Raw genomic sequence first — 72,089 nt, 5'->3', positions numbered from 1 at the left:
GTTACGACCTTTACCCTTGAGTTACTCTTTACAAGTTTTTATTTAAATTAAGGGTTGAAGTGCTAATAAAATACGGTCCGTGTTTGATAGTGTCGAAGTTTGGCAATTTTTTATCGAATGCCTTATAAAATGAAGAGCAAGAATTTGTTTTTATGTTTTTGGACATAATTATTCGAAAAAGTGTATACACGCCAGACCGATAAGACTCAATCTCTTATAAACCTCACTATCGGGCAACATGTCTGTTCGTTCGACTCCTATCGCTTAAAAAAAAACACGCAACTTCGTGAAATTGCCTCGAATAATTTATTTTCATTAAAATTGAGGCATGAAAAGATAATGTATAAAAAAAAGAAAATTGTTTTGTAATATTTGCAGAAATATATTACTGTATCTTATGTTCTTATACATTATTTACATAGATATTCCTTTCTTAATATAAAATGTTTATTATTTATTTATTGTGTCCCAATGCTGAGCCTCCTCCTTCGATTTCCACTCGTCCCGGTTATGAGCGATCTCCGGCCAGTCGCTGAGATAGGTACACGCCCAGGGTGCGTAGCCGAATGGCACAAACGCTCACGAAACAAAACGCTCGTAGATATCTATCTCTATCGCTCTTGCGTATTGGCGCGACAGAGCCAGACTGACTTTCGCGGCGTTTCGTCGCAGAAATGCCATTCGGCTACGGCACCAGGTAGTCTCGCCACCTCCTCCTGGGGGCCGATTTTTGAATCTCACGGCGTTCGAATTCAGAAAATTGTCACCGAAATTGCCTACTATTTTCAGTGACAATTTTCTGAATTCGAACGCCGTGAGATTCAAAAATCGGCCCCCTGGGCCTGCCAGATCCTCGCCCGTCTCGCGGCACCCATTCAGTGGTTATTTAGCCCACCTCTGTGGGTACATACATACATACAAAATGTTTAACAAGGGAAAAATCTTCTGAATTACGTTGATCGTATTTTTCTAAGCACAGAACCGTAGGTATCGGCTACTCAATTTGCAAACATCGATAACGCCATATTTTATAAGAGATTGTGTCAATCTACTGTATCACTTGACGCTCAATTGAGCTTATTTGCGATAAAAGTGGACTGGTGATTTATTCACTGTATTTGATACTTGTTATCTTTTGCCTGATAGATCTACGTTTTTAAGACGACAAGGTTCCGTACCTTAAGGAAAAAACAATCCTTATAGGATCATTTTGGTCGTTCGTCAGTAAAATAAATTGGATCCAATTCAGGCCACAAAAAATGATGAACACTTGAACATTCGCTTATGGGTCTGTTGGACCCAGGATCCTTCATAATCGACGTTAACTTGTACATGGAGTGGAATTCCTTGCCGGCGGCTATATTTCCGAGCTCATATAACCCGGCAACCTTCAAATCAAGAGTGAACAGGCATCTCCTGGGCGAGCTCACTCCATCGTAGGCCACGTCTTTGCCTTTGGCTAGTCTGTGGCCAAGAGTAAGCCCATTTATAATAATAATAAAAAAAAAAACATCAGGCCCCGTAGCCGAATGGCATTTCTAAATACAACCTATCTCTATCGCTCTTGCGTATTGGCGCGACAGAGCCAGCCTGCATTTCTGCGATGCATTTTTCCGATGGCATGCCGTTGGCGAATGGCATTTCTGCGACTGTTCTAGACTCTATCGAGAATCTTAAAGGACAATAAATCAAAGGAAACTTAATAGAACTAGAACTTTCATAGTACTGTCATATATTGCAAACGATATCGGCACTTCGCATTTTTTAAATAATGATCCGACTCGCACTTGGCCGTTTCTTTTTAAATCATCGAATACTTCCACGTGTCAGCACGAGTAGGTACAGTCAAAGCATTATTCATAATCGAATTAGGTAACAATGAGAATTTTTATATTAAGATTTTTAATATTATGATTTTTTTCCCTCCTTTGTCAAGTCGACATTTGTGAGTGTGTTTAGTAAAACGTCCCACTTTATCGATTGCTTTGTCAGTTTATCCATACTAATATTATAAATGGGAAAGTGTGTGTGTCTGTTTGTTTGTCCGTCTTTCACGGCAAAACGGAGCAACGAATTGACGTGATTTTTTAAGTGGAGATAGTTGAAAAGATGGAGAGTGACATAGGCTACTTTTTGTCTCTTTCTAACGCGGGCGAAGCCGCGGGCAAAAGCTAGTTTATAATATATATATATATTTTTTATACTACGTCGGTGGCAAACAAGTATACGGCCCGCCTGATGTAAAGCGGTCACCGTAACCTATGGACGCCTGCAACTCAAACAGTGTCACATGCGCGTTGCCACCCCATTAGAAACTTGTACATTCCCTTTTGCTGTGTTAAGTACACAGCAAAAAGGAGTGTACAAGTTCTAAGGAGGGTTCGGGTTGCCGACGACTCAAAGGACAATAAACGGAACAAGTTAGTTCCGTAAGTCCTCCCGTCATCAGCACACCGCACCCCCGTTGAGCTCTGGCAGCCTTACTCACCGACAGGAACACAACACTATGAGTAGGGTCTAGTGCTATTTGGCTGTGGTCTTCTGTAAGGCGGAGGTACTACCCCAGTTGGGCTCTGCTCTAGATTCGAGCGAGACGATATCCGCTGTGCTGTGCCCTACCACACAAAGCGGAATATCATCAACATATAACGAAAAAAATCTCGTCTATATGGTAAGGGACGTTGTATTAAACACATAATTTATTTAGGGTCACTACCGAAAATGGAGAGTTAACCCGAGGTTAATCCACCATTTTGTATGGAATTTGATAGTTAACAGCCCACTAACCTTGAGTTAAGCGGATGGTGCAAGTGGCCCTTACTAATCAATGTACTTTCTATATTACGTAATTTCATGCATTTCAGTTTTTTGTAAATAAGTAAGTAATATTTACTATACAGATATTGGTTGTGACGAGACGAATTGGCCGAGACGTGGGCACTCACGGCTGGATTGGTCCACTAATTTAAAGTCGCTCAACGAACTATGGAGAGGGCTACGCTCGGGGTATCTCTGATCATTTCTGATGTGATCCATCACAGAACCAAAGTTACCGACATAGCTCACCGGATTAGCAAATTGAAGTGGCAGTGGGCTGGTCACGTTAGTCGCAGGACAGACGGTTCCGAAAGGTTCTTGAGTGGAGACCGCGACTCGGCAAACGTGGTGCAGGACGCCCTGTGACAAGATGGAGCGACGACATCCGCAAGTTGGCTGGTGCGGGCTGGATGAGATTAGCTGAAGATCGGGAGCAGTGGCGTGCATAAGGAGAGGCCTATGTCCAGCAGTGGACGAGGATAGGCTGATAATGATGATGATGATAATATTGGTTGTATGCGATTAAATTTAGTAGGTACTTTTTACTTCCAAATTATTAGTATAATGTATTCATAATTCTAATAAATTTCGATCGAATTAACATTTCATCATTTTAACACAAAAGTAAGTGGTTAGACTCCTTGGACAGGCCTCAGGCCTTTATGTCAGCTGTTTCAGTTTCCCACAACCAAGACTCAACCTTAATACACTTCACTGTAAGGTCCAAAGTCTAATGAAGTAATTGCACTTCAAGCGGCTAAGTTCATTGCGGTTGAATGCTTCGTGGAAGTCGGGTCGTGGTGAATAATTAATAATTATGAATAATAATGAATTTAATCGGTACTCGATTAGAGGGACTTGGGGTCAACAAATACAGCGATTTTTAAGAGGATACTGTAGCGAAAATGCTAAAATGGAAAGGAGCCCTCCTTTCAACTTGGGAATTTTAGTTAAATATACAAGTGTTATTAACTAGATTTATCGAAAAAAAATTGTCCATTAAGAACAACTCAGTCAAAAGATATTTCAAAAAAATCTTTAAAGACGGAGATTGAAACGCAGTCTGACTCTGTCGCGCCAATACGGAAAAGCGATAGAGATGGGCCTTTAGACAAAAAGTGCAATCGTTGCACCGTATCGTATCGTAGTTATCCCTCTCTCTCTCTCTCTTCTGTAGTGGTGCGACAGAGTCAGACAGTGTAGTCTTTTGTAAGCTTTATGTTCTTCTTAAGCTACATAGACTTTAATCTGACTTTTATTCTGTGTGCCATTTCGTCGTTCTCAACCAGTGTCAAAAAAATGTTAAACGTTTAAAAACATTCTGACTTAGTACACTGGCGTACTTAACTCTTAAAAATTTACATCATACATACATACATACATACATACAATCACGCCTGTTTCCCAGAGGGGTAGGCAGAGATCACGGATTTCCATTTACTACGATCCTGACAAACCACTTTCGCTTCACACACTTTCATAACATTTCTCATACACGCTCGTCGGTTTCGAGTACTTCTGACCTGGCCTCTTTGCAATATTTCCCCGATTTGATCAAGAAAAGTTCGCCTAGGTCTTAAATTTACATCAACCTGTCGAAAAATACTTAGGTACTTATGACAAAAAAAAAATCTTTAGGGGAATTTTGGGAGAAATCAAAGACGGAAATTTAATATGAAAACTGTGAAAACATAAAATAAAAACTTTCTGAGAGAAGCCTTATATTCCCTTTGTTGTTTTTATAAGAAGCCAAAAAGTACACAATTTAAGTTTAGATTTTACGAGAAACGCGCCCAAGGCGAGGAAATGGTAGAAGTAATTTGATAAGTCCCGGCCGGGACGGAAAAAAGTAATTACTCCCGCCTTTTTCTGTCGCGCTCGAAATTACGGACATTATCTGAGATTAGTTCGCGACGGAGTACAGTCACTTGTAGTATTACTGAATCGGTGAGCTCCATCTTAGACTCTGTCTTCACTTCCCATCAGGTGTGACTAGGGTCAATCGCCGATCAGTCCATAATAAAAAAAAAAAAAGTAATAAGGGCTGTTTACTTAGCTACTTAAGTACAAAAATTTGGGGTTTATAAGTCATACTCATACATCATCTTTCTTGCGTTATCCCGGAATATTTTTTTTTTTATTATAAATAAATAAATAAATATTGGGGGACACCTTACACAGATCAACATAGCCCTAAGCGACGATATACATACTTAAATAGATAAATACATACTTACTCAGGCCTCAGGACTCAGGAACAAATATCTGTGCTCATTACACAAATAAATGCCCTTACCGGGATTCGAACCTGGGACCGCGGCTCAGCAGGCAGGGTCACTACCGAGTGAGCCAGACCGGTCGTCTTTGACAACTAATACCAAGATTTGGCGTAGTAGGCACTAGTTTTATGAAAGCGACTGCCATCTGACCTTTCAACCCGAAGGGTACTAGGCCTTATTGGAATTAAGTAGTCCGGTTTCCTCACGATGTTTTCCTTCACCGAAAAGCGACTGGCAAATATCAAATGATGTTTTGCACATAAGTTCCGAAAACTCATTGGTACGAGCCGGGGTTCGAACCCGCGACCTCCGGATCGAAAGTCGGACGCTCTTACCGCTATTTTTAACCCCCGACCCGACGCAAAAACGACGGGGTGTTATAAGTTTGACGTGTCTGTCTGTCCGTCCGTCTGCTGTCCGTCTGTCCGTCTGTCCGTCTGTCCGTCTGTCCGTCTGTCCGTCTGTCCGTCTGTCCGTCTGTCCGTCTGTCGGTCTGTCCGTCTGTCCGTCCGTCCGTCCGTCCGTCTGTCTGCCTGTCTGCCTGTCTGTCTGTCTGTCTGTCTGTCTGTCTTTCTGTCTATTTGTCTGTCTGTCTGTCTGTCTGTCTGACTGTCTGTCAGTCTGTCTGTCTGTCTGTCTGTCTGTCTGTCTGTGTGTGTGTCTATCTGTGGCATCGTAGCTCCCGAACGGCTGAACTGATTTAGATTCAGTTTGTTTTTGTCTGATAACTGAGTTAGTCGAGAGTATTCTTAGCCATGTTTCATGACAATCGGTCTACTATGTCGCAGTCAGGGGTTTTTTCAAAATTTTAATTTTGTGGTTGGGTTATAACTAAAAAACTTGTTGAACGAACATGAAAACTGGTTGTTTTTTTCTCTCAGTGTAAGGTACCCGAAAAAAATTGCTGTCCGATAGATATATCTTGACAGGGTTCGACAGGCAAAATGTATAAAACGGCCAATTTTTTAATGATCTTTATTAGGTACCTTGGTCCCATTTTAAAAGTTGCTATGACGATATTTTCACACCGTACATATAGTTGCAGGAGACTTAATAAACAAACACCCTTAATAAATATTTTCATGAATTTTGCGAAATAAAAAGAAAACTCGTAAAATCCTCTTGACGTTAGAGTATCGAACGTCTGTTCTTATCTTGCGAGTCGCGCCAGCTCTTTGTCTACTTGATAAGACACGACCCCTAGATGTATAATTGTATATACTCGTAAACCGTTGTACACAATAAAGTGATACTTAAAAAAAAAAACAACAATCGTTTATGAAAATAACCTACTTACAAAATAAAACTTAAAGAAATAAACTAAAACTACCTAAAAATAAAACTTAAATTAATAAACTAAAACTACCTAAAAATAAAACCTAAAATAATAAACCTTGCCCACGTGGCAAGGTACCCATCACGCAGGCAGCATTCCCGCGCTGTATTGCGATTGCAATCTTTTGCGCGAGAAAACTGCCCGCGCGAGGGTCCCCCGTTAAAGTGATTACTACTACTATTACTACTACTTCTACTGCTTGATTTAATGTTGTATCTGTTTTTTAACCTCCGACGCAAAAACGTCGGGGTTGTAAGCGACAGGCTCAGCGTCGGCCTCCTTGGTCTGCCAAGCACCAGGGAGGTTCGTCGGCAGCGCGCGCACTGGCCGTGTGCGCGGCGGCCGATTATAGTTTTTCTTTTGTTTTTTAGTTGTCAAAATTTTCTTCTCTAGCAATATACTGCTACGCAGCACTTTATGTTGATTTTTGTTTAGTTTTCGTCTTGCAAAAAGTTATTCCATATTGTAAATCTGTGTAAATATATATTGTGAATTGTGCCTAACCTGTGACTTGTAAATAAACTGTATATAGAACCTTGCGTGTATATAATTTTCATCACCCGCGGCCCGCACTGTCTACAAAGTGGTCAACTTCGAACCGGAACCTAATGATTAGAACGCCACCAGCCGCAGTGATGAAAACGCGTTCTGTTGCGCGTAAGGAGCTCGAACAACAAGTCCAGGTACCGATATTACACAGTACATTTAATATGGAAACCGAAACTAAACAACCATCGTCGCGTAGCATAAGGAAGTCTGTTTCTGTATCGTCCTCCATTGAGAGCAGGCGCAAGCGGCTCGAGCTCGAGGCAGCGAAACAAAGGGCCGCTATTCAGTTGCAGCTCATCGATAAACAGTTACAGGCAGACTTAGCAGAGTTAGATGAAGAAAACTGTAGTAGACGATCACAAGCGGCCTCTATTAGCGACGTCAACGAATGGCTCGACAAACACGAACAACCGCAGCAGGAACTGTATGAGGAGCAGCAAGACCACGCTCATGGGAATAACTCGGTCGAGCTGCGCCGCCCGGCGTGTGTCGCCGTTACTCCTGCCGGTAATAAGTCGTCTGCGAGCACAAATGACAACGTAGCCGCCGCCTCTGTAAGTAACATACAGCAACCTAATGACCGCCAGTCGGCGGTGGTCACTACTGACAGTGTCGCGATACTAGCGAGCGCTATCAAAGACTTAGCCGTCGCCTCTGCTAATAATAAACCGAATGCCAGCCTACTAAGCAGAATCAGCACTTCGCGAGACCTGCCCGTGTTCTCCGGAGACCCGATGGAGTGGCTGCAGTTTAAACAAGCATATATTGAGTCCACAGAGGTGTGCGGTTTCAGTCCGGCTGAGAACATGTGGAGGCTGAGGAAGTGTCTACGCGGTGCCGCAAAAGATGCTGTGTCAGCTCTTTTAATCAGTGCTTCCTCGCCCGACAAGCTCATCGCGACATTGGAACTACAATTCGGTAATGCTGATACTATTTTATATAAATTGATGCACGACATAAAGAAACTTCGCCCAGTATCGCCCGAGTATCACAATGACATAGTTTCCTTTTCTGTGAAGATACAAAACTTTACTGAAGCGATACGCGCAGTCGGCCGCGAAGTTTACATGCATGATGTGACTGTCTCATCAATCGTACTGTCTAAACTACCGCCAGTGCTGATTTCAAAGTGGTCCGATTACAGTTTTATACCGATAAAGGCTGGCATAAAACCGCGATTGGAGATATTGTCTGAGTTTCTTAGCCTAGAAGCGGAAAAAATATCGGCCACGGCGAACGCAAGTTTAATGTGCACTATGAATACACAACACAATAGTACTAAACATGTCCATCGGCCGCAAGCTGTACTAGTGCAATCGGACAGCCAGGTGGCTAGCGTAAACTGTCACTATTGTCACAAAATGGCACATGATCTGACCGAGTGTAACAAATTCAAAAAGGCGCTTCGCAAGGATCGCTGGCGATGTGTGAAACGTAACAATGTTTGCTTCAAATGTTTGATAGCTTGTCACGGGGCCGAATCCTGCTCCGCTCCTGTATGTGACGTAGACAACTGTGGCGGCGAACATCATCGGTTGCTGCATTTTATTGGGCGCAACAGTGATACTCCGCCAAGCACGGAGTCGACCGCAACTTCAACGACGGCGTCGGCGTCGACTGCTACACCTACCGAAGAGACCGTGAACCATGTGAAGACGGCCGACACCACTGTGTTTTTAAAGGTAGTTCCGATACAGTTTCACGGCCCTAAAGGCGTTTTCAATGTGAATGCCTTCATTGATGATGGATCTTCGGTGACGATGGTCAGTCGCGAGCTCGCCGACCGCGCCGGGCTGCGCGGGCGTCATGAGTCAATGCTCGTACGCGGTGCGTGGAAAGGTGACAGCTCAGTGCATGACGCTACAGTGTTCGATATTAATATATCAAGTCAAAATGGTAAAGTGCATAGCATTAAGGCCCGTGGTGTATTAGATTTAGACTTGCCACAACAAAGTGTATCCCATATAGACTTAGATAAGTACTCACATCTAAGATCACTTAAAAATAAGTTGTCACAAAATGTTGATTTGAAGCCCGAAGTGTTAATAGGGCAAGATAACTGTCACTTGTTTATTCCTCTAGAGGTATGTGTAGGAAAACGTAATGAGCCGTTAGCTACCCGAACACCCCTAGGCTGGGCTGTCCATGGTCCAGTGCGGGTCCCACGTGTAAAAAGCTCAACATCGCATGTACACACGACGCTGCTCTTGACCAGTGCACCTGTGGCTGAATCGAAACTCGGCCTCTACGAGTTGCACGAGATGGTGAGGCGCTCTTTTAGTATAGAGGCCATGGGTGTAGCAGGTAAGCTAGGGCAGAACAGCGACGACGTGGCCGCCCAGGCAAAGCTTGAGCAAACTGCGACGCTCATCAACGGTAAGTGGCAAGTAGGATTACCTTGTAAGAACGACAGTTGTAACTTACCCGAGAGCTTTGAACGGATAATGGTTCTTCAACGGATGGCAGCTCGAAGAGGTTGGCCGCGATGTTTATACTCTGATCCTAATGTGCGGGGCGCTAATTCGAAGTTGAAGATAGCCAAACAAGAATTAGATAACGATGTCTTGAAGAGAGAAGCTGCGAAGAATGGAATCCGGTGCATATTTATTCCATCCGCTAGTCCCCATTGGGGTGGGACACGGGAAAGATTGGCGCGCAGTGGAAATACTTCACTAAAGGTTATTTTAAGGGAAAGAGCGCCTAAAGATGAAACTTTGAGCACTCTTATAGCCGAGGCAGAGAATATTGTGAACTGTAGGCCCTTGACTCACGTCCCTGTTGAACCTGGAAGTGATGAGGCTTTGACGCCAAATCATTTTCTCCTCGGCACGTCGTCCAGCTCACCTGTATTAAGTGGTAAGTCAAGTGTTCCCGGGAGCAGACGGTCGTGTGCGCATGGTTGAGCTAGACGAAATCGGGTTTGTTGCGGCGTTCCGCAACACGTGTTGCACGAATCCCAGTAGGTAATGAGTGCTGAGCCAGCACTGGGGTGGGATGTGTAAGCGACAGGCTCAGCGTCGGCCTCCTTGGTCTGCCAAGCACCAGGGAGGTTCGTCGGCAGCGCGCGCACTGGCCGTGTGCGCGGCGGCCGATTATAGTTTTTCTTTTGTTTTTTAGTTGTCAAAATTTTCTTCTCTAGCAATATACTGCTACGCAGCACTTTATGTTGATTTTTGTTTAGTTTTCGTCTTGCAAAAAGTTATTCCATATTGTAAATCTGTGTAAATATATATTGTGAATTGTGCCTAACCTGTGACTTGTAAATAAACTGTATATAGAACCTTGCGTGTATATAATTTTCATCACCCGCGGCCCGCACTGTCTACACTGAAAGCCGAGATAGTCGGGAGTATTCTTGGCCATGTTTCATGAAAATCGTTCTACTATGTCGCGGTCGGGGGTTTTTTCAAAATTTTAATTTTGTGATTAGGTTATTCTATAACGCTTGCTTATTCAACGTTCCACGAGATATAACAGAGTAGTGTGTGCTCACCTTTATTCTTTAAGTTTCTATAATCGAGAAATGCTTGTCCAATATTCAATATAGGAAAATTATTTGGCAATTTCCTCATGTCTAGTAAGTAAGCCAAGCTGATGACCTCTTAAACTCATAATATACGGAGCCCGGAGGCAGATGGGGCATTAATCAGTGCCAGTTTCACAGCAGGTAGCCGGTTCAAACTAAATTGCCGTCAAGGCATGAGAGCAAGCGGTTTCAGAACGCTACAGTTTTGCAAGGACTACCTAAAATATTATTGACAACCACTACAAATATTATTATACTTATAACTCATCATAATAAAATATTTTATGCTGTAAACGTTCGAAACGTTGAACGTGTCGGGATGAATTGTAAATTCATTATACGCGATTTAATCCGTTTCCATAGTTTTATTACTTATATAATATAAAGTTAGTAACATCTTTCATAGATGAGATAAAAGACGTCCAGAATTCAACGCAATCTGTATCGATCGGGATTCATATTTTATCGAATATGCAATCCTTCCCAATAGTCTTCACGATAATATTCCTTAACTAAATCTATTTTCTCACTTTACTTAGAAATTACAGTAAGGGACTTGCTATAAATACCCAAGATCGCCCTGTAAGCTACTATGTACTTAATGTAGTTACCATTAGAGTTTATAATACTAGAGAGCAGACAAGCCACCAAGGGACGTGTTGCAGTTGATATGGCTCATTGAGTAAGTACTTATACAGTTGTCGTTGTGTGCGTGCGCGATAACACGACTTGCTGGTCGTTCGCATGTACACAGACAAGGAAATGATACGCGTGTATTACGAAATAGCCCAATAAGAGCGTCCATTTACATGTGTGTGTGGGTTCAAGAGCTTGCGAGAGGCGTATCAATACAAATCGCACGGCACGTCCGATCTCCTTCCTTCCTGTAACTGTGTACTAACATTACAAGAGCTCTTCAAATCGCTCGTCGCTCATACCTTGTACCTCATATAGCCCACTAAATTGCGCCCGTCCGTCCGTCGCTGTAATCCACCGCCTAAATAAGGCGCACTTAGCACTAATTGCGATGCATGACCTGAGGCTGCATTCTAATCAGTTGCGGCGTAATCAACTATGTTTTAATAGGGGGTGGACTTACTTGTGCTCAGTCGATCGAACTGATAATAGCTTAGACAGTAGAAATCGCAAATATTTGATACGAACGTTTAAAAATAGGATTTTGTAATGGAAACGCTTATTTTTATAAGACTTATATTGACCGGGATATAAACCGTGATTACCTTTTTGATTTTTATTGAGGTCCCAAAATTTCGACGACCGAGATTGGTAAGAGAAACCTTCGAGATTCACAAAATATATAAAATTTTCAATTGTGGAGATGCCTCTAAATTAACAAATGTATGGAATACAGTGATAAAAAAACAGTGCGATCAGAGTTAAGTAAACATAGTGATACAGTGAGTGTAGTATGTGTGGACAGAGCAACGAGTATGAACGCGACCAGTGGTAACACTGAAAGTGAACGCAGCCAACGCTCACGGAGGGTAGATCGAGCGCTGTCTACGCAACTTTGACATCCACCCGCCGTGTTCAGTTTCCCGTGATCATGATGCATGCAACTGTATCGGGACCTCAATAAAAATCAAAAAGGTAATCACGGTTTATATCCCGGTCAATATAAGTCTTATAATACTAACTGTTTAAAACTATTAACGCTTATTATTTAACAATTTACATTAAAGTATATTCAAAGTTTATTCCATAATATCTGTATAACAACAATAAAAATATTATCTACGGTATATATTGTAAACCTGTAAAGGTTTCGTATAGGAGGCGCAAGCACCTACTGCTTGCCCTTAGAGTTGATCAAAGACGCCTAGTCTTACAAAGATGACATATAGAAGAGAAATTTCGACGGCTTCGTTGTGGCGAGGTGGCCTAGGGGTTCATGGCGTTAGCCCGGATTACTAAAGACGCCGGTTCGAATCCGGCCTTCACCACTGGTGGTGCTCGTCATTTTTTCTTTAATATATGACATCTTATTTCGATTTTTACGGTATATTGTATTATGAGTTGACAATGTTTGACATAAATCTCAATTTAAAGCCTACAAGCCCCGACCTCGACACAGCGGAGCCCGCAGAAGAGAGCAAACATGAAAATCTCATTTGCATGTGTGTGCACAACTCCTTAGCGCCGTGTGTTTAGGATGTTCGTTAACATACATACATTTGTGACGTTTGTCTGAGGCTTTCTTAGGGTTGCAAATAGAAAAGAAAACAAATGTTTTTTTTTCAGAATTATAAAAAAAAACATGAAAAAAACCCTATCATATTTGTTTTTTTTTTTCTAAATATGTTTTTTTAGATGAAAATATAATACTAAATATAATAACGGTTTGTCGTTTCAAAAATAAAAACAAAAATTTTAATTTTATAAACATTCAGTACACAAAGGTTTTTTTTTGGGAATTCAGGAGCGCGGAGAGGCGGTGGTGTTGTCAACAGTAAATAGTGATAACTACCAACTACAGATTTCGTAAATGTTTGTTTTATAAAACTTATTAAAACACACACGCACGCACAAACACACGCACAAAACACATAAAATCTAAAAATAACGTATAAAAGTAGTAAACTTTTTTTTAAGTTTTATTAACGTTTTTTTTTTAATCCAAATAAAACCGTTTTTTCGAACCCTTGGCTTTCTAACCTTAAAGAGACCTGAAATTTTACCACAGGTGATGCCTCGTACAAGAGCGATCAAATATCACAGTCTAATAAGCTCGTGTAGGTGAACACTGAGAGAAATTTGCATTGTGAATTTAACAAGTTCGACTTGTTGCGGTCCGTTCGCTTCTCCGTTTGAAACAGCCAAACGTAATATGTATAAAACAATAATGTGTCAGGTTGTTTTTATAAAATCGACTTGTTGATTCAAATATATTGCCGATTCAAATGACAAGTAGCTTGTTGTTTGAACCAAAGAGCGTAGGCGCTATTTTAACCAAAAAACTTGTTGAACGAACATGAAAACTGGTTGTATTTTCTCTCAGTGAACGGAACGTATTTCACAGGCGGTAACTGTGAGGTAACCGAGAGCGGGTGGACGGCACTTTCAGCGGAGAGCGGGAGTGGCCAATACTGTACGATAGTACTCTTTTTAGGGTTCCGTAGTCAACTAGGAACCCTTATAGTTTCGCCATGTCTGTCTGTCCGTCCGTCCGTCCGTCCGTCCGTCCGTCCGTCCGTCCGTCCGTCCGTCCGTCCGTCCGTCCGCGGATAATCTCAGTAACCGTAAGCACTAGAAAGCTGAAATTTGGTACCAATATGTATATTAATCACGCCAACAAAGTGCAAAAATAAAAAATGGAAAAAAATGTTTTATTAGGGTACCCCCCCTACATGTAAAGTGGGGGCTGATATTTTTTTTCATTCCAACCCCAACGTGTGATATATTTTTGGATAGGTATTTAAATGAATAAGGGTTTACTAAGATCATTTTTTAATAATATTAATATTTTCGGAAATAATCGCTCCTAAAGGAAAAAAAAGTGCGTCCCCCCCCCTCTAACTTTTGAACCATATGTTTAAAAAATATGAAAAAAATCACAAAAGTAGAACTTTATAAAGACTTTCTAGGAAAATTATTTTGAACTTGATAGGTTCAGTAGTTTTTGAGAAAAATACGGAAAACTACGGAACCCTACACTGAGCGTGGCCCGACACGCTCTTGGCCGGTTTTTTTATACTGTGGCTGAAGTTCAACACTTGATTTTTTAGGGTTCCGTACCACAAAGGTACAAAAGGAACCCTTATGGCGATGGCGTCTGTCTATCTCATTCCTAAATATCTCGAGAACTACTTTTGGTATCGATCTGAAAGGCAAAGGTTATGGACATTGTTACCTTCTACAAGTTGAGAGTATTATTTTTATAAATGAAAATGAAGAATTATGAAGAAAAATGTAATAATTCACCGAGAGATGGCGCTATACCTACACGTCTAGTCAAGTCTTTAGAGTTACAATTAAACGAAATATGAAATTATTTTAACTATTGAAATTTGTAGGATGCGGAACCCTCGGAAGGCGAGTCCGACTCGTGTCGGCCAAGTGGCCGGTTTTTTTTTCTACTTACATTTAGAAATATATGTAAGTACCTATGTATTTAACATACAAAGTTATACTCTAATATCAAAAGTTTGTATATTTTACCTAATTTCTGCAAAGTACATGTTTCACTTACATAAACCCATCGAGCACGTAATAATTTGAATCTAAACCGTCTACCTCGCAAGTTAATCCTAAATGAGGTCACAGGAATTTGCACAGGCCAAAGGGCCGGTATTTGGTTACAAAGCTTGAGACCCTAGGTAAAGGTGAGTGTCTAAGTATAATCATAAACACTTAAGGTCTTAAGTCGATTGAGAGAAGTTGAATCACACATTATGATGCCATACTAAGTAAGTTTTAAATGACACTTTGTCCGTGTCCATAATTTAATGCGTATTGAAATAAATAAACAAAAAGTAACGGGGTAATAAGTTAATAAATAATTAAATGAATAATTATTATAGGACATTCTTACACAGATAGACGTAGCCCCACGATAAGCTCAAGGCTTGTGTTGCAACTTAGACAACGATATATATATATAATATACAAATACTCATATACATAGAAAACATCCATGACTCAGGAAAGAATATCTGTGCTCATCACACAAATAAATGCCCTTACCGGGATTCGAACCCAAGACCGCGGCGTAGCAGGCAGGGTCACTACAGGCTAGGCCAGATCGGTCGTCAAAAGTACATACCCCGTCGATATAATTTAGTTTGAAAAGTTACCCACAATTTTGCATCAGTTCCATAATGTGGAAAAAACATATAGAACTGACCAAATCTAAAATTTCTAGCATCACTTACGCCTTATATAACCTTCGGAAGACAACTAATATACAAACTGCCCTATCCACCTATCATGCACTTGCGCACTCCCTGCTTAGTTACGGTATCATGCTTTGGGGCAACAGCACAGATGCCCATGATTTATTCATGACTCAAAAAAAGTGTGTCCGAAACATGGTCGAAATTCAATGCCCAGATAGCTGTAAACCCCATTTTAAAAAATACGGTATATTACCACTACCATGTCAGTACATTTTAACGTTAGCCCTCTATGTATATAAAAATAGACATCTATTTACAGAAATTCGTAGTGCTAGGAAAAAATATCAGTTAGTAATCCCTCCTTCAAAAATGAAAATGCTATCTAACAGCCCCCAATATACAGCCATAAGAATTTATAATAAGTTACCTAATAATATTAAGTCACAGGAAACATCTCAATTATTTTATAAAAGCATCAAGTCACTTTTACGACAAAAATGCTATTATTCTGTGGATGAATTCTTTACTGACATTTTTGATTAATTAGTTTTATGTATAATGTAATAGTGAATAATTGACATTTTTAAGTAGCTATCTAAATTTGAAATAAGCAATTAATGTAATTCTTATTTAATAATAAGCATGTTAATGAATGAATCTAGTATGTAAGTTTTCTATGTTGCTATACCCTGACGGGTGAATGTTGTGACCTAATCTATAAAAACACCTATTGTAAACACATGTGTATGCAATAAATGATATGAATATGAATATGAATATGAATAATGATAAATCATGTCTACGAATTTCGTGAGTGTGAGGAGACACGGCTCACACGGCACCACGGTAAATTGCACTTAGTCGAAACAAATCTTTTCTGATATCATTTTTGACGCTCCATTACTTTGAGACAAAGAGGATCGAGCATTATAGAGAGTTACTGTCAAAGTAAAATGTGTAATCAGAGTGCATAGACTGCCATCTCTTGACACAGGCTTAGAACTTTTGAACCTCAGTTTTGACAATTTGGGCCATATTCTAGATATGTATTAAAATGTCAAATATTAATATTAGCGCCATCTAGCCGAGCGTTCCCCAAAGTTGTAATGCCATCTACGCCACCGTACCTTTTTCTCTATGGCTTTGAGGTACGTTTTTTTCTTAGACTTTTTCCGTCTATACGTAGTTACATTTATGTGTTTGCTTTGAGATGAAGGATGGTTATTTGAAGTTTCAATGCGTGGGAGGTGTTTATAATTTAGTTGAAAAGTTTTTTCTTATTCTTTCGTTGACAACGGTTATAAGTCTCACAGGTAAAGTTCACAACGATAGGATGGAATATGTAATATAATCAATAAATGCATCTTTCAATAAAAATACAAAAAAATACAAAATCATTTATTCAGCAAATAGGCCACGGGGGCACTTTTACATGTCAACATTACAGAGTATTCATTAAAGTTAAACAAATGAAATTAATAGAAATATTAACTAAAAATATTAATCATAAGCAAAGTAGCTATACACTGATATAGAATTAGAGATGTATAAAGTCTCTAAATGTCATATTATTACTAACTATAATCAATACATAAAGAAAGTGCAAACAGATACAAAGATACAAGAAATCTATAATACTTCAATAGTTGTAATAGACTGAATATTACAAGTAAAAATATTATACTTAATCAAATAATCCATGGAGATGTATAGCGTCTCCAAGAGTCAAATTTTATAAAATTAAAATATTTAAAAGTAAAAACCTTTGTCAAATAATACAAAAAAAAAAAAAAATACAGAAAATGAACAGCTAAATTACACATTTCAAGAGATGTACAAGTCTCTAGTTGTCAATCATTAAAGAACAAATCAAGTTTACAAATAAGGGCCAATCAAGGTTACAAATTAAGTTTAAAAATATAATCAAAATCTCAGAGATGTATAAGGTCTCTAAGTGTCCAAAAAACTAACATTAACTTAATCAAACGACAACAAGGTCATTAAAGTAAGGAGTCTATTTTAAAATAAAATATAATCAAAATCTCAGAGATGTATAAAGTCTCTAAGTGTCCAAAAGCTAAAATTAACTAAATTAAACGACAACGTGATGGTCTCTAGTGTCATCCTTAAGACATTACTTACTTAAGTTTAATTCTTACAAGAACCGAATGTAGTGTCTCGCAATCCGCTCAAAAGTAAAGTTAAATAATCTAACAAAACATGTGGCCCAGGTAAGCTTGAACAGACCAGTCTCCACAAACAGCACCCGTTCACGAGTATGACGCGTATCTCAGCCATCGCCTCCCTCAACCTCCATTCGGGAAGGTGGCGACCCGATCAACACGCCACCGTAAGCAAAGACTTTTAAGCGAGCATGACATGTTCAAGCTAACAGCAAATTGACAAAAGAAAAATCGACACAGTGAAACACGACATTAAGCTTGTAGGTGACATTAAAGAGGGCAACAATGCCTAGTATAGCTATACACTCAGAGGAAAAAATTCTATAGAGAGGACAAGCCGCGCGCGGCCTGGTCGCAGATGTAGGCCCATTGGGCCTACACCGCCGCCAGTTCGCAGTCCGCTGTCATCGAGTGTACACGCGCGCTGTTCACCGACGAAAAACGAGTTTTATCCAAAATGCCGAAGTGTGCAATAATAACTTGCAAACATCGCAGTGACCTGAATAATTTCCAAGCCGATAGGATAACATTTCATAAGTAAATACTATTTATTTCCTTTTATTTCACATAAAACACGAATTCAACGTAATACTCCGAGTTGTACCATGTAACCTTACGTTTGCTTGTGCTTTAAAACGTTAATTATACATTGCGGCTACACAAGGAACATATTGTAAACAGTGTAGTGTTTTGCGCCGCAATGAACGGTGTACAAAACGATTCACTCTGTGAGACATTTTTCTCGGAAACGAGGCGAGGCGTTCCCGCTATTTATCGTTGTGTGCGTGCGCGATCGCGCTCGCTTATCGTTCGCATGTACACAACCATTGAAATGATGCTCGTGTATTGCGCAATAGGAGCGTCCAGCTACAAGTGTGTGTGGATTAGGTGTGTGCGTGCATTATCTTTACAATTACTGGTGCTTTGTGTGGGTTGCGCAGACCTTGCGACAGGCGTATTCTATACAAATCGCCCGGCATGACCTATCTCCCGAAATCTGTGGCTATACATAACTAATTACATGCTCAACGTGACTTAGAGATGTAAAGGTCTCTAAGGGTCAGTGTACTATCATACTTTAAATAAATTTTATATAACTACGCTATATAATGAAAACAAAAATCTTAGAGGTGTATAAGGTCTCTAAGCGTCCTACTAACATAACTAATGATACAATACAATCACATGAGAAAAATTACGCTGTGTCATTTTTACTGGATACTAGTACGGTTGTATTACAAACTTCTGCTACCATAATCAAGCTACTGGCTTAAAGGCATTTTTATCATTTATAAAATCATTTACCGTATAGTAAGCTTTACCTAGCAAACAGCGCTTAACATGTGACTTAAATTTGCCGAGTGGCAAGTTCACTACAATTTAATATTCGAAATTGTAATTAGACTGAAATTGTATTAATCTTAATTTAATTGCTGTTAAATAATTGATGAACGTGTGATGAAAATTTTAGAGAAGCAGCATTAAACGTTAATAGCAACGTAGAAAAGTAATCAAGACAATTTTGAAGGTTAATTTGTGATTACATCCCATCCGAAGATAGAAATTCGCAATGATAATTCTAAACTTGTTACTGTTTAATTTCTCATGACATCATTCCTTTGATTTTTTTGAGCAGACCAGGTGTGCCATTTTTGTCAAAGTTGTCCACCCCACTTTTCTTTTTTTTTGGAAATTTTTATGTAGTTTCCACTCAGAATCGCGAGCTCTTTCAATCCTAATAGGAGAAAAAAAGTGTCGCAAGGTTTTCCATTTTTTCATACATTCTGTATGGCGGTAACGGAATGGAAGGTTCGAAAAATGTATGGAAATATTGGGACATTTTTTTTCTCCTATCAGGATCTAAAAAGCTCGCAATTTTGAGTATGAATCGCGTAAAAAATACCCATGTTGCAAAAAAGCGGGGTGGACATGGACAACTTTGGAAAAAATGGCCCGGGTATATAAGCAAGCACGGTCGTGTGATCTTTTTGGCACTAGTTGTAAGTGCGACAGGGACGCGCCGATGTAATAACATTTATCCAACTAGTATGCTTCGGGCGTAGCAGGTTTCATGATGAGTAACCTAATCACAAAATTAAAATTTTGAAAAAACCCCGACCGCGACATAGTAGACCGATTTTCATGACACATGGCTGAGAACACTCCGGACTAACTCAGATTTTAAACAAAAAAAACTAAATCGAAATCGGTTCATCCGTTCGGGAGCTACGGTGCCACAGACAGACACACACACAGACAGACAGACAAACCGACAGACATACAGACAGTTTCGCCGTTTTTGCATCGGGGTTTAAAAACGAGACCGAGTATTTTCCGTCGATTGAGATTTCGAAAAAAAAAATCATAGCTAAAACGATGCGATGCGAACAATATTTTAGAAAGACTTAAAGATCTATGGTCAAATATTTTGATTCCGAAGCTTTTCTTGTCAGAAAATATATTTTAGTCGTCCGTCTTCCTATTAGGTACAGCGGGACATATCTCGACTTAGGGCCAAATATAACTGGCCCATGTTTTACAATGTTTGCATTATTAAATAAAGTGTTTAGCTCAATATAATAGTGTAATAATGGAAAAAATGGACTACTAACGTCAAAATGACATGGGGGGGGGGGGTGAGTAGTAAGTAGGAAAAGTAGGAACTCGCAAAAATACCTGCGATTTTACTCGTACGTATAAAAAGATTAAAAAGGTGAAATGTGAAAGCCAGACACACTTCCTTATGACACATTTATCCGTATCACAGATCAAATAATACTAGTACAGATACCTAACCCCATACTAAAAATGGGCGCCGTCCTAAGTATTCTAGACCTGTGTACTAAATTTAATCCACACTCAAAGAGCTAGATGGCGCCAGTAGCCACGCGTGGCCAACAAAACTCTTATCAGTATCCTACGTCGAAATAGTCATCAAACTGCAACATCTTGCGACATCTGTTTTAGCTTTCACGCACTAAACATACAACGTCATGTGCACGTTTAAAGTCAGACATTACTAGATGGCGTTGTAGACATAGCCTACCAGTGGATTGTATGCCGCGCGGTTTGTATGTGTGCGTGCAGGTGGTGCGCAATGTACGTACGCGCTGGGTCAGCTCATCAGTGTGCGTAGTCGAATGCACACGTGCTCACGATAATATTTGTTTCGTTGTATCTATCTAAGTACCTCTAATTATAGCTCTTGCGTACTTGCGCGACAGAGGTAGACTACATTTCTGTCGGCATATGGTGTCGACAATTGCCATTCGGCTACGCCGGCTGCTGAGTAAAATATAGCACGCACCTATTATTATTGGTATTATTTTGTTGAGCCGTTTTATTATAAGTCCTGTGGCACATTGTTGTTTATATAACCTCGTAAGGACGTCTTGTTAAACCAAATGTTAAAACTCCAGTTTTAAGTAGGTAACATGAATAACAAATTATTTAGTTTCACTAATCAAATTTATTGCTCTATAAATTGATATAATCTGTCAAACAAGTCTGTCAGTAAATAAGAACAAAGAAAACTATAGGTATCCTTTTCTATAGCACCCTAAAGAAAAGGACGCGTGGTGACCTGGGTGCGTAGCCGAATGGCACAAACGCTCACGAAACGCTCACGAAACGAAACGCTAGTAGATATCTATCCCTATCGCTCTTGCGTATTGGCGCGACAGAGCCAGACTACGTTTCGTTTTCGTTTGGCGTCGGAGAAATGCCATTCGGCTACGGGGCCTGGTAACGTCTTAGAAAAGTTACTTCGTTGGGTTATGTGAATGAACAAAATTTAGTCGCGGCCCCGCGCCCCGCGCCCCTACCTACCTATACTAGTACCTATTCTACGCGTCACATTTGCACTGACCTTGAGAGGCCCGAGCTCCTAATCAAAGAATGCGTTGGTTTATTAAAATTTAAAGCACTCGAAAGCAAGCGCGTAGTTAATTAGAAATGTGGGAAAAAACCATCGTCGGTGTCGTTTTTCCTTTCGTGTATGATATCTATTTCAATTTATAAATATGGAAATGTATATTATTAAGTAAACAAATACATGTACTTAATATAAAAAATAAAAGGTAATGTAGCTAGGTATTTGACAAAACATTTTCTAGAGTAATATTGTCTTCGGTTACCGCGATAGTTACTCATGAAATAAAATTATGGAAACGGATTAAATCGCGTATAATGAATTTAAAATACAGTATAGAAATAAAAACAAATAGTAGTAAATATAGTATTTTAAATTCATTATACTCGATTTAATCCGTTTCCATAGTTTTAATTCATTTTCTAGAGTAATTTTTGCTCATGAAATTGAGAAAAACACCGAAATTAGTTATTTACTGAAACTTTTGACGTTCATATGTTCATTGTAATATGCCTACTTGAAAAATAAATATTTCATTTTCATTTCATTTCAACACATAATTACTATTAAATCTGTTATGGCCTTATGGCTGCCGGCCAGATGAGCCATTTTTTTTAAAGTTGTTCACCCCTCTTTTTTTGTAACATGCGTGTTTTTTACGCGATTCATACTCAGAATCTCAAGGTCTTTCGATCCTGCCTGATAGGAAGTAAAAAAAATGTCTTAAGATATCCATACATTTTTCAAACCTTCCATTCCGTTACTGCCTTACAAAATGTATGAAAAAAATTATAACGGAATGGGAAAAAACTTGGGAGACTTTTTTCTCCTATTAGGAGTGAAAGAGCTCACGATTCTGAGTGGAAACCACGTAAAAATTTCCAAATTCAAAAAAAGTCGGGTGGACGTACAACTTTGACAAAAATAAAAATGTCCCAGATAACAGTCAGTTCTAATCAACATTCAATAATTAAAATTATTTATTAATAATGAAGAACTAACACGATAAGGTAGGCAAGCATGAATTCAAATTTGTGATTTTTGTGTTTATTGCCATCGCACAGTCGGGGGCGGTGCCGCTCGGCTGCCCGCAGAAAGCCACTTTATTTGTGCGCGTGCTAACGCACACAGACGCGTCCGGTGTACTCGTGTCCGCACCGCCGCGGCGCCGGCCGGCAAAAACCCCAATTTTGTCTCACCTTGTTTTTATTGCATAATTATACAGTTAAGAAGGTTTTGATTTGAATAGTAGACTACTCCGAGGGTGCTACGGCTTTTAGTTTTTTTTATAAAAAAATCAGTCCTTTTTTTTAACACTTTTCCGCCATTTGATCCTTAAATAATAAATAGTAAATCATAAATTCATAATACTATTTTTTTTAATTATTCAATGCTAATAAATTATTAAATTGGTAATAGCTCTGAAACTATTAGGCGATATCCAGAATTCCAGATATGTGATTGTAGTCTCTAACTGTGGTCAGGAATACACTGAAAATTTTGGGGTTATTCAGGCCCACGGTGTATATGCATCGTATCTTTAATGGTCCGTGGCTTAATATATATTAGCTATCTAGAACCACATTAATAATTACTTACAGTAATTTAGAGACTAAAATATTTGATTTTTATGTGAGAAATATTTAAAAAAAAATATAAAAAAAAAGAATTTTGTTCAAAAATTACAATAAGTCATATAATATTTTTGGTTTGTTTTTACATCAAAAAATCTTTCGGGTTATTCAGGCCCACGGTCGTAATCATGCATTTAAGGGTTAATTCGCCTTCTGAATTTGTTATGAAAGTGCGTGCATGTGACGAATCGCTTAGTGGACGCCAGGCTTCACATATTGCTTTTCGTTTTACCAACAACGCCATTCATTCATAAGTTTCATTAACGATACCATGTGGTTACGGAGTGCACACGAGTTGAATACGGCTACGTAACCAGTCTAAAATGTGCCGTCGACGCGTAAGAAGATCATGGTTCCGGAGAGCACCCTTACACTGGTTTTTTGAGCGTATGACTAGCCCGAACTCAAGTGGCTATTCTAATTATATCACGTACGTTATGCACAGTCACTCCATCTAGTGACGAGAGGTAATAATACTTAGACGACTCAATAACGTTCAATGCGAGTTTGCTGATGTTGTATTCAGTCGTGTAATAAATTTTAGATTCGAATTTTGAAAAATATTGCATTGAATTCGTGTTTTTGTGGATTTGTGTATTAAATGAATGATATTCTTAATGCATGAGACTAAAATAATACCTTTGAGACCTTTAAATTTATTGATTAAATAAGTCATAATGGCTAATCGTGGCACGTAGCGCCATCTATGATTTTGGTTTGACATTAATTATACGATGTTCCGGATGAGACCCCATGTCCGTATTGACCTTACCTCTTTAGCCTTGGACAAAAAAAAAAATAAGAACACTGACACTTTAAACTATTACTATTACATGTCATTCGGAGCCTGCTACCCGGCAAAGTTAAATAGGCAGCGGAGGTAACTGCTCCCTCGGGCCCGGGGGTCCTATCAAACTTGATAATTGCTCGTAATAGAGTGCTAATCTTGCAAGACTCCATGTCACATTAAAATGGAGATTATGAAAGTAAAATTAACCTGGATAACTAGTTACTTTTGAGATTTGTGACCAAAAGGAAAATAAGTTTTTTGCAAAAATTTCATTTTTGGCACAAGCTTTTATCGCCGACTGTACCTTTCTTTCAACAGTCATCTACTGCTCTCCGAGGCTTTTCTAAAAACTCCTTACTTGATGGGCATACGACGTTTCACAACAGAGTTCCTATGACCACCTTTCTGCTCCATCGTCAGATCAGCTCCATGATACCATAATATTGCATTGTCACGTAATATTTACTCATGTGTGCAAAATTTCAGCTCAATCGCAAACCGGGAAGTGGGTCAAATTTAGCTTCTACGTTTTGACGCACACTAACATACTAACAAGACAATTTGAATAAAAGCTGTAAACACAGATATTCGGTCTGGTTATTTATGGCGCCTAAATAATAAGTTACCACGAACTTAAAAAAGATACGTTTTCTCATTAATTTGTACGTCTTTGAGGGCAGTTTTTCTTCGATAACGATAATGTTGATAGCAATTAATAAACGCAAACAACGATAAGTAGAAATTGGTTGAAGGAGGGGTCACTTTTCTCTGAGTACTTCTAAAATTAAATTTGATACAAGCCGCTAGCACAGGTTACATTTTGTATATTATAAAAGCTGTTATTCAACTTCACTTGTTAGTACATATTTATTGCTTACAAACAAATTTAACTAGACAATTTTACTACAAAAAAAACTTAACTATGAACTTATAAATAAAACTATAACTAAACTAAAACTACCTATGAAATTAAACCCTACAAATAAAAAATTGTGTCTAAATCTGAGCCGACCGGTAGGGTGCCCAGAAGGCTGGCAGCATTGCCGCGCTGAACGGCAATGCCAATGCGCTGGGCAAGGTAAGCCCCAGCCTTCCGGTCACCCGACGCGTCTATAAGACGTTTAGCCAGCTAGTTAGTATGTTAGTGTGCATGAAAACTTAAAAGCTAAATTTGAGTTTTGACCCACTTCCCGATTTCTGATTCAGCTGAAACTTTTCACTTTCTGCTGAAACTGTGAAGGTATAATAAGAAAAAAAACCTATCATATCCGAGTACTAAGTCACCTGGACCAACTTTAGTAACGAAACTACTAACTCACATTTGCCAGCAATCACAAAAAACTTAAACAATTTCAATCATTTCATACGCTTACCCACAACATTGCTAAAATAACCTGTAACTTAATAGCCATACGGCCTAAAAGGTTCCTCGTACAGTGAAGTTCCTGAATGATTGAAATGAGTGAATGGATCCTTTGACGCGGGATGTGGATTCAGTTTCGTGATTAATTTTGTTTGGCATCAGATATCAGAGAGCTGGTTTTAAATAGTTTTCGATAATACAATGTACCTATATTATGATGAACATACCCAAGGGAAGGTTGCGATAAAAACGCAATTTTAATTGGTGAGAGAGTGTTATTATAAATATTCCTGCACGGGAAGCATGGTCGCGCGATAGACGATAAAATATCAGGCCGTCCCTATCGCACTTACAAATAGTGCGATAGGGACGGCCTGCTATTTTATCGTCTATCGCGCGACCATGCTTCCCGTGCTGGTCTTACGGAAGGGGTCAATTTTCCATACAAAGGATATCGACAATTGTCTTCCTGGTTTTTTGAATATAGAGCAATTATTTTTTTTAACAAAGATTATTATTTGTTTTATTTGTGTCGGACCGTTTTGATTTTTTTATATTTATATTTTAAAAAACGCTATAAGAGTTCATATAAAATTTCCAAAAACGCCCTTATTTATTATGGCGCAAAAAAGGTGTGGAACTCGAAATTGGTAACGCCAAAACAACTAAAATTTCGTTGCGGTTTATTATCTTTTGAAAGAAGAAACAGTCGAGAGCGGTGTTGTGTGGGTATTCATACCAAGATATACATTTATGTACTGGCGGGTAGAATTAAAATAAGGGTTCCTAGTTGACTACGGAACCCTAATAAATCAGTTGCTATGAATACGCCTTTCATTCACAACATGGTGACAGCGGTGGGATACGAACATTACGAACCCACGCCCTTTCGGACTGGTGCCTAAAACGCCTTTCATTCACAACAAGCGGAACCTCGATTTCAAAGATTTTTCGCAATATACTTTAACTGAGTTGTCCTTAATAGACAGATTTTTCTATAAATCTAGTTAACCCTTAATTTGGCAAAGTCCGGTGGGACGGACAGGTGATAAAAAAAAAATATTTCGCTTTTTAGGTAGAATTTTATTTAATTTAACATATGGAAAGAGACTCTTTTATGATACATGCTTCGTATAAAAATACTATTTGACCACTGTCAACACTCGTTTGACAGTTCCTCGTCAAGATGGCACCGCATCAGAAGTCAACTGTTTTTAGCAAAATATTTATGCGTTTTTCTTTTGGTTTTTGTAAGAACAGGGTATTTCTGTTGTATAAATAATAAAATATATTACATAATAGTTGCAAGTGGTTATGTTTTCAATTTATTTCTCAATTTCTAATACTCATAATCATCATCTAAACAAGTTGTCCGCCGCACCGGACAGTGCCAAATATATACTAAATACGATTTGTCCGCCGTGGCGGACTATGCCAATGTTGCGGTGACACGTATTGTAACAAATTATTATATTGTTTTGTTTATTATTTTGATTTTCTTGTTTTGGTGGCCTGCTTTTATGGTTAGATTTTTTATTTAATCCAACAGCGTGTGGTCCTGGACCAAGCAGTTAAAATTTTGGCACTTTTAGGTATACGTAGTGCGCGGATATTGTGAATGTTACATGTCGCGCGAGGGGCAATAAACATTAAAGAAAACCGGGTAGATCAAAATTTATAATTTCTTTGTCTGCCCCGAACATTTATATAATTAATTTCGGGTAGTTTTGTGTTGTTTACATCTTCGACGACATTTTGCTGGGACATCACTGTCACATCAGTCTGTCGTGATCACGGCCTGTGCAACCTGGCCAAAAAGTCGGAAAAAAGTTAAAATAATGATATTTGACTATAAATATGTGTCAGTTTGATTTTCATACAAAATTATTATATTTGTTAATTTTTAAAATGAATATATGTTAAGAAATACTTGTTTATTTTAAATGACCGTATGTTTGGCAGTGTCCGCCTCAGCGGACATATTAATTTATCCCAATATTTGGCAGAGTCCGCTGTGGCGGACATATTTTTTTTCCAAAACTAATAAATCTAGATTTATTTAAATATTTTTCGGACGCTTTAAAAACACCTGTTATTCAATATATTAAGTAAAATCGGAAAATTTTTGTCACCAGAGTCTCTGCCAAATTAAGGGTTAATAACACTATTATATTTAACTAAAATTCCCAAATTGCTTTTGTTCCGTCTTAAATAATTATTTTGCTGATACCCACGAAACTATACTTAGTTATAGTCTTTGTGAGCTTACGAGTAATGTGGCTTAATCGGTTTGTCTAAGAATGTCCTATAATATTTAAAGTATCTATTTAAAAAGAGATATATTTTTAATAAATCCAGTGTACTTCATATTAGATCATTTATTTATCCTTATATTGTGGTAAAACTAGTTTATTTCTCCATGTATCTAATACGTATAAAATACAGGAAAACTGGACTATGGAATGATGAGTATATTTTAACCACATGCATTTAGTTTAAGTAACAATACTGAACAATAAAGGCGTTATTTAAACTATACTTAGTTCAAATATTAATTATTTAAATCTATGCAATTATGAACGGCAGTGCTAATAAATAATTAGTAATATTTTCGACAAATATTTGGTGATGCCTTGATGGACTCAAATTAAAATATTATTGTTTTAAAGTTTTATATTGGAAGCAAAATGCAAGGTAAGTTTTTTTGTTATAATAAATCTAATAATGTATTAAGCAATACCATTAAGCCATGACGCTCGTTTATGCCCCACTTTCCCCTCACACTTATTCATTGATGTATTATGTATTTAAAAAAAAGGATAAAAAAGATATTTAACAAAATGCGATATATTTATTATTTACCTGCTCTTTGAAGCCTAAATGCGTTGCCTAAATCGGTTGTAGAAAGGTTTTCAAAGGGAAAAATCAAAGATGATGGCTCAAAATATATGGACTATCGGTCCTACATTCGATACAATACAATACAATATTGTGGAATTGGATCGGATAATGTGAAAACGCACTAACGTCCTGTCGAATAAAATGAAAATCACAAAAATCACGTTGATAATAGTATAGCAATCTCCCTGATCTTACGATCGGCCGTCAACGTACCGTCACTTAACATCACCCTTCATTTCCTTCCTGGGTGGCTAGCCGAATGGCATAATCGCTCACGAAACGCTCACGAAACGACGGGGCCTGGCCCCGTAGCCGAATGGCATTTCTCCGACGCCAAACGAAAGCGATACGCCGCTGGCTCTGTCGCGCCAATACGCAAGCGCGATAGAGATAGATATCTACTAGCGCTTCGTTTCGTGAGCGTTTCGTGAGCGATTGTGCCATTCGGCTAGCCACCCTGATCTTACGATCGGCCGTCAACGTACCGTCACTTAACATCACCCTTCATTTCCTTCCTGTTCGTATCATGTCTCAGATGATCCATCATTTTCCTTGACATTTGCGACAAACCGAAGTGATGACTGCGTTCCTAGTAATGGTGAAATCACATATATTAGCAAAGCCGCATTTGGTGTATGAGAAATCGCTCGTACGAACATGAGTAGACATGCTTTCAGCTTTCCAATGCGTAAGCGTACTATGAAGACGCTGAGCGATTTCTCATTAATAAAAAGTGGCTCAATGCTGATAGATGTGATTTCACCCTAAAGTTACTGGAAACCTAGCATAGCATATAATTTAAAATTCTGTTCGTCTTAAAAACTATACTTAAATACTATTTTATCAATCGATTACAGATTGCCGAAGAGACAAGGATCCAGAACACAACGAAGATTTCTGTTCAATTTATTGTAAATTACCAAAGTAAGTTGAACGTAGAACGACTACTTGACTATTATATTTTGTTATTCGTTAATAAATATATACAATGGAATAGATCAGATAGTGACCAATAAAAGGAAAAACAGAAGAACAGAGAGGAAAAAGAAGACCTAGGTGAAACCCTGATTATGTTTGTGATCGTTGTGGTAGAAAATGCCGTTATGGTACAGTCAACCAATTGGAACCCTGGGTCACGGTAGAACTATGGCATAGTGACGTTATAAATCATTTTTTTTATAGCCTATATTATTTCCCACTGCTGGGCAAAGGCCTCCCCTGTTTTCCGCCACTCGTCACGGCTGTTTGCACGCTCCCGCCAATCGCCACAAAATGAGTCCAGGTCTTTCCGCCATGTCATTTTTGGCCTACCTCGGCCTCGGGTAATTTGTGGTGCCCATTCGGTCGCTATTTTGGCCCATCTGTCTGGAGGCATCCTACAGATGTGTCCTACCCAATCCCACTTGAGCTTGGCTGCCTTTACACCCACATCTGCGATACCTGTTTTGATACAGGTTAATAATTATATAGTAAAAAAAATATCCTACTTAACTGCTTGTCATTTTGACTTGGTTGTAGAGTGGCCTAGGGTTCCAATTGGTTGACTATATACGAGTATAGGACTCTTTAGCCATCGTAGACATGCAACCTACCTCCCCATATCACTTGATTCTACTCGACGCTGCAACAATTATCTGCAATAGATGACGTGGCCAATAATGATGATGACGTCCAGTGTGCTTTGGGCAACCCAAACACAGCAAAAATGAGTGTACAGTACAAGTTTCTAATGGGTTGGCAACACGCACGTGACACACCTTGAGTTGCAGGCGTTCATAGGTGACGGTGACCGCTTTCCATCAGGCGGCCCGTATGCTTGTTTGCCACCGACGTAGTATATAAAAAAAATGTTTTACTTTTCAGATTTGACTGGTACTGGGGCAACGTCACTCGCTCCGAAGTAGAATACCTCCTCCTAAAATACCCAGAAAACTTCATAATCCGAGCATGCAGTGACATCAACCACATTCTCTGTGTATCTTTCCGCTTAGACCCAAACTCCACCGTCAAAGGAACAACCAGCAGTTTCTCCCATATGAAGTTGAAGCATTATAAAGGAAAATTCTCACTTGATAAGAAGGAATATGTGGCTATTGAGAAGATACCGGAACATTGTGTGAAAGTTGGGAGGGAGACGAGAATTTTTAATGCAACCGTGTTGAAACAGAATGAGAATACGGTGTTGGAAATGGCGAAGGTGTTTTGTAAGAAACGACGGGAGTGAATTTTATCCACTCTAAGACCAAATTAAATTATTTCATAGGAAATATTTTTATTTGTGTTTTTTTTTTGGTAGACATACTACTATTATTTTAACTATAAACTGAAATAAATGTCATATACAAAGAAAAAATGACCAAGGCCTGCAAGTGTCCAATACTGGATTCGAACCAGCGTACTCCGTTATAGCCACGGATGCCTGAACCACTCGGCCAACTGGTCACGGCGGCAAGGGTCGAAATTTTCAAGTATAAATGACACAATTACCGAAGGCTGACGGCGCCTCCTGGCCATCTCTGAGGTAGAACCGGAACTAGTTCGACCTCCTAACTGAATCAAACCATGTGATTACGAGCTAGCGAAGAGAGATGGCGCCACCATGTTCACTCTAAGACCAAATTAAATTATTACATAGGAAATATTTTAATTTGTGTTTTTTTTAGTAGACATACTATTATTTTAACTATAAACTGATTTTTTTTTTATTTTTTTTTTATTTCAGTTTATAGTGAATTTTATGTTTAAATAGGTACTTTCGTCGTCAGACACAAAAAAATTAGACTTAAATAAATATTAATGACCCCGGTCAATCAATATCCCGATATTGATTACCTTTTTGATTTTTGTCAAGCTTCCGATATTTCGACATGACCACGGAAAACTGAAGAACGCGGTTGGATGTCAACGTTGCGTAGACAGCGCGCGATCTACCCTCCTTCGCGCGCCTAAAAGTATATTTTTGACGTGAAACGTTAGGTGAATGTCTTTAAAAACCCGTAGTAGAGTGACCGGACCGAAAACCAGGTGTAACGAAAAGTGTTATGGCGCGGCGGCTTATATATCTGTAACTATAATACCTACATAGACAATTTTAATATGACCGTATAGAGGAAAGTAGCCATTACTCGGACATATATAATTGGCTGCTACAGGTGGCGCCACTTTTGCGGTAAAAGCGTTCCATTCGGGCCAAAAATGACTTTTTTTGTAGTCTTTGTTTAGCAATTACTCACAAAAATTGTATTGTGCTGTACCATAAAATGGTATTATTAGACAGATCTAGTGGTGAATTATCTAAATATTGTAAAAAACTAACATATTTATTTATTTATGACCAGCTGGAAAAATTCAATAATGTGGCATTTTTTACAAAAAATTAATGATTGTTCATATTTGAGGACATCGTATGCAAAAATTAAAGCACAAAACTGTCAAAAATTACTTAAAACACTAAGATAAACTAATTAGGATTCAAATAAATATACATTATCCCGAGTGAAACTTACTCATCTTATCAAATAATGCATTAGAAACAATGGCGCCGGCAACGGCTGGCAATGTACTGAAACTTGTCGGCAATCGTGACTCTTTCGATTCGTTTGAGGCAATCGTATGCAAAAATTAAAGCATAAAACCGACAAAAATTACTAAAATTGCTAAGACTAACTAATAAAGATTACTATAAATATACATTTTCTATAGTAAAACATATTCATCTCCTCAAATATGCATTGGAATGTATGGCACCGGCGGCCGCATATAACATACCGAAGCAATCTTGTCTCTTTCGATTCGTTTAAGGCCATCGTATGCAAAATTTAAACATTAAACTTACGCATAATACTTTTATTACTAAGACCAAGCAATAATTAATGATTCATTGTAGTTCAAATTCAGTAAAGTAACATATTAATATTCTCAAATCAGAATCTGTAGCGGCGCGGCAGCAGTAAATAAATGGAACCGACAACAGTTGCTTGAGAATTTGGTGTTTTTAATGTTCATTCATTCATTCAAAATTTTAGTAGTTACTATGGGTGTCAAAAACTTCTAGTTATAAATATATAAAAATACCTAAATATATATATTGAAATACACCTCCCATACAATACAACAAACCTATTAGCCTGAAAGTCCTCAAACTAATTGTAAGACTAGCTTGTACTATGAGTGCCAGCGACAGTATACGTAATTACGGACCTACTTTAGATGTTGGTACATTTTTAGCTATATAATTACACGTAGACGACTGGTCTGGCGTAGTTTATAGTACCCTGCCTGCTAAGCCGCGGTCCTGAGTTCGAATCCCGGTAAGGCCATTTAATTGTGTGACGAACACAGATATTTGTTCCTGAGTCATGGATGTTTTCTATGTATAATAAGTATGTATATCGTCTAGCACCCATAGTACAAGCTTTGCTTAGTTTGTGGCTAGGTTGATATGTGTAAGGTGTCGTCCAATATTTTATTTATTTATTTATTTACATGTACAAGTACTTTTTGGTGGTGCGCAGGGCCCGAAGGCCCGACGGTCTTGTCTTTTGTATTTTGTCTTTTGTTCACCTCTAGTGTTTTCACACCAGGCCGCAGGCCGAGCTGTAGATAGATAGTGCTCCCACGCGGTACACTTTTTATACACTTTTATTATTGTTCTGTGTGGGAGTTGGACCTCCGGCCCGCCGCTTCGCTTTTTAGACACTTTTATTATTGCTCTGTGTAGGAGCACTATATATGTCCGCAGCTCGGCCTGCGGCCTCGCGTGCTTGGGAGCACCTGGGGGACGCTCCGGGCCTTCGGCCCTACGCGGAGCTCGGCCTTCCGCCTTCGCTGGGTTTGAAGCTCAGCGTTGGGCCTCCGGCCCGCCCCTTCGCTTTTTAGACACTTTTATTATTACTCTGTGTGGGAGCACTATCTGTTCGCAACTCGGCCTGCGGCCTCGGGGCCGCTCCGGGCCTTCGGCCCTATGCGGAGCCCGGCCTTCGGCCTTCGCTGGGTTTTGAAGCTCAGCGTTGGGCCTCCGGCCCGCCGCTTCGCTTTTTAGACACTTATTATTGTTATGCCTGGGAGCACTGTCTGTCCGCAGCTCGGCCTGCGGCCTTCGCTAGTTAGTTACGTCCCCTCCTCAATAGCGGTGGTCCACACAACGTTTCACGTTATCCATCGCGGCTGTGTCCCTGACGCAGCCTACCTTAATTTTTTTGTTTTTTTTTAAATATTTTAACCCTTAATTGAGGATGACCTTGACAAAGATTTATTCAAATTTGAATTTTGACATGATGTCAATAGAGTCAAAAATACATGAAGCATATATACTTCACCATACATTTAAGGGTTAAGTGCCAGTTTTACGAATAGCATTTACTTTTTATGTGGAAAGTTATATAAAAAAAATTTTTCCTCATGTTGCACCGTGTGTATTAAAAAAATCTAAGTGCGATATACCGGGTGTTTTCTGTTAACGAGAAAATAAAAAGCACGGTGTATAAAACTCAGTTGTTTATAGTATCTCCCGCTCTTCAGGTGGCACCGGTGTGCCCAGCTCCTTGAACTTGTTTGATAGTTTGACGGCGCGCGTTGTGGAACGCACGACCAAGCGATAGTAGTCTGGCATCTGGAATTACGAGATGTTATTATTTATTTTTTCTACTCCCGAACTGTTATTCGTCATTTACAGGGTTGTGAATAGATCTTTAAAACCCTATATAAGTCTATTTCCCCAAAGCTAGCGCCCGCCGGCTTCCCGCGCAGTAACGAAAAAATTGAAAACTTATTGTTTGGCTCTGTCACCATGGCAATGCATAGTTATAACGATACTGCGCGCGTGCGCAGGAACGCTTTGGGCAGCTGCGCTGGCAGTGCAAACCTTTGCGTCAAAATACAGGAAAGAGTGTGAATTTCACGAAAGTTATTCTAGGAAACTATTAAAAACTAAGTGCACGGTCGTAGAAAAATAATTTGCATGCAGCGATGTTTAACTGAGTCAAAAAATACATCAGAACATAAGAACTATACGGGTGACATATAAAACATACCGAATCATTGACTTGCTCGATCCAATCTGCGTATGATCCGACCAGTGTGAAGACAGTCGGAGCGTTAGCGTACCCACAGACCGTCGGACCGAAGGATATGATGCCAACTAACTTGCCGGACAAGATGGCTGGACCTCCGGCGTCGTGCTAAGGACAGGAAGAACGGCAACACAGTAGACAGCTTTTGCTAAAAGAGTTATCTCTTCTAACAAACGTATGACTCGCGGTATGTATGTATGTATGTGCACCGTGTGCTTACGCAACATATGCATGCAAATGAGAATAAAACGAGAATTAATCATAATCATCCGCTTACATGTGTTGCGTCCCTGCAACTTACTGAGTCACAACTCTCTCAGTCAGTTGCCGGATCTTACACTGTCAACATCTCCTAAGGATGCCTCGTAGAGAGGTGAAACGCGTGGCGAGTTTTGTATTTTTGGTGGTGGGTTTGTTATACTTATTTACGTATTTATGTTTTCATGAACATTAAACTCAAGTAAGTATAGGACTGATTGACAAATGATCAGCAAAGTTATCATCTAGATTTTGATTAGGTAATACTTACATCACAAGCTCCTTCCCCTGTAGTTATCGTGCCAGCACAGAATTGCTGTTGTCTTATAAACCTACTGCAATCAAAATTAGAGAAAAATTAATAACAATTTAGATCTCTAGATTGCGGATCGAGACCAATGTCGGTTAGTTTTCCTGCAAGGAATTGTACTCCTACTGCCAAGGAGGGCATAAGAAAAGAAGCAAAGCTCTTCGAGAAAATTCGCGGAATATCTACCAATTAAGGATGGAAACCGCTCGTGGGTCTAAGAGTCCGATGGTAGAATGGGGACCGCGGAATAAGCTCGTGTGGCTCTTGAGTACACTCCCCTATGTGCAACTTGTAAAACACCGACAGACTGGCAATTTTCCGCCGATAGGCCAAATACTGTAACTTGGCCGTTAGCCTGTGTGATTAACTGACATTATTAAATTACAGACTGAATTCAATTTTAGACGATGATATGGTAGACAAGACTTACTCGCCATAGACTTCCTTGCAAAAAGAGTTGGGGTAGACTGGCAGGAACTTGCGTTGTAGAAATACTGGCTCGTATGCGAGGCGGTTGGACATCTGTCAACATGCGTTTACTTGCTATTAACATGTAGGTGTATTTATTTGTGTGTTTATTAGTACTACTTTTTACTTTATTCAACTTTTATCCTTTTTTATCTATTGCCTGTCACTACCTGTGACCTGTGTGTCTGTGTTTACCTGTCTGCAATGTCTCAATTTGGATTTCTTTCAACCCCTTTTTGACAAGAGTGGCACTAAAACGTACTAGTTCATATTCTCTGCCTACCCCTTTATGGAATACAGGCGTAATTATATGTTTATCTATCGATGTGTTGCCTGAATAAATGATTTCAATTCTAAATATAAATCTTGTATTTTTTTTCTAATTCACTGTGTACCTAAGTCAGTTGATATTTAGAATAGGTAAATCTCAAAACTGCAGTTAAGAAGTCACTAAAAAAATCTGTAGTTTTTGTAATTTTTTGACACAAGAATCGTAGGAAAACGCAACCTAGTATAATACTTGTAAAACCTTACCCTAGTAACACCCCACCCTAGTATCAGCACCTCAGAGGCAGCGGGGTTGTGGTCAAAGTGTGAGATGTCGATGATCTTCGGAACTCGGTGATGGCTGAAGGCGATACGATATCGTAACCGGATGACGGCGATGTTATCCTCTAGTGTACGTGGGTCGTAAGTCGGGTGGAAGTATACCTAGAAATCATGAGTCTTTTAGGCATTCCTTGCCGGTGGCTATATTTCCGAGCTCATATAACCCGGCAACCTTGTGAACAGGCATCTTCTGGGCGAGCTCACTCCATCGTAGGCCACGTCTTTGCCTTAGGCTAGTCTGTGGTCAAGAGTAAGCCCATTTATATAAAAAAAATCCATACCTGCCAAAACCAATAGAGCAGAATAGAGACTTTTGAACTTGATACGTCTATGGAATCGCTTCTATCGTCAATCCATACTTAATATTATCAAAGACATATGTAACTCCGTATAGATGGATAAATTCTAAGAAAAAAACGTACCTCAAAGCCCTAGAGGAAAAGGTGTTGTGGCCTAGATGGCGTTACACCTTTGGGGGACGCTCGGCTAGATGGCGCTCATATTAATATTTTGACATTTTAACAAATATTAAGCTAACAATATGGGCCAAATTGTCAAAACTGAGGTTCAAAAGTTTTAAACCTGTGTCGAGAGATGGCAGTCTGTGCACTGTGATTACACATTTTACTTTGACAGTAACTCTCTATAATACTCGATCCTCTTTGATATTATAAATTGGAAAGTGTGTGTGTCTGTTTGTTTGTCCGTCTTTCACGGCAAAACGGAGCGACGAATTGACGTGATTTTTTAAGTGGAGATAGTTGAAGGGATGGAGTGACATAGGCTGCTTTTTGTCTCTTTCTAACCCCCCCCCCCCCCCAGCTTCCCTAACATGGGGGGTGGAAGTTTGTATGGAGTTGGAATTTAATTCGTGCGAAGCCACGGGCATAAAATAAAGTATGAATATACTTAACACGAACTTTAAAATTAAATATATGGACACGGACAGTAAGCTGCAGACAGTGAGCGCCTTGTGAGTAGTATACTTGAATGCGCAACAGCATCAAATCGTCACTACTTTTAAAAAAACTTGTATCTTCGTCTGTCAATGAAAAGAAAATTGTAGTAAGTATGTATGGAATGCATATAGACTTACTGCGTTTTAACTTTAAGTAGCAGCGTGAGATACGAGATTTTTTCAAAGTAGTGACGAAATACTAAACTTTGTTTCCAACATTTTTGTTTCTAACAGGATTAATTTGAAATTTTTTGGTGTTCATCGATTTATACTTAATTCTGAAAATAGCGGCTTATTTCATTTTTATTACATTCGTTTTAAAAAATCATCTGTGAAATTACAACATCAAAAGTTAGTATCGTCCGGTAATTGACTCCCAAAGGTTAAATAAATGGATCAGAATTTAAATTCTTTCTATTAATCAAATTTTGATTACCCAATTTCCAAAATTTCCAATCTGTCTGACACAATGTCGATATTTTAATCCACTTATATACGTGTATTTTTCTTTTGCAGGTAAGTCTATAACGCAAACAATATAATTATACCCATGAACTGTAAGTATTGAAATAATAAAATCTTAAGACGATACAGGAGGGGTCAATTCTCCATACAAACGCTCTCGACTATTTTCTCTCTGATTTTTGAAGAAGATCACAATTTTTATCAACGCAGATTATTATTATTTTTATCTGTGTCGGACCGTTTTGATTTTTTTTATATTCTTATTTCTAAAGACGCTAGAGCCCATCAAAAATTTTCAAAAACGGCCTTATTGATTATGGCGCAAAAAAGGTGTGTTATTCAAATTTGGTAACAATTAGCCAAAAAAGCTAAACGGTCCGACACAGATAATTTCATTGTTATTCAGATTCTCAAACTTCGTTACGATTGATTAAGTTTTGAAGGAGGAAACAGTCGAGAGCGGAACCCCGTTTTTAAAGATTTTTTCGCCATATCTTTTAACTGACTTATTCTGAAAGAACATTTTTTTTCGATAAATTTAGTTAAAAACACTAGTATACTTAAGTAAAATTCCTAAATTGAAATGGTTCCTTTCCATTTTAGCATTTTCGCTCCTGTAGCGTCTTAAACCATCGAGTGACGCCATATTGGTTACCTCTTGTGCGTCGACAAGTTCTCCGCTGATCCTGCTGTGGTTGCTGCCTATGCGCACCTGGAGCACGCGCGGGTTTTCCCGGAAGAATCGATTGTTATGCATACTGTGGAAAATCGATGATCACTATCGTTATTAGTTTTACCATACATACATACAATCTAGGTATCTTTAAAGCAAGAGTAAATAGGTATCTCATAGGTAAGCGTGCTCCACGGTAGACCGCATCATCACTTACCATCAGGTGTGATCGTGGTCAAACGTCTACCTATTCATACTAAAAAAAATATAATCACGCCTGTATCCCATAAAGAGGTAGGCAGAGCACGCGAACTACTAAGTTTCAGTGCCACTCTTGGCAAAAAGGGGTTGAAATAAATCCAACCGGTTAGTTTTACCAATATTTATTTATTTATACCTGGAATGTTCATTCATTCATTCATAATACGCAGTTGTAATTTGTATTGAGCTCTGACAATAATTCACCCGGTAATCCAACGAAGCATTCTATTATATATTTTATATGTGATAAACGTGAAATTAAAACAGATGTACACAACTAATTACATTATACTAGGTATAAAATTAACTGCAAGCTGTTGCAGTGATCATTTTTAAATCCAAAAATTCAATTGCAATTTGAAATATAATAGTATAAAATATGTTAACGAGTAACGCTTCAAAATTGAGAGTGAACAGGCATCTTCTGGGCGAGCTCACTCCATCGTAGGCCACGTCTTTGCCTTTGGCTAGTCTGTGGCCAAGAGTAAGCCCATTTATAATCAAATAATTTAAAAAGAAAATTGACGCAGGGACGTGGAAGGACACAGACATAGCAGACTTCAGGTAAAAATTCTGTTGTCTGGAATATAAAACTAGTTCAAAGCTTATATAAGCTATTGCAGTCGAGATAAAGTCAGCAAAAAACTAATAAACGTGGAAGACGTCTCCAAGCACTTAACAACGTCGAAATAAGACTGGTCTGTCCCTTGGGATCGTAACCACGTCCAAGACGTAATAGACCCCGAGCCTTGAACGGGATACGTAGTAAAATCATAGATTAAATAAAAGAAGATCATACCATCCAATACATTAAAATGCGATCGCCTAAGAACGCGCATACACTACACCACACATAGATGGCGCCACAAAAAAAAATTCTTTTATTGGAGCCATAAATCTGTGTGATACTATACAGCACGACCACGGATGATTTTATTAATTCAGGGTGGCTAGCCGAATGACACAATCGCTCACGAAACGCTCACGAAACGAAGCGCTAGTAGATATCTATCTCTATCGCGCTTGCGTATTGGCGAGCGAAAAACTTAGTGCGGTCGTGCCAGGGAGTACCTATCTAGCACGACCACAACCCATGTCGAAACTCCGAAACCATGAGGGTACTTTTTATAAAAAGGTAAGTACAAAAAAGTACATTTTTTTTCGTGAATTTGTACTGCAACAGAAATTTAAAATCTCATTAAATATAGTGTGGTCGTGCCAGGGAGTACCTACCTAGCACGACCACGGGCCCTATGTCGAAACTCCAAAATCATAAGGGTACATTTTTATTAAACGTCAGTACAAAAAAGTACATATTTTTTCGTGAATTTGTACCGCATCAGAATTAATAAAATCATCCGTGGTCGTGCTGTATAGTATCACACATAAATCTATGTCAAAAGTGACACTTAACGCCAATCTGCAAATAATCGATGGCAACAAGGCATTTTTTATGGTGCCATCTATGTGTGGTGTAGTGTATGCGCGTTCTTAGGCGGTCGTATTTTAATTTTAATGTATGGGATGGTATGATCTTATATTTAATCTATGATTAAGTATACGATCTTGCGGGGCGCGATGATTGACGAAATTTTCGCTTGCCCCGCGGTCTATAAGAACTTTTCAGCTTAGACCTTAATTAACTTGTAACTTTATCAGATTAATAGTTATTTGTTTTACAAGGGGGCAAAGTAGTTGTTTAACCGTACGTGCCAATATTGATACCTGAGCAAGCGAAAGATTCCAATATTGAACCGCGAGCGTAGCGAGTGGTTCAAAAAGTGGAATCTTGAGCGTTGCGAGGGTATCAAGGCACGAAGGTTAAACAAACTTTGCCACCGAGTGAAACACAAAATTTTTCACCACACCAACACGAACAAAATACTGACTATAAAACATCAAAATAAATCAAATTCATCAATTTATTCAATATTTTTGATTCAAAATCATCATTTATAGGGTAAAATCTAGCAGACATATTAAGACATCGGGTTAAAATTTGCATGAAATTACTTTGCCCCCTTGTGGATAAAATGCAATTTTGCTATCTGTTTTCGAATAGCAAAGAATGCCTTTACCAGTTGGTGTGGTGAAAAAGAATTTATTAAGTTCGAATTTATTCCTTAGACAAAGTTCTTTAGCCTAGTTAGTATTCATGGGATATAGAATCAATGTTTTTATTAAAATGTTTTGGAGCATTCCATGGACTGTCCCGTACAAACGCATTATATTTTGTGACTTGCGATTTTATTTCGGAGTTTAAAGCAGGCGATCATTTTTCTGTGCACAATTCTTCACAATTCCTTAGAAAAAGATCCTCTTCTGTTAAAGGAAAAATGTAAAAATTCCTACCTCCGGCAGGACTCGAACCTGTGACCTAGTAGCTTTGCCAGAGAGTAGGTTAACAGACTAGGTACCTACTCTATTGAAATGAATTTCCACAGAGTAGGTACCTAATCTGTTAATTTAATATTTCTTTTTTTGATGAATACTTTTGCTGACTAAATTGTATCTCGTTTTTTAATGCATGTTAATTATAAGATGTAATGTTTTGAAAAGAAGTGGCCCGCCGAGTTTCTTGCCGGTCCCATAGTGGATACCCCCCTCCAACTGAGGGGAGACTGAAATCTTCTCGAGGCTGAGGCGTAGGGTTAGAGCCGGCGTAGCTTTATTTGACGTTCATAAGCGCATTGTAATATGCCTACTTGGAAAATAAATATTTCATTTCATTTCATTTCATTTCAGAGCCTCTTACACCAGTCGATTTTCAGAATTTTCACGTTTGTACGGGACTACGGTATCAACTTTTATGGCATGCTCCTTGTCTTCTGAATGAATTATCCATACAGTAATCCATACTAATATTAGAAATGGGAAAGTGCCGCCTGCGGTATTTCCGAACCGATACGACCCAAATCTTCAAGAAAAGAGTGTACACCCATCTTAAAGGCCGGCAACGCACCTCCAACACCTCTGGTGTTTCGGGTGTCCATGGGCGGCGGTGATCGCTTATCATCAGGCGACCTGTCTGCTCGTTTGCCTCCTATCCCATAAAAAAAAGTGTTAGTGTCTGTTTGTTTGTCCGTCTTTCATGGCAAAACAGAGCGACGAATTGACGTGATTTTTTAGGTGGAAATAGCTAAAGGGATGGAGAGTGACATAGGCTGCTTTTTGTCTCTTTCTAACGCGAGCGAAGCCGCGGGTAAAAGCTAGTTTTCAATAAAAGGGCAATAACATGAGGTTTGATTGAAAATAAATAAAGGGATCATACGTAAATTGAATTGGTCATTCGGTGGTTGAATCAGATACTATTGTTTTTCTGAAATACGTTAAACAAATGGAATTGAATAGAAATAGTCTAGAAATCAATTACAAGACAAAATATCTATATTCCACAGTATAGGTGACTGGTTGAATTTCATGTGCTCTGCCTGTATGTAGCTATGATTGACTGCTTTAGCTAATAAGAGTGTTATGGTGAGCAGAGCTAATTTCATTATTAAGGTGGGAGAATGGTGTATTATGAAGTGTCACCCTAGCCCATAATGCTAACTAAATAGCACTGATTTAATTGCAAATACTCATCGTTAAATATAAAATTGTTGCCACAAATCCTATATACTATATTTGAAACACTAAACCTGTAGTATCATATACGGAAATAAATACCAAACACAAACGAAAAGATTTTCGCGAGAACAATCACCAAAAATATTTTTTCTGAGGTCGGTAAATTTTATGTTTTTCCTACTCAAAATCACGAGCCGTTTCGATCTAGGACAAAAAACAGGGGGAAAAAAATGGTCCCAAAATTTTCTATTATTTTGCATAGGTACTTTCCACTTTGTAACCGCTGTACAAAGTGTTTGAAAAATGGTAACGAAATGGAAAAATAAAATTTGGGACGCTTTTTTTACGTAGTGGGATCAAAAGGGCTCGTGATTCTGAGTAGGAAAAACATTAAATTTACCTATTATGAAAAAAAAAGGTTTCGAATCTTTCGAGAAAATTCCCAAAAGCGACCAAATCCGTCGATGGTCTAGCCGGGGATTGAACCCAGGTCTTCTTACGCGTGTAATATCATCATGCACTCACAGTTGCAAGCAGGCCGCAGAAGTAAGCACCAAATCATGCCAATACAGCACTCCGCCGCACCAGAAGCGACCCATGATGTGTATGGAGACCATGAAGGGGTACTTCTGGATAACAGTCCGCTCGCCTTTATAAATCCGTCGGCCAGAACGACTGTGGTACTCTTTCAGGTCTTCTAGTTCTGGTTTTGGATCTGAAAACGGAGAGTAAGGCCTGAGTACATGCTTATATTGGGCGTACAGGGGGGGGGGGGGGGGGGGGGGGCGTGCACGTCAAATAATTATTGAAGCTCATTCAAGTGTCCTGCTGACGCTCCGCTTCGAGCGTCCACTGAGGCCTTACACTTAAAGGTGATTATGATCGGTGGTAATATTTTACCATCAGGCGATCCGTTTACTAATTATCTTTCATAACATAAAAAGATTTAAAATTTGTTCTGATTACCAGCCAGTGTTTTTTCACCACACCAACTGGTAAAGGCTTATCCAAAAGGGGGCAAATTAATTTCATACAAATTTCAACTCGATGTCTTAGTCTTGCTACTAGATTTTACCTATAAATGATGATTTTGAATCATAAATGTTAAATAAATTTATGTATTTCATTTATTTTGATGTTTTATAGTCAGTATTTTGTTCGTGTTGGTGTGGTGAAAAATTTTATGTTTCACTCGGTGGCAAAGAAACTTCGTGCCTTGATACCCTCGCAACGCTCAAGATTCCAGTTTTTGAACCACTCGCTACGCTCACGGTTCAATATTGGCACGTGCGGTTAAACAACTACTTTGCCCCCTTGTAAAACAAATAACCATTAATAAGAGAGAGAATTTGCGATTTCAAAGCTTATTATAACAGTTTATCACATAAATGAAGTATGGGAGGTGAATAGTTTGAGTCCTAAGGAAGAATATATGAGTTTATGTTTCAAAACTAAGAGGAAAAAAATTGAGTGGAATAATAAAGAGACTGAAGAGCTATTATGTAATAGTTATCTGTTATACAAGGGTGCTAGTTGTAGATTTGCAGTATTTGCACCCATGTGTAACACAAAACTTTTACCCTCACTATAGCGAGGAAAGTACAACGCATATAACGCGTTTATCACTGCTTCCTGTAATTCCACATGTTGTAAATCATATTCATCACTAGATTAACCCACTTTTATCAATTTTAAAGCATAAAATTTGACTATATTCAAGGTCAAATTACTTTATCCGCTAGTGGATAAAATGCGTTTTTACCCGCTGGCATTAAAGGATAAAACGCGTGTTTCCGAGCTAGTGAGGGGAAAACATTGTTTCTCCAGAATGCACTTTTCTACAGAATTTATTAAATGATCAATCCGATACTAATCACCACATTGATATGCCTAAGAATTTACACGTTTAAAAGTTTCCCTCCAAACCATCTATTTATTAGTGCTCCGTAATCAAACGAAGAATAAACGACTCCTAAAACAATACGTCGTATCCAATGGCGAGAAGTTTCGGTAACATCAATATTGGCCAATCGAGTTCCAATGGATGTGTCTTTGTCAATTAGAAGTTCAAAGACAAGCACTCGGCAGTTGTAACTTCTGTTGTAGAAAGTTTCTGATGATACTTTTTGATTCATTATTTTTAATTTAGTTATTTGCTTACGAATTTGTCTGAGCAGATTTGTGTTACTTTTGGAATAAATTATATCCCTATTTTCGTTGCTTATCGAAAAGGCTTTTTATTCGATTGACGAATTTAAATTGTTTATGAAAAATTATCATTGATCCATAATCCTACTAATCCTAGGACCTAAACGATATCTAACTTATTATTGTTATAATTTAATACCTAAAGTACCTTTAGTTGAGTAATTTAGTAGTTATGTGGAACTAAATAATGTGTGTATACCAGCGTGGTAGGGTTTGGAGGATAACCTGCAACCATTGTAACCTAAACTCAACACACAATAATAGTACATTACGATACAAGTGCGTAAAAAAGGAAGTTCGAAACGAGTGGCGATAAATTAAAACACGACCGAAGGGAGTGTTTTAAATCGACACGAGTTTCGAATTTCCTTTTCGCACGTGTATCGTACGACGTTTTTCAGTACAGATGAGCCTCCAAAGTTTCGACCTAGCATATAATGAACCACTTCTCGCACTAGTGCGTAAAAAAAAACACCATCTGTACTGAAAAATATTTCATTTCATTTCATTTCATTAACTTATTATTGTTGACAATATTGTTTATTTTTTGTAATGAACTGAATGACTTGTAAATGTACTTATTTACCAATAAATTCTGTATTCCTTTTTATGTGGCTTTATATAAGGTACAGCGGGGCAAATCTCGACTGGGGGGCAAATGTAACTGGTACATTTTTCCATGTTTTACAATGTTTGCATTATCAAATAGGGTTTCCTCCGGTTATATATGGTAGGCATGTTCAGTGGATACATGTAGAACTCAACATCATAGTGCAATAATGGAAAAAATGGATCAGTTACAATTGCCCCCCAGTCGAGATTTGTCCCGCTGTACCTTATACATACTTAACATGTGTGACAAGTTAGGTCAAGCGTGATAAAACACTATAGATACTATCGTGTTTTCTCTGTTATATTAATCTTTTTAACATTTTATAATAGAGTATAATACATGTGAGCACCATTACTTCCTCAGCAGACAATTGTACATTGTGCAACAAGGGGAGGAAGTTGAATATTACTAACGAGAGTAAGTTAAATCGCGACGGCTTGCCGGAGCGATTTAGAGACTCGAGTTTGTAATATTCATACTCCCCGAGTTACACACAATGTTTTTCATCACACTCGCAATGTAAAAAACATGTAAACTGATGTAAAAAAGTTAAGTACGGTACAAGAAATTTAATTATTCCCTTGGGAGAACGATTTTTCTATAACTCGCGCTCCGCCTGCGTGCAATAGCACATTTAAAGTGCGGGTGTGATGAAAACGTATAAATATGCCAGAGAAATTTAATTTACACTTTATTGCATAACCTCAGAAATGTACATAGGAACACACATTACAGTCGAGTTCACAAATATGTGTACATTTCTTCACCTTAATTTGTTGCAATATGGTGAAAAAATGTACATGTAATATGTATGTGTGTATATGAACTCGACAGCATAATAAATTTTATTACAGAGGTAAACAACATGCGGCCTTATCGCTGAAGAGCGATCTCTTCCAGACAACTAAATTTAGAGGTTAATGTAATGGTTACTGAGGAACAGACAAATAGTTTATATTACTATATTAACTTTAATGGGACAAATAAATTTATACGTAAATTGACTAACACTGAACTTTATAACAAGTAGAACTTTTAATTGGATAAAGTTTTTAATTGGAATTAGTCACTGATTCTGATGTTACTAAAGCATGACATTCTACTGAAAGCAATCAAAACTGTTACTTTCAACGGAATTTTATGAAATTAACTTAAAGAACTGTTTGACATGATGCCAACGGCCACTTTTCATCATCGCACCGCTCGCCATCGAGAGGGCGCTCATTCACACACCTTGCAACTTAAATGGTCGCGCACCGTGCGGTTTCAGAGGAATTTCCTCCCGCGGACGCTCTGGCTGTGGAACGAACTGATCCCTGCCGAGGTATTCCAGATGAACTACAGTATGGGGTTCTTCAAAAAAGGAGTGCACAAGTTTCTAATGGATAGGTTACGGTGACCACTTTCCATCAGCCGGGCCGTGTACCTGTTTGCCAGCGACGTGGTACAAAAAAAATTAAATGAACTTTTATCATTATTATACACCGTGTCCAATAAGTCCGAATACTCACATTTTACCTCAGTTCTAAAGATATAGGGATCACAGGCCATCAAATTCTTATTTAAACTGAAGAGTATATTCCTTTTAATAAAATACAAGCACAAAGTTCATGAAATTTCCGAAGTGTCTAAGAAAAACAAAGAGGTAAAGTGCCAACAAAATACTTGCTCGGCACGCAGGTGACGAGTTATTTTTTATGAGCAGAATCTGTATGTGATAAAACAGACGCCACGTGTCCAAAATAAACTATTATGGGTACCGAGGATAGATAACGTTCCGGGCAACTAGAAAAATGTGCCTAGGTTCCAGAGCTCACCATCGGCCCAGGTGTGGGATGCAGTATGTAAGCGAGGTAAACTACCTTCAGTACTTACAGATAAAAGCGTTAAAAATCAACGTTTTTTTCTTTAAAACCAAGGTTTTGGAGAAAAAAATGCCTTAAAGTTAAAAAGGATGCTTGGGAATGAGTATCATGTGTCCCAACAAGACGCACCTCCAGCACATTCGGCAAATGGTATTCTAGCGTAGTTTCAGACTAATTTGGCAGTTTTTTATCCGAAACATGAGTGGCCACCCAGGCCTCCAGGTTTAGGCGTATTAGACTACTTTGTATGGTCATACATGCTTTGAAGACTAAATTTTTATAAAATCATAAACCTAGATCATTTCAAAAAGATTATTGAGAGTATTTGGGATGAAATGTGAAGAAAACGGTGCGTGCCGCGTGTGATCCGTTTGAGAAGCGTTTGAGGCTGGTAAACAAGTTAATGCTGGAGTTATTCCAAAACATTTGTTGTGAATGTAGTAAATAAGAGTGCCATTCATAAAATATAATAATAATGTAGTAACTATTTGTTCATTTTGTTTTATTGGCTATTTGTGCTGTATTCAAACTTATTGGACACGGTGTAATTCAGTACACACATACCTACTTACAATCTCAACTAGTTACATCTTACTCATACTTACCTACGAGAAAAAAAAATCTGAACATGTTTTATGCTTGTGATGTTCTGCCTGCGCAGGACTCACATATCCTCCGTGCCTGATGGGCCTGGGAGGTTTTACCGAGCTAGTCTCAGATGTGGGAGAAAGGGGGTGCAAGGCGAATAGAGAGAAACACCGGTTTCACTTAACTAATCGGGCTTTTATGCCGTTTATTCACACACACAAAATAACCTTAATACTATCGCGGTAACGCGGCTTATCCTATGCTATATCTAACCTTCCCCGGCCGGCCGGGGTTAAACGGAATCAATCTAGGGTGCGCCGGAAGGGCCTACAACTACAGGGACCTATCGAGGGTCAGGAGGTAGGAACCGTAACCCGGCCTAGGCGCGTAATGGTCACCCCGGCCCTGATCACGGGGGAGATAAAATAAGGTAGGAGGGTTTCAGAGGGTAGGAATCGTAACCCGGCCTAGGCGCGTAATGGCCACCCCGGCCCTGATCACGGGAGAGATAGGATATATAGGTAACCCGGCCTAGGCGCGTAATGGTCACCCCGGCCCTGGTTTGGGAATTCGCTGGTGATCGGATATCAACCCGGCCTAGGCGCGTAATGGTCACCCCGGCCTTGGTTGTTGGAGGATAAGTGGATGGGAGCGTCGCCGTGAAGCGACGGGGACGGAAAGGGGCGCTGCACTGGCTGCGCGCACTTAAATATGGTCGGCCGGCGATCCCCTCCACTGCGCCGTGCGCTGCCGGTGGGCTCGATTCCGCGCGGGGCGCGCCGCTGTGATGACATGGCGCGCTGGTGACATAGCTATGTCACATACCCCCTCTTCGTCTGGAGATTTTTACCTGGGGAAAAATCACCGTTAATCTAGATCTTAGCACTTGAAATTTGGGGGCCCTATTGGTCCCCTTTATATGTTGATAAGTAGGTAACTATGTAGGTAAGTTATGTTTCTGAAAATTAGGTATGACTTCTAATATTTGCTTTACTAGTAAGCGACGCATGTATACGTTTACTTGGTATTTCGTTATGGGTATACTTATAATTAAGAATAGACATTAAGTCGGTGACGGTAGTTAAAACAAAACTATTTACTTTTAAAATAAGGATAGGTACATTTCGGTTGAAACACTCGTGATGCGATATCGATTCGTTTCTAAACTTTAGTTATTTGTTTACTGTGATAACTTTTATTTAGGTAAATATCCAAATATTTTCCTTGACCTAACTGCAAAAATATGATTTCGAGGTTTTGTGTTATTTGCTGGTTGCATCGGTGGTGTAAATTCTCCATGTGTTGCACTGTCCTGGAGACGCTTCGGTTTCTGTTTTAGGTATTTTGAACCTTTTCGTAAGTTGCGTCTTATTTGTAACTCGTTACGGTCCGTTTTAGCTTGTCGCTGGTTATGATATTATTGCCGCCGGTTGGTTGTTGGTACCTATGAAATGGGATGTATAAATTTTCGTAGGTATCTTGGCCAATGCTGGAGTGTATTTGGTCGACTCATGAATTGGCGTGTTTAGGGCGAAGTTAAATTCCGATAGGTATTTATCCCGTTGTGGTTTTGTCATATACCTATTGCTATCATGGTTTCGAGTGTTTTGTTGCATTGCTTTACGTTTCTGGCAGACGTTGCATTTTTTTACGTATTTGTATATTTCACGTTGCATTCCGGGCCAGTAATATCGTTGCATAACTTTTCTAGTGGTTTTAGCTATGCCTAGGTGTCCGGCACTCGGCGTGTCATGGTATTGCCCCATTATCTGTGACCTCCTGGCCTCCGGTACACATAATTTCCATTCCGTGTCTGGATCCGTATGTGTGTTGCTTTTTCGGTTGATTATTTTTCTGTATAGTTTTCCCCTTCGACGCGGTATTCTTGTGTTGTATCTGGATAATTTTGTGTTTGTAGTAATTTTCTTCCGTACCAGCCTTGACTGGCTGTTGCGCTGTGCAGCAGCGTTGGCTGGCTGGCGTATACTGGGCTCCATGATGATTCGTCCGCTACCTGGTTCTGCTTTCCGTTTCTATATCTTATGTCGAATTGGTACTGTTGTTGCTTGGGGTTCCTGGGGTAATATTTCTGCTTGACGGTCTCGTTATGCTTCATCCTTATCTTATGTTGGACGCATGTATTTCCCTTCGGGCTGGCGTCGCATTTCCTGAATTCGGTTTTTAGTATTTCTTCCAATTCTGCTTTTTGCGGTTCCGTTAACTTTTGTTGTTGTGGGTCAATTACTAGTTCTGTTACTGTTCGCGGCTTTGGAGTCTCTGTTTCTGGATGTGCCGTTGCCTGGCATGGTGTTGATCCTTGTGCTTCATCATGGTGGCTGTTTGTTTCATCCTGTGTACTAGGCCACGTGATTTTCACACCTAATCTTGTTAGCAAATCCATCCCTATGATTATGGCTGATGCCATGGGCATCACACGCACCCAGTGTTGGAGCCTTATCTTTTTTATCTCTATTTCTACTCGTATGCTTGTCCGTACTTGAGCTCTTGTGCCGTTTGCGAGGATGATCCTTCGTTTTGTTTCTTGCTCTTGGCTTTTCTTTTCTTTGCACGCTTTATATCCCGTTTCATTTATGTACGTGTGAGTTGATCCTGTATCTATTAGGCAACTGTACGTTGTTCCGTTTATGGACATGTCGATGAACTGCCTATTGTCACCGTTGTCCTCGTCGACGGCGGCTCCTATTGGCTGTGGTTTTCCCCACTCGCTCTTCTTTTTACAGCAATTCGTGCTGAGTACCCCCAATGTGCCGCAGCTACTGCAAAACATGCGTTTCTTTGCCCGACACTCTCTCGTGTCGTGGCCCGGTTTTCCACACGACCAGCAGCATGTCTTTGGGTCGTATTTTGGGTGTATCTTCGTCCCTTCGTGGTTATCGCGCTCAGTATTGGCGTTCCGGTACCGGAGTTGACTGTACCTCGGTGTGTGTATGTCCTCATAATCTGCTGCCAGTTTTACCAGATCGGTGAGGTTCTCGAAGTCCTTTTTCTTTATGTAGAGCTTGTAATTTTTTTCCATGTTTTCATGTATCCTATGTAGTCTTTCTTTCTCGGTGAGTTTCCCGTATCTTCGCATTAATGTCTGCAGGTCAGTCAAGTAATCGATGAAACTTTCTCCGAACTCTTGTTTTCTTGCTGCTATCTTGACTATTAGGTTCTCCTCGTAATTACTAGGGTAGTAGTACAGTTTGAAGAGTTTTAGGAACTGGTCCCAGCTCTGGAATGAATCGGTGTGGTTTCTATACCACGCTAAGGCTTTCCCTTGCATTATACGCGGGAGCGCGGGTAGTATTTCCTCCTTGTCTATACTGCTCGCTCTCATAAACTCCTCCAGTCTTTCTACGAACTCCTCGGCGTCGTCGTATCCTTTGAACAACAGGTTCCACTCCCGGATTAGTTTGGTCAACTTGTTTGCATTCATTTTTCCTTCGTCCTCTGCCATCTTTAAGGGTTTTCCTTTTTCTGGTGTTTTGAACTCGTCTGAGGTCTTTATGGATTCTACTAGCAGTTTTCGTATCTGTTCGACTGTAAGGTCAGTCGTTGAGATATTCCTATTCTCGGCCTCTTGTATTAGCTCTGGTTTCTTTAAGTTGTAGATCCAGGATGTCGACATTTATGTACTTTATTTCGTAAACGGTTTCTTGCGGTGTTCTCCTGTAGCGACGCGTTGGGATTTAGTTTGTAGCGGTATGGATCTTGTAATTGACGGTATTTACTGGTGACCGAATCGCGACGGTATTTTACTTTTATGCGGGCGGGCGGGATGCGTCGCGGGAACTAAATGAGCTATTGTTACTGGCTATCCTTTCTCCCGAGTCTCCTAAGACTCCTAAATTGTGAGTTTTTCGGTTGGGCGCCAAATGTGATGTTCTGCCTGCGCAGGACTCACATATCCTCCGTGCCTGATGGGCCTGGGAGGTTTTACCGAGCTAGTCTCAGATGTGGGAGAAAGGGGGTGCAAGGCGAATAGAGAGAAACACCGGTTTCACTTAACTAATCGGGCTTTTATGCCGTTTATTCACACACACAAAATAACCTTAATACTATCGCGGTAACGCGGCTTATCCTATGCTATATCTAACCTTCCCCGGCCGGCCGGGGTTAAACGGAATCAATCTAGGGTGCGCCGGAAGGGCCTACAACTACAGGGACCTATCGAGGGTCAGGAGGTAGGAACCGTAACCCGGCCTAGGCGCGTAATGGTCACCCCGGCCCTGATCACGGGGGAGATAAAATAAGGTAGGAGGGTTTCAGAGGGTAGGAATCGTAACCCGGCCTAGGCGCGTAATGGCCACCCCGGCCCTGATCACGGGAGAGATAGGATATATAGGTAACCCGGCCTAGGCGCGTAATGGTCACCCCGGCCCTGGTTTGGGAATTCGCTGGTGATCGGATATCAACCCGGCCTAGGCGCGTAATGGTCACCCCGGCCTTGGTTGTTGGAGGATAAGTGGATGGGAGCGTCGCCGTGAAGCGACGGGGACGGAAAGGGGCGCTGCACTGGCTGCGCGCACTTAAATATGGTCGGCCGGCGATCCCCTCCACTGCGCCGTGCGCTGCCGGTGGGCTCGATTCCGCGCGGGGCGCGCCGCTGTGATGACATGGCGCGCTGGTGACATAGCTATGTCACATGCTCATAATAATCAATTTGTGTTCAGATATTTGTATTCACGTATACCAAGGCATTTATAAATTTAAATTTTAATGCATAGTAGAATATGCAGTTACAAAGGTCGAACTTAATGTTACATGGCATTTTCTACCAGTCACCAGTGGCCTATTTAAGAATAGTGATAATAGTGACAATTGTCGCCCGACAGTGACACTTTGCCGTCCATTGCCTGTTCAACAAGGAAATATTGACGCTGAGTAACAATGTTACTTATCAACTCAGAAATAGGCACATAATTGTCAGTGTCAAGTGTCAATGTCACTGTGGTATAACCACAAAAATAAAATTTTGAAAAAACCCCCGATCGCGACATAGTGGGCCGATTTTCATGAAACATGGCTAAGAACACTCCCGACTAACTCAGCTTGCAAACAAAAAAAACTAAATAGAAATCGGTTCGCCCATTCGGGAGCTATTGTGCCACAGACAGACACACACACAGACAGACAAACAGACAAACAGACAGACAGACAGACAGACAGACAGACAGACACGTCAAACTTATAACACCCCGTCGTTTTTGCGTCGGGGGTTAAAAATAGCCCACAGTAATTACTGTACTTGCATAAAAGCGTTCGTGTATATAGAATGAATACAAAATAGAGGGAAACTAATATATTTAAGCAAACATCCCAAAAACTATCGGCTGGGACGAACAAATATTGCTTTAGAAAACAATAGCTTTCTGTAGTTTTTGCCTTTTCTTGCCGACCAATAATATTTGACTTATCCTCAAATCAAAGACTGGACTCACCCCAGTAAATACTGGTTGAATTATCATCATCAAACTTATGATCATCCGTTAGCTTCTCTCCTAACATTTTATCGGCCACCTCTTCTATTAGTTCCTCTTCAAGTCCAGGTACTTCCTCCTTCATATTCATTGACCTTCTATATGATTGTATAATTCTTTCCGAGTTTCTATCGGAAAAGATTTTAAGTATATCATCACGATTGATTTTTTCTTTTAACTTCAAATATAGATTCTTAGGTTCCCCGCTCTGTAATAGTCTGAAACCATCGTTATCATTCAATGCTTCGTAGAAATTTGTTTCATTTAAGCTGTAATCTCTACTTTCATTTAATAACAGTTCCGCCATCTTGTCTTTATCAATAACATATTTGTCTATTGTCTTTAGTTTTTCTCTTAACTCATTCAATTTTGGATTTTCTGCTCCTTTGACATCTAATATATCTACTAAATTACTAGCGATATTACTAATGGATGGTTCCACGTAAGTATTGTTGTCAGCAAAAACACATGAAAAATATAATACAGTAAATATCAACATCTCGATTCAGTTACGCGGGTCGTTGTTGAACTAGTATTTTATTTGGTTTTGAAATAATTTAGCAATAGCATTTTATGATTGTGTTATCGGCTGTTTCTTTTTCTATTATTTATGGCTCAATCAAAGCGAGAGTGCAAAAAATATGATACTTACGACCTGGGGGCCGATTTTTGAGTCTCACGGCGTTCGAATTCAGAAAATTGTCACTGAAAATAATAGGCAATTCACCGATTTCAACCGGTATTTTAGTGACAGTGAGACTCAAAAATCGGCCCCCTGTTTCGGATTTTAATACGTTAAATTGAATATCAGGTATACTTTAAGGATTTCTTTTATGTATTGAAGGTTAAATAAAATCTATTAATAGATTATTTTTCTTAATATTATAAAACACAATCATTACGATTTCAGAGCCAAACGATCCATCCAACATTTCAATAGGTTCCTGCCCTCTCATTACCCATTCATCATCAATAAGTCGATTTCTGAATACTACATTATAAATTCAAATGTTTTGAACGTCAGCGTTCGGCTTCGATCATAGATTAAACAACCCGTTTTTATTGAATTCCGTTAACTTTAAGGGAAGATTCATTACATCAAACACAATTAATTTCTCTAAGAAACTAGCGTCTTAACTCTTAGTGTGTTTTCACATCATCCGATCCGATATCGGATGTCGGATCGATATCCCATACATTACAGGCGCCATCTTGGATTTTTTCCATTGAAACCCTTCCGACATCCGATATCGGATCGGATAGTGTGAAAACGGACTTACGGTTATCGAGTTATTAAAAAAATAAAGATAATTGCTGAACACGTGTGTCACAGCCTTTACCAATTCCTAATGTTAATTGTTTTGACATGTGCCGTCAATCACTTGACACTAACTTGAATGTTATTCTTAAGGGTCTCACACACTAATAAATTCATTTATTATGTATGAAAATTATGAAAAAAAAATATTTGCGAATTTAACTATAAGTGATATACAGAATGGTTCCTGATAATGAACGACGATGCGACGTGTTGAATTTAACGGAAAACAAAAAAAACACGGTGTATAAGAAGATCATACCATCCCATACATTAAAATGCGACCGCCTAAGAACGCGCATACACTACACCACACATAGATGGCGCCACAAAAAATGCCTTGTTGCCATCGATTATTTGTACTTTGGCGTTAAGTGTCACTTTCGAGCCATAAATCTATGTCAAAAGTGACACTTAACGCCATTTCCAAGTATCATCATCATCATATCAGCCCTTTATCGCCCACTGCTGAGCATAGGCCTCTCTTCCAGTACACCATTTCCAAGTATAATCGAAAGCTACAAGACATTTTTTTTGTGGCGCCATCTATGTGTGGTCTAGTGTATGCGCGTTCTTAGGCGGTCGCATTTTTAACCCCCGACGCAAAAACGACGGGGTGTTATAAGTTTGACGTGTCTGTCTGTCTGTGTGTATGTCTGTCTGTGGCATCGTAGCTCCCGAACGGATCAATCGATTTCGATTTAGTTTTTTTTTTTATTTGATAGCTGAGTTAGTCGGGAGTGTTCTTAGTCATGTTTCATGAAACCGGTCCACTATGTCGCGGTCGGGGGTTTTTTTTTCAAAATTTTATTTTTTAATAGTGTATGGGATGGTAAGATCTTCTTATTATTTGATCTATGCTTCGATTCAGCAATAAATTTAATTTTCAGACCCATTAGCGATGATAAAGACATTCGCAAGTCAAAGTTAAACAAAGTTTGATAATTTTCGGTAAGTAATCAGTGGAATTGGATCCTTTAGCGAATCTGTTACATCGCTCTCTTGTATACCTACATTTGTAAAGTTTACAACGTTAGTTCGTATTCACGAAGACGCGTTGATTTGTCAAATTTCATTTTTAAGCCTCGACGCAAAAACGATGGGGTGTTACAAGTTTGACTTGTCTGTCTGTCTTTCTGTCTGTCTGTCTGTCTGTCTGTTTGTCTGTCTGTCTGTGTATGTGTGTGTCTGTGGCAACGTAGCTCCCGAACGGATGAACCAATTTAGATTTTTTTTTTGTTTTTTTCTGAAAGCTGAATTAGTCGGGAGTGTTCTTAGCCATGTTTCATGTAAATCGGCCTACTATGTCACGGTCGGGGATTTTTTAAAATTTTAATTTTGCTGTTAGGTTATTTACAACAGTCACTGGGCTATTTCTCCGCAGTGACATTGACCAGACACAGATAATTCGAATGTGATATAGGCGACACGATATTACGATTCAAGTGGCCTGTTTCACCACATCGACAGTACAATTGTCGTCCGAGAGTAACATTTCGTCGTTATTATGATTAATAAAAACTACCCTATTTATCAATGCCCTCACCCCCTACGTTTTCTTTAGGCAGGCAAGTATGGTCGCGCGATAAAATAAATGATAAAACATCTGGCCGTCCCTATCGCACTATTTGTAAGTGGCCTGCCTGGTCGCAACAAGTATGTTAGTTGTAAAAATAATTTGGCAGGTATACATAATCTTAGAAGTAGTAAGTTGATCTCTCATCTTTAGTTCTAATTAACCCAAAGGCCTAATCTAGATTATTAACAGTCTAGCCAGCCCTCAATATTTAGCACTAGCGCTCCAGTAAATTAGTTTTTCCCATCCCATCTCATAATCTATCATACACTTTCGGTGTCCATTTTTTCTCCTACTCAATTTCACCCGTGATCGATGTCCGGAAGCAAGGACCGTGTCCGTCTTATCATTTTTATCTTTATCTATCTGTCTATACATCTCTACTCTTTATTACTGCGACATCTATATATGTATTACTATCTTCCTACATATAGTAATGGCAACGTGCGTGAAGGAGTGGAGCTAATTGTCACAAGTACAATGTAATTTTAAGGGCATGAGGGCATTTTCAGAATTTGGGACCCCCCAATTGGCGTAATTTGTTAACAAAAATTAACTCACTGTCAGTTTTGTGACGATAATTAAGCATGATATTTGCATTCAGAATGTGAAAAAAGTAAATTTTTAGACAGATTTTATGCTTGATTTTCGTCACAAAACTGACAGTGAGTTAATTTTTGTTAACAAATTACGCTAATTGGGGGGACCCAAATTCTGAAAATGCCCATGATCAACATTAATGCTTGCGGCGTCCGTCCGTCGGAACTAATTCAAGTCTAAAGGATTTAACAAAGAAAAAACCACACCTGCCTGCCTGCCTGTGTGGTGACGGGTCAAGAATTTCACCAACCCCTTTCTTCCCGTGGGTGTCGTAGAAGGCGACTATGGGATATGGGTTAAATTGTGGCGTAGGCGAGAGGCTGGCAACCTGTCACTGCAATGTTACAGTTTCGTTTTCTTTCAACCCCTTATTTGCCAAGAGTGGCACTGAAGCTTTAGTAGTTTCATGTGTTCTGCCTACCCCTTTATGGGATACAGGCGTGATTGTATGTATGTTGAAACACAAAATGAGGAAAGTAGTAGTTGGATGTCTATCGAATAGAACCATGCGTTTGCGTCTGTTTGTTTATTCGTTATAAATTCAAAAACTTCCTAACGGATTTGTACTAATCGGAAGAGTGATTCTTGAGAAAGGTTTTGTTTTGATGTACAAAGAATTTACTAATCAAGTCGAAAATTTTAAGCTGGCTGAGAGCTTTAATCGAATACACTGCCTATACCGTTTGAGATTTAACAAATGGTCGACAAAAAGTCCACGAGAGTATATATCTATCTTTTCGATTTTGCATTTTTTTTTATTACTTATTATAAATGGGCTTACTCTTAGCCACAGACTAGCCAAAGGCAAAGACGTGGCCTAAGATGGAGTGAGCTCGCCCAGAAGATGCCTGTTCACTCTTGATTTTAAAGTTGCGGGGTTATATGAGCTCGGAAATATAGCCGCCGGCAAGGAATTCCACGTCCGAAACCCCATGAAAATCCTCACTAATCGTCATTTTTCTCTGGAAATAATATTTATGGAAATATTTTGAAACAATTAGATGAGATACGCCCCAGATACGCTCCCAACCGTTATTATTTTTCGATTTTATTATTTTAAAAGCTAGAATAGGTAAGTAATTTTAGAAATTGCATGAAAACGACATTTTGCTCCTAATTTTTGTAATTATTAAAAGTTCCACTGTACGGCATATTATGGCTATGTTATACATTGAATTATAGTACCGTGGCAACTTGCTAGTCTTTTATATCCTCAAGAGCTTTGATGTCGAAGTTCAAGTATAATTGTATCCTCCGGGGTTAGACGTTAATTTTTGAGTCATTCAGTAAGTACTCTCATGCTTTTCTTGAAATGTTTTTTTAAGACTCCTTTCTTGTATTGTTTTCTTGTATACATAATTATTTACCAGTTAAGCCGCCGTAGATTTTTTTAATTGGCTTTCTCTTGGCCACAGACTAGCCAAAGGCACTGTATATTTTTTTTCTTCCTATTTTTTTTTATCTGTGAAAAGATATCAATATTAAGAGACTTAAAAACTGAGAGTATACTTATACATTATTATCTTAAATCGAAACGGAAGTTTTTCATACATTTTCAGTATTTTTCACAATTAATGGTCATTAAATTACATAATTGTTAATATTTTCGTCTTAGAATTTTTAAAATAATAAACAAACAGTCGTTTCCCCTGATGGCAAGTGATTACCGCTACCCATGGACACTCAAAACTAGGGTTGTAAGTGCGTCGCCAGCTTTTGACATGGAAATACGCATTTTTCTGAAATAAAAATCTCAATATCTGATATCCGATTTCCTTGCGAATCAGTTTACACCCCGACTCCCAATATCAGGGGAAGTGTTTATGTGAGCCTACCCTAGAGGTCCTACCATGAGTTTGTCATACTGATGTCATACCTCGGACACTGGAGATCAAATATATGAAAGAGGCGCGTTCCTAGCACACAGTCTAAGCTCGTGTAGGCGAACGCGTGCTATGCTTGTATGAGTGAAATATGACAGGGCGACTGTTCGCGTTTTTGACACTTTCAGCGGGGAGCCGGAGTGGCCATACTGTACAATAGTACTCTTTATTATACTGTGCTGATGTGCTGATGTGCCGACGGAAAGTTTACAAAATTCTGAAATTTTCAGATAGAAAAACTTCGGAAACATTCCATACTTTGTATGGACAATTGTATGGATGGAAACTTTCCATTTCATAAATTTAAATTCCCTTTATTTTTCGTGAAAGTTTCGTGAATTTTTCATGAAATTTTTGGAAAGTTTCCGCAGCTTGCAGATGATTAGTTTGTCATGTTTTGAAATTGGATAAGGTACAGCGGGGCAAACCTCGACTGGGGGGCAAATGTAACTGGTCTATTTTTTCCATGTTTTACAATGTTTGCATTATTAAATAGAGTGTCCGCCGGTTATATATGGTAGGCGTGTTCAGTGGATATATTATGTAGAACTCAACATCATAGTGTAATAATAGAAAAAAGGATCAGTTATAATTGCCCCCCAGTCGAGTTTTGCCCCGCTGTACCTTACACGATAGTGTATAGGTCACGGAAAACGACTTTAATTATAAAGGCGTATTTTATAAGTACTATGAAACAGTACATTTTTTTCGCGATTTTATCATTGGTCCTATTAAAAGTTGTTCATTATGACCGCAAAAGTCACTATTACAAAGTTTGGCTAATAAGTACTTACAAAATCATCCTGTATGATCAAATATTTAATGAATCAACGGTTCTACTCACGTTATTATATCGCTACAACCGTCATTTTTTTTTTAGTATGAATAGGTAGACGTTTGACCACGATCACACCTGATGGTAAGTGGTGATGCGGTCTACGGTGGAGCACGCCTACCTATGAGATAATACCTTCAAAAGACGGTTAAAAAAGTATCTCCTAGAAACTCTATAAGGGATCGTCTTCCTGCATTTATGTTTATGTTATTTTAATGTTTCTCAAATGTCAATTTTGATGATATCTGACTGTTAACCTTAGAATTATTTGATTTCTTGACTCCACAGTCAAACTTATAACATAGTTTTGTGGAGCACTGTATATTTATACCATTGTTACCTTTTATTATAATAATTAAATAAATAATAATAATAATACCTATTTACTCTTGCTTTAAAGAGACCTGGATTGTACTCATGTGGAAACACAGACTCATGTCTCACGAAAGTTTAACGCCTGTCCTGTATGGAGTATTGCAGCCACCTGTGGGACGGCTCAGCTAAATACCAACTCGCTGCTTTGGACTCAGTGGAGCGCAGAGCCAGAAGGATGATTGGCGATAAGAAGCTAACAGCTAAGCTACAGTCTTTGGCTCATCGGCGGAAAGTCGCCAGTCTGTCGGTGTTTTACAGGTTGCACTTCGGGGAGTGTGCTCAAGAGCTACACGAGCTTATTCCACCGTCCCTATTCTACCATCGGACTCTTAGACGCACGGCCGGTTTCCATCCTTTCTTGGTAGATATTCCGCGAATTCGCACGCTTTGCTTTTCTTAAGCGCACTGCCAAGGAGTGGAATTCCTTGCCGGCGGCTACATTTCTGAGCTCATATAACCCAGCGACCTTAAATCAAGAGTGAACAGGCATCTTCTGGGGGAGCTCACTCCATCGTAGGCCACGTCTTTGCCTTTGGCTAGTCTGTGGTCAAGAGTAAGCCCATTCATAATAATATAAAAAAAGAAAAGTCTACACCTGTATGTTACTTAAACTACTAGGGCCCATGTCAAAACTTAATAACAGTGTTGATTGTGGTGAGTTTCCTGATCTTATGAAACACAGTAAAGTCATTCCATTATTTAAATCTGGTAGCACATCCGACCCCACTAATTTTAGACCGATATCAGTGTTACCGACATTCAGCAAAATTTTTGAAAAGTTAGTGTTATTTCAGCTATTGCAACATTTTAACATCAATAATCTAATGCACAATAAACAATTTGGTTTTACACGGGGTCGCTCAACAACCGACGCTGGTGTTGAGCTAATCAAACAGATTTTCGATGCCTGGGAGGAGTCACAGGATGCCTTGGGTATCTTCTGTGATTTATCTAAGGCTTTCGATTGCGTCTGTCATGAAACACTGATCAGGAAATTGCACTACTATGGAGTGCGAGGATCGGCACTGAATTTAGTCAAATCTTACTTACACGATAGAATACAAAGGGTCGACGTGAATGGACAGCGCTCACCGGGGTCACTAGTCTCTATGGGTGTACTGCAGGGATCAATATTGGGGCCTTTCCTGTTCCTTATCTACATTAATGACCTGCCATATCTTGTAAAGACCCACCATGATATAGTATTGTTTGCAGATGATACTTCCCTTATTTTCAAAGTCAAACGTCAGCAACAAACTTGTGAAAATGTAAACAATGCTATTTCCGAAGTAGTTAATTGGTTTAGTGTTAATAACTTATTGTTAAATGAGAAAAAGACTAAATGTATTAAGTTTGTAACGAGTAATGCTAAAAATGAACAAGCAAGTGTCGTTGTGAAGGATGAGGAATTGGAACTGGTAGATAGTACAGTTTTTCTTGGCATAACTTTAGATTCTAAACTTCAGTGGGGTCCCCATATTGCTACCCTCTCGAATAGACTGAGCTCTGCAGCATTTGCAGTGAGCAAGATCCGTCAGTTAACAGACGTGGAAACAGCTCGATTAGTTTATTTTAGTTACTTTCACAGCATTATGTCATATGGTATTTTACTATGGGGCAGTGCTTCAGAGATAAATACCATATTTGTTCTGCAGAAGAGGGCTATTCGAGCAATATACAAAATGAACCATAGAGACTCAGAGATAAGTTTAAGGACATTAATATAATGACAGTGCATTGTCAATATATTTATGAGAATATTATGTATGTACATAAAAACATTTGTAAATTTAAGAAAAACTGTGATGTACATAATATAAACACTAGAAATAAGCATAAGCTTGCAGTGCCCTTCACTCGGCTCCATAAAATTAAAAAATCATTCATGGGTAATTGTGTAAGATTTTATAACAAACTTCCTAATGCCATCACTGAACTGTCTTTTAATCGATTTAAACATTATGTAAAGCGTATACTGATCTCTAAAGCCTACTACAGCACACAAGACTACATGAATGATGAAACACCGTGGGATACAAGTATTGTTGAAAACCATTAATTATATAGCTTATTAATGATGATAATTATTGATAATTCAATGTATTTTTATACAATTTTTTTGACATTTAGAATTTATTCTAGAAGTTTTTATACTAGTATTTTTTTATACAATTTAGATTGATATCATTTTATTAAATCAATGTAGTTTTAAAACAATATTGTTTATTGCACCAATAAATTGCTCTGATATTTAGAATAAGATGAATATTGTACACTGTTGACAATTTAAAAGTGCTTATTGTAAGCCTATTTGAATAAAGAATATTTTGATTGATTGATTGATTGATTGAGGTTGAAGAGTTTTAATCCTGTGTCGAGATATCGCAGTCAATTCACTGTGACATTTACTTTGACAGTAATTCTCTATACCAATACTAGATCTTCTTTGGCATAACATATTTTAAAACGTCAAATTCTCGTGGTAGCGCCTCGTTAATTGGATCGGCAACGCGGTTGAATATGGGTCACGTCAAACAATGTCAACAAAAAGGCGGTATTTGCCGAACGCAAGTTCCGAAGGAAATACGGACGCAAATATTGGATATTTAACTAAGGGCCTGATTCTTACTTTGATTCACCACAAACATTGGCTAAGGGTACGATATGGGTTGGATCTGTCAAAAGATGGTGTTTTAATCAATTTTACAGCTTGGCAAATAATTAAAATTTTGAAAAAACTCCCGACCGCGACATAAGGGACCGATTTTCATGAAACATGGCTAAGAACACTCCCGACTAACTCAGCTTTCAAACAAAATAAAACTAAATCTAAATCGGTTCATCCGTTCCGGAGCTATGATGCCACAGACAGACACACACAGACAGACAGACAGACAGACAGACAAACAGACAGACACGTCGAACGTATAACTCGTTTTTGCGTCGGGGATTAAAAAGAGTATAAATAATACCTACCTACTACATTTTTCATCATAGCAACCCTTTTTCTCATGGAAAAGTGTCAAAATATTTGCCACGTGCAAAACAATTTACATAGACAGTGGCGCCCTTTTATTTTTTACCCTTTTTTTGCCACAAAAAGGTACAATCAAATTCTTTTCAACCAAAATGTACCTATACAATACAGGCCCAAATATTTGATTCGAAATTTTGGCTGGCGAAATTACCTAATACCTAGATAATATAATTATTAGATAGTAGTTGGTAAACTAATTAAGAAAAAGTGGGACAATATGGGCTCTTAATAATAATAATAAAGAAAAAAAGTTATCTAACATTAATTTATTTGTTACGTTGTTGTACTTATTAATAGTTTTCTGTATCAAAACAATTTTGAGAATGATTGTTGTTACTTCTAACGCCACCTAGCGGAGAGTAGCGGAACCCTGCAGTTTGCTAAAGTGAGCGCCATCTGCCGACGAGCGGCTTCTAAGTAATTTCTGAAAGCTGAAGTCAGGAGGTTCCGCTGTAGTTACTGAAAATGAAATGAGGTGGCGCCGCGCACCGTAGTGTAAATGTATTTCTGCAGCTTGTTTTCTTCTGACTGATAAGGACATGTAGCGGCTCTGAATATTTTTTGTTATTTTGAGTAAAGTACAATGTTTAGCATATCTGCTTCTATACAACAACGTAGACTCCGACTCTATGTATGCACATATATAGGTACCCTGATAGAAACTCATTTATAACTCTTCTGGTGTATGTGTGTCTGTATGCGACGGTAATCGCTTACCATCAAGTGACTCGTGTACGTCTTTGTCCCCTGTATTATAAAATAATACATTATGATACTAGTACGAAAAAAAAGGAACTTCGAAACGAGTGGCGTTAAATTAAAACACGACCGAAGGGAGTGTTTTAAATCGACACGAGTTACGAATTTCCTTTTCGCACGTGTATCCTACGACGTTTTTCAGTACAGATGAGCCTCCGAAGTTTCGACCTAGCATATAATGAACCACTTCTCGCAATAGTGCGTAAAAAACCACCATCTGTAGGTACTGAAATAGTACATTACGATACAAGTGCGTAAAAACGTCGACACGAGTTTCGAATTTCCTTTTCGCACGTGTATCGTACGACGTTTTTCAGTACAGATGGCACTCCGAAGTTTCGACCTGGCACATAATAAACCACTTCTCGCAATAGTGCGTAAAAAAAACACCACCTGTACTGAAAAATAATTTTAAATATTATAAAAAAATCTTAGTGAAAAGTACATGCATAATATATGTTTGACCTATATTTCGCATTGATAGTTGTAGATGTTTTCATCACGGTATGAGCGGCGGCCGAGCCGCTCCCTCTGTGAGTGATAAATAAACTAATTGTTAGGTGTGCGCTAATGCAATGTATTTGTTAGATTAATTGAAACGTTCTGTTGATATTATGTTTTAAACGGAAAACAAATGAATGAGTAGATTTGTGTTGAGAAATACATGGCACCATAGGAAAAGCGACCGTGTACTATCAGCTGCAAAAGTGTCTGGCGAATTTATCAATGAAGTCATTCATAATTCCGCAGTTCTACAAAGGTTTGTACAGCCACGTCAGCAAATTTTAATTGATCCTATTTTGTTATCAACATTTTAGTGATATAAGCCGACTTTCCAACATATATACAGGATAATTGTTATAATTAAGAAAATATAGATACTAGAGAACATTAATGACCAAATAAAACTTACTAAAATATCAATTCAACAAATAAATATTGGTAATAAAAAAACTTTGGCCGATTTCTGAGTCTCACTGTCACTAAAGTACCGGTTGAAAACGGTGAATTGCCTATTATTTTCAGTGACAATTTTCTGAAGTCGACCGCGTGAGACTCAAAAATCGGCCCCCTGCACAATTTTTTAGGCAGCTGATAGTAGTTGAGGCGATAATCAAAATCAAGTCTTCATCAGCTTTCGTGGCTGTCCTTACCACTAGTCCAAAAAAACAGTAGATATATTTACGCTGACGCTGCAGTTAAGAAAAGTAAACAAAAATAAATAAATTAAATACACAATACAATACAATACTCTTTATTGCACACCTTGATAAAATACAACAATACAAAATAAGGAAGAAACACGAACAAAGGTAAACAACAGGCGGTCTTATCGCTAAAGAGCGATTTCTTCCAGACAACCTTAAGGTAGCGGTAATATATAATGAAGATTCCAAAATTGACAAATGGTGATAAATAAATAAATATTAGGGGAAACCTTACACAGATCAACATAGCCTCAAACTAAGCAAAGCTTGTACTACGGGAGGTAGTCGACGATATACTTACTTATATAGATATGTCATTCTCCATTACTTCAACTATCACCTCATAAAAATTCACATCAATTCGTTGCTCCGTTTTGCCGTGAAAGACGGACAAACAAACAGACACACACTTTCCCATTTATAATATAAGTGTGGATAATACTTACTAATAAAAATTTTGCGGTTAATGGGACACAGATTCTGAACACGAAATAAATAGGTACATAAAACATAAGACTCTATTCAGAAAATAAATTATAGACCATCATAATGAACCTCTTTGTTCGCTGCTGCTATGATTAAAATCTAGATTAAGTTGGAAACAAACTCGTGTGTGCAAAGCCTTGCAGTTGTGCAATTTGTTGCAGTTTGCAAGGAAACTCACTCACGAGTCGGTAAAAAGAATTGGAAGCGACATGTCGAGTTGTTGACTTTAGAACTGAATGAAAAGAACATTGCTTTGCGGAATTTAATGCATTTTTTCAGCAGATGGTGCTTTTTTCCCGCACTTGTCCGCAAAGTGGTTCATTTTTAGGGTTCCGTAGTCAACTGGGAACCCTTATAGTTTCGCCATGTCTGTCTGTCCGTCTGTCCGTCCGTCCGTCCGCGACTAATCTCAGTAACCGTTAGCACTAGACAGCTGAAATTTGGTACCGATATGTATATCAATCACGCCAACAAAGTGCAAAAATAAAAAATGGAAAAAAATATTTAATTAGGGTACCCCCCCCCCCCTACATGTAAAGTGGGGGCTGATATTTTTTTTCATTCCAACCCCAACATGTGATATATTGTTGGATATGTATTTAAAAATGAATACGGGTTTACTAAGATCGTTTTTTGATAATATTAATATTTTCGGAAATAATCGCTCGTAAAGGAAAAAAAAGTAACCTCTAACTTTTGAACCATATGTTTAAAAAATATGAAAAAAATCACAAAAGTAGAACTTTATAAAGACTTTCTAGGAAAATTGTTTTGAACTTGATAGGTTCAGTAGTTTTTGAGAAAAATACGGAAAACTACGGAACCCTACACTGAGCGTGGCCCGACACGTTCTTGGCCGGTTTTTGTCAGATCGAAACTTCAGAGGGCCATCTGTACTGAAAAACGCTGTACGATATACTTGTGCGAAAAGGAAATTCGTAGCTCGTGTGGAACGATATTATGATGTTGATCCAATAGTATCCATAAAAGTTTTCCTTCCCATAAATTTAATCATATTACAGATAAAACATGAATTAACCTTCAAACAATACGTAAGTTTATTTTACAAAATAATAATTAGCATCAGACCCCGAGTCACAGAATTGTAAATTATTACCTAAAATTCTGATCATATTTAGAACAAAGCCTTTACAGTAATAACAAGTTTTCGTTGTTGGAATTGAGATGAGTTTTCAGTATAATTTTAATTTCGTTGGAATTTTAAATAACTCTGTGTTATACGGCTGAATTAGATTAACGGTGTTACCTCGTGGAAGTTATATCATATTTAAATAAATACCTAACTTAACCATAAAATTAAAATTTTGAACAGACATAGTGGCACTGACATAGTGGATCGATTTTCATGAAACATGCCTAAGAAAGTGGTCTTAGCCATGTTTCAGAGCCATTTTTCTGACTAATTCAGCTTTCAAACAATAAAAACTAAATCTAATACAGTTCATCCGTTCGGGGGCTACGATGCCACAAACAGACACACACATAGACAGACAGACAAACAGACAGATAGACACGTCAAACTTATAACACCCCCTCGTTTTTGCGTGGCATCGTATGTCTGTCTGTCTGTGGCATCGTAGCTCCCGAACGGATGATCGAAATTAGATTTCGTTTTTTTTGTCTGAAAGCTGAGTTAGTCGGGAGTGTTCTTAGCCATGTTTCATCAAAATCGATCCACTATGTCGGGGTTTTTTTCAAAATTTTTATTTTGTGGTTAGGTTATTTTAACACTGAGTCCGATAACCAGCCACATAGTTATGGGCGTGTTTAAAAAATGAAGAGTGCTCTTAGGTCTCGAAAAATATATAAAAAATATTGAAAACTTACTAGACGCCGATGTCTTTGACCTCGGCGCCTCGAATAACTTGATTGCCGGCCTAACCGTTGACGATATCCAAAGTTCCAAAGTTCTTCATTTTTTGTCTGGCGAGGGCGTGACATTCACATATTAGATGTCTGTCGGTCTCTTCCTCTTCACCACACATACGACAATCAGTTTGTCAGCGTGTCCCATCTTGGCCAACATCACTTTGACCCCGTAATGGCCTAGCCGAAGTGACAATTGTTGACGCTATGTGGCGGTCGAAACGCAGCCTGTCTCTGTCGCGCCACTACAGAAGAGCGATAGAGAGAGCTAGCTACGAAGCCGTAAGCGATTGTGTCGTTGGCTAGGTATCCTGAACATAATTAACGCCAAATTTTGCCTGCCGCCGGTAATCCTATCAAGCCAGAAATTAAGCGTTTCGCGACACCACGACATTAACGGATCTGCTGATGAAATTTAAATGTCGTTTTCCAAGGCAGCGCGGACGGGTAGCTGTTTATTTCATTAATTTCTGGAGATTAGATTAATAATTCTTGAACTTAATTGTAAATTATAGTAAGGGTGAAGTCGAGGTTGGGATTATCTATCAATAAACAATAGATTAAATATGATAATGCATTTTTGAATAACATTCGTATTATACAACTTACATTAATACAGTATAATTATTGTGAAAGAATAATATTATGAAACTTAAAAAATACTTAGAAATAAATTACACGAGTTACGAATTTCCTTTTCGCATGTGTATCGTACGACGTCGCCATCTGTACTGAAAAACGTCGTACGATACACGTGCGAAAAGGAAATTCGTAAATCGTGTCGATTTGAAACACTCCTCTCGGTCGTGTTTTAATTAAGCGAAACTCGTTTCGAACTTCCTTTTTTACACACTTGTATCGTAATATATTATTGTATGACCGTTTGTTTCATATCCAAATAAATATGTACAAAAAAATTAAATCGATTTTTAAAGTTGTGGCAAATGAAGTAAACAACTATATAAGTACCCCATAAGTATGTAGTACGTGACATTCTTAATTCACTATAGAAAATTGCACAGTACATCTTAGGCCACTCTATAACCCTGTCTTAATGCCACCGTGATGTATTTGAAATAGAAGTCATTCCATGTGCTTCGACGTTTACTGTGAAAAGGTTCTACAGTGGCCTATGATTTAAGATAGATAAATAGAATACTCTTTATTTGCACACCTCAGAAAAAGATACAGTGGAGACAAAACAAATGATTATAGAGGCAGAAAACAGGCGGTCTTATCGTTAAAGAGCGATCACTACCAGACAACCTTCAAATTCAAACCTTCAAATTCAAACCTTCAAATTGGTTGACTGTACGTACAGTGCCTAATCAATTTGTCAAAAAAAGTTTGCATGACGCTTCTCCTCAGTTACTCTTTTTCTAATTTCTCCAACTCGACACTTCTCATTCCTCACAACTATCGCGGTCCGGTCGTAACAAAGCCTTTTTAAAATGAAAAACTGTTGTTCCGATTGAAATGACACGCCCCAGTGCAGATTAAACCACGTCAAAGGTCAACAGCGATGAATGGCGGGTATTCTTGTGACTAACGACAAATAAACATGCCACTATCCCTTGCACTATTTAAAATTACAAAATAATAGTTATTTGTTATACAAGAGTGCAAAGTTGTATTTTAACGCTGAGTGTGGAATTGAAAAACGAGCAAGCGAAAGGATTCTATAGTTCTATATCATGTTGCGAGTTATTCAATACACGAGAAGTAAAATACATTTTCTCAAACATGCAATGAAATATTGTCTTTACGTTCCTTAAAATGGGCTGGGAAGTATCGCTTTTTGGGCGCAACAACTCGAGAGGACTGTAAAGGAACTTCATATTATTTTTTAGGCCTAGGCCTGCAAAGTAACTTTTTTTTATAAAATATTGTCCTTTAGAGCATTTTTTTTATTTCATTGTATGTTTGAGAAAAGCACTATACATGCCTCGGCGTGAAAACCTCGCCCGGCCTCGTATCCCTATCCGGCCGAGCGAGCGTGCGAGCGAGGTATATACCCACTTGGCCGGAAATCCTCATTTTCCCGGCCTCTGATGTAATGTGCACTCGTGTGTAACACAAATTTTTCCCCTCACTATAGTGAGGAAAGTACAACGCGCAACAAAAAACGCGTTTATCACTGTTTTTTACATCTATTTACAATTTACATATTTTATATATTGCGAGTGTGATGAAGAACATTGTGTGTAACTCGGGGAGTATGAATATTTCAAACTCGAGCCTTTAAATCGCTCCGGCAAGCGTCGCGAGTTAACTTAATACTCTCGTTAGTAATATTCAACTTCCTCCCCTTGTCGCACAATGTACTATGGTTTTGGTCACTAGACTGAATTGTTTAAAATCCTGAATCCTTTTTATTCAAAATCAGAATAGCCTTCTATGTATGTATGTTACACTGAGAGAAATTTGCATTGTGAATTTAACAAGTTCGACTTGTTGCGGTTTATCCGTTTGAATCAGCCAAACGTATGTTTAAAACAATATGTGTCAGGTTGTTTTTATAAAATCGACTTGTTGATTCAAAAATATTGCCGATTCAAATGACAAGTAGCTTGTTGTTTGAACCAAAGAGCACGTAGGCGCTATTTTAACCAAAAAACTTGTTGAACGAACATGAAAACTGGTTGTATTTTCTCTCAGTGTACACATATCTGTTCGCAGCCCGTTGCGTCCAATATACCGCTTTTATTTGCTTCCGCGACATACACGTCTGTCACAATGAAATTCACAACCCGTCCAGTGCTACATTTTATAAGAAATTTGCTTACCATTGTAAAAGTAACGTGATAAAGCTGATAACAATGCAAATTTTATGGAAATCCAATGGCAATACTACATTTTTAAATGGAAATGAGCCCCCCTTTCAACTTATGAATTTTAAACATTAAATAAATGTCATATACAAAGAAAAAGTGACCAAAGCCTCCAGTGCTCCGAGCTGGAATCGAACCAGCGTACTCCGCTTACCGGGCGAATGCCCGAACATAATAGTAGTGTTACTACTTAAAATAACAAGTTAAAATATTTTCTATGAAAGTAATTTAATTTGTTCTTAGAGTGTTATGAATTTTAGTTAAATATACAAGTAGATTAGTAGATTTATCGAAAAAAAATTGTCCATTAAGAACAAATCAGTCAAAAGATATTTAAAAAAATCTTCAAAAACGAGGTTCCGCTCTCGACTCATTCCTCCTTTAAAACTTAATCAAACGGAACGAAATTTGAGAATCTGAATAACAATGAAATAATCTATGTCGGACCGTTTAGCTTTTTTGGTTAATTGTTACCAATCATGAGTATCACACCTTTTTTTGCGCCACAATGAAAAAGGCCGTTTTTGGAAATTTTTGATTGGCTCTAGAATCTTTAAAAAGCAGAATATCAAAAAAATCAAAACGGTCCGACAGAGATAAAAATAATAACAATCTGTGTTGAAAAAATCATTGCTCTATCTTCAAAAACCAGGGAGGAAATAGTCGAGAGCGTTTGTACCGTATCGTCTTAATGAGGAGATGATAGGCACTTATTAATTATGTCAAGGTAAGAGTTTTGAATGATTCACGGTTATTTTCATTAGACTTATATTGACCGGGATATAGACCGTGATTACCTTTTTGATTTTTGTCGAGCTCCCGATATTTCGACGCAGTTGCATGCATCATGATCACGGAAAACTGACGAAGGCGGGTGGATGTTAAAGTTGCATAGACAGCGCGCGATCTACCCTCCTTCGCGCGCGTCGGCTGCGTTCACTTTCAGCGTTACCACTGGTCGCATTCCTTCGTCAGTTTTCCGTGATCATGATGCATGCAACTGCGTCGAAATATCGGGAGCTCGACAAAAATCAAAAAGGTAATCACGGTCTATATCCCGGTCAATATAAGTCTTATGTCAAGGTAGTTTAAAAATAAAGAGTAAAAGTGGCGTTCAAGCACAGTAAGATCTATCTACATTTCTAAACTCTCAAGGGAAATTCAACTCTCAGTTACCTATATGTACGTCAAAAGTAGCTAAATATTCGATACCTACCAAAGATGTAGATGTAAGAATATATTTGACCTTCACTATCAACAATATGTATATTTTGTGACTGTACTTACCGGCACTCAGGTCACTAAACCAGGGTAGTATTCCAGCCAAGTCATTCTAACTCGACCCCTCCCGGACTAGCCGAAGTGACAATCGCTGACGCTACGAGGTGATCTAAACGCAGTTTGGCTCTGTCGCGCCACTGGGCCATTTTTTTTTTTTCAAAGTTGTCCACACAATTTTTTTGTAACATGGGTGTTTATAACGCGATTCATACTCAAAATCTTCTTTCGATTCTGATAGGACAAAAAAAATCCCAAGATTTCCATACATTTTTCAAACCTTCCATTCCGCAACCGCCATACGAAATGTATGAAAAAATGGTAACAGAATGGGAAAAAACCTTAGGACACTTTTTTATCCTATTAGGAAAATAGCTCGCGATTCTGAGTGGAAATCACATGAAAAATCCAAATATAAAAAAAAGTGAGATCTTTGAGAAAATGGCCCCACTATGGAAGAGAGATAGAGAGAGCTACGATACGCTTACGAAGCTTAAGGAAATGTGACGTTGGCTAGGAACGGAAATACGTCATTACCGTGGCCACCGCTAAGTGAATGGGGTTTGTTTACTTCGAAATATGGAACAGACCATCCCTTTCCGAAAGAAGTCGCCTAAAAATATTGGCGAGAAACTTTTGGTCTCACCCTGTTTGCAACGCAATTCCAACTTTTCCGTTTCGGGTGACTCTAAGCGGCTCTGATAGTTTACATACATACATATTAGCCAGTGACCTGTCTTGTAGCCGAATGGCATTTTTGCGTTGCGGAATGCCGCAGAAATGTAATAAATAAATAAATATTATAGGACATTCTTACACAGATTGACTGAGGCCCACGGTAAGCTCAAGAAGGCTTGTGTTGAGGGTACTCAGACAACGATATATATAATATATAAATACTTATATACATAGAAAACATCCATGACTCAGGAACAAATATCTGTGCTCATCACACAAATAAATGCCCATACCGGGATTCGAACCCGGAACCGCGGCGTAGAAGGCAGGGTCACTACCGACTGCGCCAGACCGGTCGTCAATCTGGCTCTGTTGCGCCAATACGCTAGAGCGACACAGATACTCGTAGATTGCATTTTTGCGGCGTTTCGCATCGCAGAAAATACCATTCGGCTACGGGGCTAGGTCAGTAACTGGTAGGAACCTCCAGAGGAGAGATATAAAATAAGTGGCATGCTGCCCGCACGCCCTTGTATTGGAGGATAATTCATTTTGGATCATTAAACCGAAATAGTCGGTTCGGAAAGAGAAGTGTCGCGGAATGTGTGAAGCTCTATCTGTGATATTTTCTTTCCACACACACAGACTCTAGTTTGACCATTGCTCCATACATGCATGCATGTCTCAATTTTACCTGAGGTTTGATATACATTTCAAACAAACTTCGTTGCGCTCACGGTAGAAGGAAGGAAGAATCAAAACAATCAAATAACATAAATAAACCTAAATAAATACCTATACACAAAACATTACTAATATATTAACGACAGACA

At 38.8% G+C, this 72,089-nt stretch overlaps 2 protein-coding genes across 2 annotated transcripts; one reads left to right on the top strand and one right to left on the bottom strand.

Moving 5' to 3' along the window:
• Positions 1-27,814: 27,814 nt before the first annotated feature.
• On the top strand, positions 27,815-30,329 carry LOC125238065. Its single transcript, XM_048145354.1, has 3 exons — positions 27,815-27,898; positions 28,963-29,029; positions 29,969-30,329. The coding sequence occupies exons 1-3, from the start codon at positions 27,892-27,894 to the stop codon at positions 30,327-30,329; spliced, it is 435 nt and encodes a 144-aa protein (XP_048001311.1). The 5' UTR covers positions 27,815-27,891.
• Positions 30,330-33,586: 3,257 nt separating this feature from the next.
• On the bottom strand, positions 33,587-52,611 carry LOC125237652 (chymotrypsin-1-like). The gene is made up of 8 exons (XM_048144780.1): positions 52,467-52,611; positions 42,274-42,463; positions 37,900-38,002; positions 35,747-35,923; positions 35,175-35,266; positions 34,706-34,769; positions 34,138-34,284; positions 33,587-33,716 (listed from the first exon to the last, which is right to left on the bottom strand). The coding sequence occupies exons 1-8, from the start codon at positions 52,594-52,596 to the stop codon at positions 33,603-33,605; spliced, it is 1,017 nt and encodes a 338-aa protein (XP_048000737.1). The 5' UTR covers positions 52,597-52,611; the 3' UTR covers positions 33,587-33,602.
• Positions 52,612-72,089: the final 19,478 nt, after the last annotated feature.

This window comes from Leguminivora glycinivorella, chromosome 22 (genome assembly GCF_023078275.1).
Source record: "Leguminivora glycinivorella isolate SPB_JAAS2020 chromosome 22, LegGlyc_1.1, whole genome shotgun sequence".
Classification (NCBI taxonomy): domain Eukaryota; kingdom Metazoa; phylum Arthropoda; class Insecta; order Lepidoptera; family Tortricidae; genus Leguminivora; species Leguminivora glycinivorella.
Note: the sequence above shows the minus strand (reverse complement) of the source record. Positions and strands in the feature narration are given on the sequence as shown.

What these genes read in the sequence shown, in the direction of transcription:
- LOC125237652 (XM_048144780.1), bottom strand. Translation starts at nt 52,596, where the DNA reads ATGAATATGAAGGAGGAAGTACCTGGACTTGAAGAGGAACTAATAGAA. An exon ending in TTCAACCAGTATTTACTGGG is followed by an intron (nt 42,464 to 52,466) that starts GTGAGTCCAGTC and finishes CTCCGTTTTCAG; the next exon opens with ATCCAAAACCAGAACTAGAA. An exon ending in TGCAAGGAAGTCTATGGCGA is followed by an intron (nt 34,770 to 35,174) that starts GTAAGTCTTGTC and finishes TTTTGATTGCAG; the next exon opens with TAGGTTTATAAGACAACAGC.
- LOC125238065 (XM_048145354.1), top strand. An exon ending in ATTTATTGTAAATTACCAAA is followed by an intron (nt 29,030 to 29,968) that starts GTAAGTTGAACG and finishes TTTACTTTTCAG; the next exon opens with ATTTGACTGGTACTGGGGCA.